Source organism: Bombina bombina, chromosome 4, assembly GCF_027579735.1.
Source record: "Bombina bombina isolate aBomBom1 chromosome 4, aBomBom1.pri, whole genome shotgun sequence".
NCBI lineage: Eukaryota > Metazoa > Chordata > Amphibia > Anura > Bombinatoridae > Bombina > Bombina bombina.
In genome coordinates, this window is record NC_069502.1 from 3,481,607 (window position 1) to 3,553,695 (window position 72,089).

Sequence of the window (72,089 nt, forward strand, 5' to 3'; positions counted from 1 at the left end):
GAACAGAGATAAGGGAGCCAGGGTTTTATTTAACCCTTTTGCTCCTACATGTTATGAGCAAACTTAAATTTTCTCATAACTTGTAGGAGCAAATGTCAGGTAACATTTGTGTGTAAAAATGTGTCATACAGCTTCCTAATCACACACACACACACACACACACATATATATATATCATACTTTTTTACTTTTATATGTGTATATATATATATATATATATATATATATATATATATACTGGGTACAAGAGTCCTGTTACTGGGGCAGTATATATATATATATATATATATATATATATATATATATACACAATAAAATGGGCGGAGCCATCTGAGGGGCGGGGCTAGTGCTCCCCCATCTTCAAAAGTCACCAGCCGCCACTGCAGGAGACGCACGTTCTAATGAAGCGCAGAAACTCTGCTCAGCAATCTCAGACATAAATACAACAACAAGAGGGTTTGGTTAAGCACACAAAAAAAAAAAAAACTTTTTATATCTTAGCACACATATTGTGGGAGTGCTACCAAAGTGGCCAAAATAATTACAAAACAACAAAAAGTATTGGTGCACATCCAACCACTTAAGTCCACATATTTATAGCATATTTATATATACTTTTGTCTGCTAAATATTCTTAAAATAGTTAAAATAATTGTTGTTGTATTTCTTGAATAGGGAGCTGACCAAATCCCTTTGGTTAAAGCACACCAACCAGCCCAGCTGTGTTCCAGACAATGTGATTGTGGTATACATATAAAGCTAGGGAGTTTCATTCTGTGCAGACATCATTTGAGGCATAGTACTGCAGTGTGGGAATTCTGTATTTGAATATTAGAATCGAATGATTCAGCCCAGCAAAGCTAAACTGATTAGTGTTAGGACCAGTCTATTGTGGGACACCTTGTAAGTGGTGACTGGCTTAGCAGAATATGGCCATATTGTGTGACTAAGATCTCATCTTTATTTAAAATTTAAAAGCATATTTAACAGGCAAAAACTTTTTGCAGCATAAATATATGTTAATACTATTGTGAGATATTGATCCCAATTTTATTTTAAATATTTTAAGAATATTTAGGAGACAAAAGTATATATAAATATGCTAAATGTAGAGAAAATAACTCATTGTGTAAACCATTTACAAATCTAAACAAGTTATCAAGATCTGTCGGACCTGATCCGACAGTGTGGATCAGGTCCGACAGACCTCGCTAAATACGGCAAGCAATACGCTCGCCGTATTCAGCATTGCACCAGCAGCTCACAAGAGCTGCTGGTGCAACGCGGCACCCTGCAGACTCGCGGCCAATAGGCCACCAGCAGGGGGGTGTCAATCAACCCGATCGTACTCGATCGGGTTGAATTGCGGCGATGTCTGTCCACCTGCTCAGAGCAGGTGGACAGGTTATGGAGCAGCGGTCTTTGTGACCGCTGCATCATAACTGCTCTTTCTGGCGAGCCTGCAGGCAAAAATCAGGCAAAAAGTGAGCGTAGAGCAAAATTGAGCTCCATACCGCACTCCAATACCAGCACTGCTGAAAGCTGCGGTGAGCTGTTTTTACGTGCTCGTGCACGATTTCCCCATAGTCATCAATGTGGAGAGCCGGCTGAAAAAAAGTCTAACACCTGCAAAAAAGCAGCGTAAAGCTCAGTAACGCAGCCAAATTGATTCCTATGGGGAAACAAAATTTATGTTTACACCTAACACCCTAACATGAACCCCGAGTCTGAACACCCCTAATCTTACACTTATTAACCCCTAATCTGCTGCTATTGGTAGTTTAGTTTAGGCTAGGAGTTTTTTTTATTATGGGGGGGCTTTTTATTTTGATAGGACTATTAGATTAAGTGTAATTAGTTTAAATATCTGATCATTTCTTTTTGTATTTTGTGTAATTAGTGTTGTTGTTTTTTGTAATTTAGGTAATTGTATTTAATTTAGGTCATTTATTTAATTGCAGTGTAAGGTTAGGTGTTAGTGTAACTCAGGTTAGGTTTTATTTTACAGGTAAATTTGTATTTATTTTAGCTAGGTAGTTAGTAAATAGTTAATAACTATTTAGTAACTATTCTACCTAGTTAAAATAAATACAAACTTATCTATAAAATAAAAATAAACCCTAAGCTAGCTACAATGTAACTATTAGTTATATTGTAGCTAGCTTAGGATTTATTTTATAGGTAAGTATTTAGTTTTAAATAGGAATTATTTAGTTATTAATAGTAGGTTTTATTTAGATTTATTTTAATTATATTTAAGTTAGGGGGTGTTAGGGTTAGGGTTAGACAGGTTTAGGGGTTAATAAATTTAGTATAGGGCGGCGACATTGGGGGCAGCAGATTAAGGGTTAATAAATGTAGATAGGTGGTGGCGATGTTAGGGGCGGCAGATTAGGGGTTAATAATATTTAAATAGTGTTTTCAATGCGGGAGTGCAGCGGTTTAGGGGTTAATATGTTTATTATAGTGGTGGCGATGTCGGGAGCGGCAGATTAGGGGTTAATAATTTTATTTTAGTGTTTTCAATGCGGGAGGGCCTCGGTTTAGGGGTTAATAGGTAGTTTATGGGTGTTAGTGTACTTTTTAACACTTTAGTTATGAGTTTTATGCTACTGCTTTGTAGTGTAAAACTCATAACTATTGACTTTAGATTGCGTTACGAATCTTGCAGTATAGGCTGTACTGCTCACTTTTTGGCCTCCCAGAAAAAGCTTGTAATATCGGCGCTATGGAAATCCCATTGAAAAAAGACTTTACGCAAATTGCGTAGGTTAATTTGCGTTACGGCCAAAAAAGTGTGCGATACAGCTTTTTTGACAAGACTCGTAATAGCAGCGGTAGTGAAAAAGCAGCGTTATAACCCATAACACTGCTTTTTCACTCATAACGCAAAACTCGTAATCTAGCCGTAATTGATTGTGTGAAAGATGGTATCAGGTGCTCCTACAAGAGAAATAAATCTTTGGGTAACTATCTATCCCCTACAGTGTTACCTAAGAAACTAGCTACTACTAGTTCATGGCTAACCAGCAAGGGCATGTATAGGTGTGGTAGCAATAGATGCAAGGCCTGTGATTATATTGATGTCTCAGACACTTTTACATCTGCAGTCATGGGTCAATCGTTTTACATAAACTATTGTTTAAATTGCACATCAAATTTTGTGATTTATCTTATCACATGTACATTATGCAATGTTCAATATGTTGGACTCACGACCCGTGACATCAGATCTCGGATCAGAGAACATCTGTCTACCATTAACATAGGCAAGTCCACTTCACCCATAGTTCAACATTTTGCTACCTTACATGGAAAGAATGTCTCTAGCTTTAAATGGCTAGCTATTGATACGGTGACCCCCCACCCCCCCACCCCTAGATGGGGTGGCGACAGACAAAAACTTTTGGAAAAACGTGAGATGCTATGGATCTTCAAGCTATCTAACAAAGTCCAGCTGGGCCTCAATGCAGAATATGATCTTATCAATTACTGGGAATAAATATATGGGTCTATGTAGTAAACATTTATATCAATTTTTAGACCACTGGTGTAAGTTTATCACCTACACTTTATAGTATTGTTTATAGTATTGTCTAAGTTGATTTACTAATATAATTTCTTGTATAAATATTCCTTGTACCTGGGATTCAGGTATTGAACGTTATACATAAATATTTGTTTACTTTAACTATGTATTCATTCCCCGCCGATACATAATATGTAAAACATCTCTATTATCTTTATTTGTTACACATTAGTTCTATCACCAGGGGTCTATGTTATACAGACCGTCTAATGTATTTAGACACAATCTTTGTATGACCATCTTTAAGTAGGTGTCCTGGTTGATATATGAAATATCTGAGTCACTTATTGCATCTTAATTAGAACATGTATTTAATTTTGTAGCACATTTCTATTTAACATTACTTTTGTACATTGTTGCAATAAGATAGTTCCCTGCGGTAATAGCAGACATTAATATGTCCTATTGGAACATATAGTATATATCTTTTATATTTAAACTATTTTCATTTGAGACATACTGTATATACTGTATATAGAATATGCTATTGGTATCACTAGTTATGGTAACATTAACCATTTCCAACTTTATTGTTGAGATTGTTTGTATGTCTTACTTAACATTAATATTGAGTCCAATCTATAGGAATTTTGTATATACTGTGTTTTGTATAATATAGACTGTATCAGTTATTTAGTATAGTGTGTTTTCTTATGTACACTGCATATATTGTGCATAATTGTTTTGATTAGGCACAAGTAACCACAGATGCACGGTTATTGGCTAGACCAATTAATGGTTCTATCCAATAGGGGTTTAGCACACCCCTTTTTAAACAAGCACTGAATGCACCTTTTTATCAGTAGTGATTACGGCTCAAGCCAAAACGCATATACTGACTTTCATCCGTGTATCCTATTCTATATTCTCCATCCATGGTGCATGTATTTTAATGATGGAAATAAAGATTGAACTTTTAACCTAAAGCTGCTGCTACCCTCTTTCGTTTGTGGATTATTTATGCTTTAGCCTGTTTGGTAGCAGCCTTCCCTCACAAGTGGTGCTGTTCCCTTATTGGAGAGTTCCGTGATTGCTGTCTTCCTTTACCTGCTCACCTGTGATGTGAACGGAGGAACGAGCGAAGGAGTGACGTCAGGGGTACAACGTGACTGAAGCACCTCAGTAAGGATTCACGGAGGTGTTGGCGTTTGAGCTGGGAAGTAGCGGGCAACATGAAGTGGTAAAGCGGTAATGAGAGAGTGCAAGATTTCACTCCATATCTTCTACTAGCTGCCCTACGTCCCCACACAAAGTGGACTTCAGCCCTGACGCTTCAATCGCTGACTGGTTATCCAGGTTAGTGGTAACAACCCCCGGGGAAACAGGAGAAGCAGACACGGTACCAATCCAGCAAGGTCTGTAGCTTACTCTGAGTGACTATCTTTCCGGACATTTTCTACATCACAGGTAATATTGCTGTTTACGTATTTGGTTGCAGGATGGCAACATACGTGCATTTATAATAATACGTTTAAAGGATCTGGAATAAGCACTCGAGTCCAATATTGATATACACCTACATAGTAGGTTTTAAACTATTTATGGGAACAGCATTCATGCTTTATTATGAGCCACACACAGTAATTACTCAGTCCAGCACCTTTCTTGTTGTGGTTTTGTATATATATAAATATATACTGTATATATATGTATATATATATATATATATATATACACATATATATTTATATGGTTTTTTCCTATCTGCAATAATGAAGATTATATAATATAGTATTTATTTTTAAGTGATTAAGAAATGCTTATTTACTATAAAGTTAAAGCATTATATTGTTTTGCAGATAGGTTTATATTTTGCAGTTCATTTTATGCATTTGCAATAATGTTTTGTCCTATACTTGTTTTTTGTATTTACCAATATGAGAATCTGTATATGTTTTTGTTGACAACAAATTCATATATTTTGTCATGTGCATTCCTGTATATTTTGTGATATATATATATATATATAGAGTGATGTCGCGAACAGTTCGCCAGAGAACAGTTCCCGGCGATCTTAGCTTGTTCGCGTTTGCCGCGGCGGGCGAACATATGCGATGTTCGATCCGCCCCCTATTCGTCATCATTGAGGAAACTTTGACCCTGTATCTCACAGTCTGCAGACACATTTCAGCCAATCAACAGCAGACATTCCCTCCCAGACCCTCCCAGCTCCTGGGCAGCAGCCATTTTAGATTCATTACAATCCTGCATTCTTAGGCCTAGATTTAGAGTTTTGCGGCCAAAGGGGTGCGTTAGCTACGCGTGCTTTTTTCTGGCCGCACCTATTAAATACCTCTGGTATTGAGAGTTCACAGAATGGCTGCGTTAGGCTCCAAAAAAGGAGCGTAGAGCATATTTACCGCAACTTCAACTCTCGATACCAGCGGTGCTTACGGACGCGGCCAGCTTCAAAAACGTGCTTGTGCACGATTCCCCCATAGAAAACAATGGGGCTGTTTGAGCTGAAAAAAAACCTAACACCTGCAAAAAAGCCGCGTTCAGCTCCTAACGCAGCCCCATTGTTTGCTATGGGGAAACACTTCCTACGTCTGCACCTAACACTCTAACATGAACCCCGAGTCTAAACACCCCTAACCTTACACTTATTAACCCCTATTCTGCCGCCACCGCTATCGCTGACACCTGCATATTTTTTTTAACCCCTAATCTGCCGCTCCGTAAACCGACGCTACTTACATTATCCCTGTGTACCCCTAATCTGCTGCCCCTAACACCGCCGACCCCTATATTATATTAATTAACCCCTAATCTGCCCCCCACAATGTCGCCTCCACCTGCCTACACTTATTAACCCCTAATCTGTCGACCGGACCGCGCCGCTATTATAATAAAGTTATTAACCCCTAATCCGCCTCACTCCCGCCTCAATAACCCTATAATAAATAGTATTAACCCCTAATCTGCCCTCCCTAACATAGCCGACACCTAACTTCAAACATTAACCCCTAATCTGCCGACTGGAGCTCACCGCTATTCTAATAAATGTATTAACCCCTAAAGCTAATTCTAACCCTAACCCTAACACCCCCCTAAGTTAAATATAATTTTTAATTCCTATTTAAAGCTAAATAATTAGCTGTAAAATAAACCCTAATATAGCTACAATATAAATTATAATTATATTATAGCTCATTTAGGATTAATATTTATTTTACAGGCAACTTTGTAATTATATTAACCAGGTACAATAGCTATTAAATAGTTAAGAACTATTTAATAGTTACCTAGTTAAAATAATTACAAAATTACCTGTAAAATAAATCCTAACCTAAGTTACAATTAAACCTAACACTACACTATCAATAAATTAATTAAATACAATACCTCCAATTACCTACAATTAAACCTAACACTACACTATCAATAAATTAATTAAATACAATATCTACAAATAAATACAATTAAATAAACTAACTAAAGTACAAAAAATAAAAAAGAACTAAGTTACAAAAAATAAAAAAATATTTACAAACATTAGAAAAATCTTACAACAATTTTAAACTAATTACACCTACTTGAAGTTAGGTGTTGGCGATGTTAGGGAGGGCAGATTAGGGGTTAATAATATTTATTATAGGGTTATTGAGGCGGGAGTGAGGCGGATTAGGGGTTAATAACTTTATTATAGTAGCGGTGCGGTCCGCTCGGCAGAATAGGGGTTAATAAGTGTAGGCAGGTGGAGGCGACGTTGAGGGGGGCAAATTAGGGGTTAATAAATATAATATAGGGGTCGGCGGTGTTGGGGCAGCAGATTAGGGGTACATAGCTATAATGTAGCTGGCGGCGGCGTGCGGACGGCAGATTTGGCGTTAATAAGTGTAGGTAGCTGGCGGCGATGTTGTGGGGGGCAGATTAGGGGTTAATAAATATAATATAGGGGTCGGCGGTGTTAGGGGCAGCATAGGGATAACGTAGGTGGCGGCAGTGTACGGAGCGGAAGATTAGGGGTTAAAAAATTTAAATATATTGGCGGCGATGTGGGGGGACCTCGGTTTAGGGGTACATAGGTAGTTTATGGGTGTTAGTGTACTTTAGAGCACAGTAGTTAAGAGCTTTATAAACCGGCGTTAGCCCAGAAAGCTCTTAACTACTGACTTTTTTCTGCGGCTGGAGTTTTGTCGTTAGATTTCTAACGCTCACTTCAGCCACGACTCTAAATACCGGAGTTAGAAAGATCCCATTGAAAAGATAGGATACGCAATTGACGTAAGGGGATCTGCAGTATGGAAAAGTCGCAGCTGGAAAGTGAGCGTTAGACCCTTTCCTGATTGACTCCAAATACCGGCGGTAGCCCAAAACCAGCGTTAGGAGCCTCTAACGCTGGTTTTCACGGCTACCGCCCAACTCTAAATCTAGCCGTATGTGAGAGGAGGTTTAGTGCTGCTGCTAGTGATTTTATAGGGAAATTGATAGCTAGGCTAGTGTATTCAGTGTCCCCTACAGTCCTTAAGGACTCATCTAATCTCTGCTGTAAGGACAGCACCCCAAAAAGCCCTTTTTAGGGCTAGAACTTCAGCCCAAAAAGCCCTTTTTAGGGCTAGAACTTCAGTCTTTTTTTTTTTTTTTTTTTGTAATCTAATTGCATTTGCCTGCCTGTCAGCCTGTGTGTGAGGCTCACAGCATATACTGTGATTAATTGCTCTGTGCCACCACTCATATCTGGTGTAACATTAGTGTAAATTTAAAAAAAAAAAACTTTTACATCAGTTTGCTAGTGTAATCTAATTTCATTTTCCATCAGGCCTGTGTGTCAGGCCCACAGCATATACTGTGATTAATTGCTCTGTGCCACCACTGATATCTGGTGTAACATTAGTGTAAATTTAAAAAAAAAAAACTTTTACATCAGTTTGCTAGTGTAATCTAATTTCATTTTCCATCAGGCCTGTGTGTCAGGCCCACAGCATATACTGTGATTAATTGCTCTGTACCACCACTGATATCTGGTGTAACATATAGTGTAAATGGAAAAAAAAAAAAAAACTTTTACATCAGTTTGCTAGTGTAATCTAATTTCATTTTCCATCAGGCCTGTGTGTCAGGCCCACAGCATATACTGTGATTAATTGCTCTGTGCCACCACTGATATCTGGTGTAACTTTAGTGTAAATTTAAAAAAGAAAAAACTTTTACATCAGTTTGCTAGTGTAATCTAATTTCATTTTCAATTAGGCCTGTGTGTCAGGCCCACATCATATACTGTGATTAATTGCTCTGTGCCACCACTGATATCTGGTGTAACATTAGTGTAAATTTAAAAAAAAATAAACTTTTACATCAGTTCGCTAGTGTAATCTAATTTCATTTTCCATCAGGCCTGTGTGTCAGGCCCACAGCATATACTGTGCCTAATTGCTCTGTTTTCCACCACTCATATCTGGTGTAACATTGGTGTAATTTTTTTTTATAAAAAACGTTTACATCAGTCTTAGGCTTACCAGAAGTCCCACTTTTACTGGGATTGTCCCGGTTTGGAGGCGCTGTCCCAGTGCCCCACCCAGTTGTTCATTGTGTCCCAGTAGGGTTGCCACCTCCAGGTTTCAAATCATGTGTCCGGGTTTCAGACAACCTGAAACCCAGACACATTATTCAAAATGACTGGACTGTGGCTCTCCAGCATAGTTGGATGTTGGTACTGTTACATACAGCCCTGCTTAGCTTAACGTTCGTGTCCTTCAAAGTTTACATTTAGTCCTACAGGCTGAGTGAGCTGCATAGGGTTTTTTAATTTTGTACTACTACTTGGTTTATTTTTCTAAGAATTTAACACCCGACCCCTGGTGACATTGCCGGTAATACACCTTTAGGGGAATCATATGGGTATGACCAGGAAGTACAGACAGGCAGGATTTTTGGCCTGGATCTTGCTTTACTTCATGCAGGATAGCATTTTGGCTATAATCTTCCTGCATTGTGGTATAGAGTAGCCTCTTAAACAGCTTTAGCAGGTACGTGTTTCTTTTTTACTTTCATTCAATGTTGTATTTATGCCTTATCAGTATTTGGCTCTGTTCCTTAATTAGACACATAAAACAGATATTACACTGCAGATATTAAATTGTGAAATTGATAATTATGAAAGTGATAATTATGCTTGATGTTTGGCATTATTTAGAATCTGAGATTTAGATTAATGATTTATTTGCCATGACAACGTAATAGTGCCTTTTTCACTAGGGGGTGGTGTTATGGTCTATTTAAACTGTGTGATTCACTTGTTTGACTGAGGAAGGTGTAGAGTATCCACGAAACATTACACACATAAAAGCTACTACTTTAAAAGGACCGGTAATTGCCACGCCCCCTTGACCACGCTCCTGACCACACCCCCACTGGCACCGCACCAGGTGGTCCCAGTTTCACCTCTAAAAATTATGGTAAGCCTAATCAGTCTGCTAGTGTAATCTAATTGCAGTTGCCAGGCCAGCCTGCCACTACCAGCCTCAGTGCCACCACTCATATCTGGTGTAACATTAGTGTAAATTTTTTTTTAAAATTTTTTTACATCAGTCTGCTAGTGTTATTTAATTGTAGTTGCCAGGCCAGCCTGCCACTAGTGCCAGCCTGTGTGTCAGGCTCCCAGCATATACTGTGCCTACTTCCATCCTCAGTGCCACCACTCATATCTGTTGTAACATTAGTGTAACTTTTGTAAAAAAAACTTTTACATCAGTCTGCTAGTTTTATTTAATTTTAGTTATCGATCTCGTGGTTGTGCAAATGGACTGTTTGCGGTTGTTTGCGGTGCGTTAAACAGGGAGTTTGGTCTGTCACTGTGAAGCGGGCGTAACCCTTACACTATCTGATCTATACAACATCATACCTGATGTTTTAAAGCACGTTATTCCAAACAATTTAGGAATGTTAGGTGATTTATGCCCTTTATGGATTAAAAACAGACTCTGCATCAACTATGTAATTTTCTGTGGGAGTTTTGCCATGGATCCCCCTCCGGCATGCCACAGTCCAGGTGTTAGTCCCCTTGAAACAACTTTTCCATCACTATTGTGGCCAGAAAGAGTCCCTGTGGGTTTTAAAATTTGCCTGCCCATTGAAGTCAATGGCGGTTCGCCCGGTTCGCCGGTTCGCGAACATTTGCGGAAGTTCGAGTTCGCCGTTCGCGAACACAAAATTTTAGGTTTGCGACATCACAATATATATATATATGTATATATATATATATATACAGTATATATATATATATATATATATATATACAGTATATATATTTATATATATATATATATATATATATATATATATATAAAAGAACAGTATCACCTAGATTACAAGTTTTGTGTTTGTGTTTTAACACAGCAATGCAGCCATTACATTTCTTGTCGGTTTAACTGTACCACAAGCATTATAGCCTATAACGCAACGTCAGTCCCGCACTCAAAAAATTTAGGTTTTTGCTTGGAATTTCCATAGCATAGCCATTACAAGCTTTGCGGTGAGGCTAAAAAGCTTGCGTTACAACCTATACCGACACGATTCATTCTGCAATCTGAGACCAGTAGTTATGAGTTTTACGCAACAAAACTGTTACACAAAATATATCACTAAACTGTTATAAAGTACACTAACACCCAAAAACTACCTATTAGCCCCTAAACCGAGGCCCTCCCGTATCCCAAATACTATAATAAACTTATTAACCCCTAATCTGCCACTCCCGACATCGCCGCCACTAATAAAATGTATTAACCCCTATTCTGTCGCTCCCCGACATCGCCGCCACTAAATAAAGTTATTAACCCCTAACCCTCTGGCCTCCCACATTGCAAAAAACTAAATGAAACTATTAACCCCTAAACCTAACAACCCCTAACTTTAAATTAAAATTACAAGATCCCTATCTTAAAATAAATAAAAACTTACCTGTGAAATTTAAAAAAAAAGAGAAAGGGGTGGTGTAACCAAGCGCTAAGATGAACCCTAAGCTGTACCCAAAAGGGGTCCTAACCAAACCCCAAGTAAGTGAAATGACAGTAAAGGTGGTGAGTACAGCGCCAAAGGCTAAGGGATGAAGTGAAAGCCCTAAAAGTGCTCCCAGGTGTGGTGTATATCTGCTGATATCTCAAGCAGTGGAGGATAATGCTAGCCAAGTAGGTTGTAAAAACAGTATATTTAATACAAAGGTAAATATAAAATGCTTAATAAAAGTACAAATACAATGAAAAATGCAAATAAAAAACAATGGTGGATAATTACTACATAAAAATCTTCAATAAAAATTCATGGATCCATGATGTGCTAAGTTTAGAAAATAAACCTTGATATATGACAATAATAAAATGAATGGTATGATAGTAATGCAAAGTGATTCTCAACTGGTGCAAACGATGACAAAAAATATTAAAGTGATAAAAGTAAAAGATTAACAGTTAAGTATGCAAATGGCACTGCAGTGCAAAAAAGAAAAATGTGATGTACAAAAAAGTGGAAATATGGTAAAAAATGGTGAAAAAATTATGAAGAAATGAAGTGATGTGACACAATTGGTGTGAAGCAGACCAAAAAATGGAATGATGAAAAAAATCCAATAAAAATGTGGAAAAAAGTGAAAAAGAAAATGATGTTCAACAAATGTTAATGATGATCAGAAAAGTATATAGTTTGTAATCCAAATAAATAAAAGCAAAAATTAAAAACAAAATCAAAAAAGGAAACCTTGAATCCTGGTGATGAGATCCCCTAGGCGAATCCCTAGTAGTGGTCAGCTGTTGATTCAATGTCCTAAAAAATGTTCCTGTAAACAAAATATAAACATAGTGTAATACGTCCACGATGAAGTAATATCCTTGAAGTGGTGCTTACCAGTGGGTCAACGCGTTTCGGCCCTGTAACACAGGCCTTTATCAAGACTGGTAAGGTGATGTGCCTTTAAATACCCTTATTGTATTGGGCGTGTCTGTAGCTTTAATTCAAACCGGAAATGTTTTACCGGATATTTAATGTCAGTTTCCTTATTATCCTCATTATTATGGAAGACAGATATATATTTCAATAAAAAGCAAAAAGTGTATTTCGGGTATGATCGTTAGGCTGACCCATCAGCCAATCAGAGTGCTAGGATTACGTGACAGTGTTTGCATTAGTCATTTGCTTCATGTGGTTTAATAAACCAATAGGCGGCCAGTGTTTTTTTATGCTCACACAGTTGCTATGCCAATATCAGATTGTTTACCCCATGTGATTATGGCAACCAATAGGCATCTGTCTACGAAGAATTTCTCCCTCAGATAGCTTTAATGAGTTCCGTGTTAGGATGTTGGCAATAGCAAATGTGCGATATCGTAATGCTGCATGTTTAGATGAGAGTCTAATTGCCAAGTAAACTACCTGATACATAACAATATATAAGAAATGTGAAACAGTGTACTTATATAAATCAATACAAATGGATGACTATCCTTGAAATAATGACAGTTTGTTTATACAATTCCCTATAGATTTTATAGAGGATCTGAATACAGGTGAGATGTCCTGTATGTGGTAATGTATACATGTGTTCACAATAACCAACAGGGACTGGTGGAAGGGGTGAAATGAGTGCTATTAATGATCCGTGCTGATAAAGCAGCATATAGAAGAGTCTGTCTAATGTGCACTTTATTCAAAGACAGGACTCTATATCAGTGCTGTTGGCAAAGACGGGACTCTATATCAGCGCTGTTGGCAAAGACAGGACTCTATATCAGCACTGTTGGCAAAGACAGGACTCTATATCAGCGCTGTTGGCAAAGACAGGACTCTATATCAGCGCTGTTGGCAAAGACAGGACTCTATATCAGTGCTGTTGGCAAAGACAGGACTCTAAATCAGCGCTGTTGGCAAAGACAGGACTCTATATCAGTGCTGTTGGCAAAGACAGGACTCTATATCAGTGCTGTTGGCAAAGACAGGACTCTATATCAGTGCTGTTGGCAAAGACAGGACTCTATATCAGCGCTGTTGGCAAAGACAGGACTCTATATCAGCGCTGTTGGCCATTACTAAACAATTAATACAATACATTTTTTTTTTTTTTTAATGTGAAGAGATAAATGCTAGGATCAGCAATCTCTTGAAAGATTAGTAAAGTGGGAGGAGTCCATAAATCTTAATTTATCGGTCCGTGCTGAAAGCAGCATATGTAAGGCTCTGTCTAAAGTATACTTATTGTATGAGGAGTATAAAAAGAATAAATAAAAGGAGTATAAAAAAACAACTAAGTTGAAACTATAAATTAAACTAACATTACTATTATACTAAAATTAAAAAAACTACAAATTAAATTAATTAAATTACACATTAAAAAACCTAACCCTACTAAAAAAATTAAATCTACAATTACAAAAAATAAAAAATACTAAATTACAAAAAAATTAAACTACAAAAAATAACAAACACTAAGTTACGAAAAATAACAAATGAAATTATCCAAAATAAAAACAAGTACACCTAATCTAATAGCCCTATAAAAATAAAAAAAGCCCTCCCAAAATAAAAAAAAACGTAGCCTACAATAAACTACCAATAGCCCCTAAAAAGGGCCTTTTGTAGGGCATTACCCTAAAGAAATCAGCTCTTTTACCTGAAAAAAAAATACAAAGACCCCCCAACAGTGAAACCCACCACCCAACCACCCCCCAAAATAAAAAATCTAACTCTAAAAAAAACCTTAGCTACTCATTGCTCTGAAAATGGCATTTGTATGGCCATTGCCCTTAAAAGGGCATTTAGCTCTTTTAAGAATGCCCAAAACCCTAATCTAAAAAAAAACCCACCCAAAAAAAGTTTAAGAAAACTTAACACTAACCCCGGACAATCCACTTACAGTTTCTGAAGTCCGGACATCCATCCTCATTCAAGTGGCGAGAAGTCTTCATCCAGGCGGTGAGGTCTTCATCCATCCAGACGGCGCCTTCTATCTTCATCCTGGCTTCATCCTGAAGTCATCCAGCATGGATTATCCTCTTCATATGTTCGCCGCCGTACACTGAATCTTCAATGCAAGGGAGCCATTTCAAAATGACGTCCAATGCATTCCTATTGGCTGATTTTATTTTTGAAATTCAAATAAGCCAATAGGATGAGAGCTACTCAAATTTTATTGGCTGTTCAAATCAGTTAGGGGGTTGTTAAGTTTAGGGGTTAATAGTTTAATTTAGCTTTTTGCGATGTGGGGGCTGGCGGTTTAGGAGTTAAAAGGTTTATTTAGTGGCGGTGACGTGGGATGCCAGAGATTTAAGGGTTAATAACTTTATTTAGTGGCAGGGATTTCGGGTAACAGCGGAGTAGGGATTAATAACTTTATTATAGCGGCGGCGATGTCGGGGAGTGGCAGGATAGGGTTTAATAACTTTATTATAGTGGCAGCGATATCGTGAGCGGCATATTAAGGGTTAATAGATTTATTTTGGTGGCAGCGATGTCAAGAGCGGCAGATTAGGGGTTAATAATATTATGTAGGTGTCTGCGATGTCGGGGGCAGCAGATTAGGGGTGTTTAGACTTGGGATTTATGTTAGGGTGTTAGGTTTAAACTTAACTTTTTTTTCCCCATAGACATCAATCGGGTTGCGTTACGGAGCTTTTCATTCTGCGATTGCAGGTGTTTTTTTCAACACTCTCTCCCTATTGATGTCTATGGGGAAAGCGTGCATGACCATGTCAAAGCAGCGCCTGTATTTTGTGTGGTATGGAGCTCATCGCACGCATGCACAAGGCGGTTTTTCCAAAACTCATAATGGCAGCACTAAGGAGGGTGAAATAACGCAACTTTTGTTGCAACTTGTAATATAGTGTATGTTTCTTATTTGTGCTTCATTCACATGTTTTTTATACGTACTGATGTGTATATGTGGCACTCTTTGTATTAAAAGGGTAATAAACTCATTGCACCCCAAAAGAATACAGTATGCAGAATTGAGTATTAAGCAATTTTTTTTGTTATTATTGACAAATTCATTACTGCATTGTCCATAGTTCTTGTGCTGCTATTTTAACCTCCTACCAGCAGGTGGCCATCGCTATGTTCTCATCCACAGTAACTAATTGTTACCATGGAAATGCCTCAGTGATTCAGTAATACTGAAGCAAGCACTGAAGGCAGTTAGGAAACATAGCACCAGAGTAAAGCAGAGCTAGTTATAGGTTTCAGGTAGGCAGAAAAGCATCCAAATATAACAGTTAATGGGAAATGTTATTAGAGTTATTTAAATATGAAATAATATTGTATGGAATGGAGTTTATTAAGACCTCTGCAGATCAGTTGCTATAACAGGGCCTTGTATAAAGTGTATTATAAACTGCAGTCACTGTATTAACGTCTGTATAGCTTATTTGCTCCATTAGCATGGATGGCGACAGGTTAACAAAATAAAGGCAGAGTCAGTTCAAAATATGTTTTATTTGTGAGGAAGTTATGCAGAATGTTATTATTATGCTGTATGCTTCAATAGTATATTATGCTGTATGCTCCAAAAGTATATTATGATGTATACTCCAATAATATATTGTGCTGTATACTCCAATAGTGTATTGTGCTGTATACTCCAATAGTATATTGTGCTGTATACTCCAATATTATATTGTGCTGCATACTCCAATAGTGTATTGTGCTGTATACTCCAATGGTGTATTGTGCTGTATACTCCAATGGTGTATTGTGCTGTATACTCCAATAGTGTATTATGCTGTATAGACTTGTTTAAATTCTGATATGTTTGCACCAATTGTTTATAGAAAAGAGAATGTATAATAATAATTTATATTATAATGTTATATATAGTAAGTGGTTCAGTAATACTGAAGCAAGCACTGGAGGCAGTTAGGAAATATAGCTCCAGAGTAAAGCAGAGTTATTTATCTGTTTCAGATGAAAATCACAAAATAAATGTGTTGCACCAGAACAAGCTCTGCCTCTTTATTCTAAAATTGCAACATATATTGGCGAGCCAGAGCCAGGAGGAGTAAATTAAAGCAAGAAAAGACTACTCTTTTTACCAGAGACGAATCTAGAAGTCATTAGAAGTCACTAGAAAATCCTTTGAGAATAACGTTAGAAAATGGAGCAATTGCAAGAGGAAGTGAGCACAACGCTACTGCAGCTAGAGAAAGCTCGTCTTGTTGAAGTTTGCCAATTTCTAAAGTGTCCGGAGGAAAGCGGGGGAGGTTTCCTCACCAAGTCCAGACAAACCCTTATCAGGAAGGTAGAGAGAGTTTTGGAGGAGATTGAAGACAAGAGGAAGATGAGGTTTGCCAGTACTTAAAAGTCCTCCTGACTAGTGATGTCGCGAACCTAAAATTTTGCGTTCGCAAACGGCGAACGCAAACTTCCGCAACTGTTCGCGAACGGGCGAAACGGGCGAACTGCCATAGACTTCAATAGGCAGGCGAATTTTAAAACCCACAGGGACTCTTTCTGGCCACAATAGTGATGGAAAAGTTGTTTCAAGGGTACTAACACCTGGACTGTGGCATGCCGGAGGGGGATCCATGGCAAAACTCCCATGGAAAATTACATAGTTGATGCAGAGTCTGGTTTTAATCCATAAAGGGCATAAATCACCTAACATTCCTAAATTGTTTGGAATAACGTGCTTTAAAACATCAGGTATCATGTTGTATCGATCAGGTAGTGTAAGGGTTACGCCCGCTTCACAGTGACAGACCAAACTCCCCGTTTAAAGGGACAGTCTACACCAGAATTTTTATTGTTTTAAAAGATAGATAATCCCTTTATTAGTGTGAAGGAAACTGACTGCTATTATTTAACATATTAAAAAAAGTCTTTTTTTTTTTTTAAATCTACACTACTGTTACACCAGATATGAGTTGCACTGGGGTGACACTGTGCCCTGGCAGGCAGGCGCTGAAACGCACACGTGTGAAGGAAACTGACTGCTATTATTTAACACAGTCAAAAAAGTGTTGTTTTTTTAAAATCTACACTACTGTTACACCAGATATGAGTTGCACTGGGGTGACACTGTGCCCTGGCAGGCAGGCACTGAAACGCACACGTGTGAAGGAAACTGACTGCTATTATTTAACACAGTCAAAAAAGTGTTGTTTTTTTTAAAATCTACACTACTGTTACACCAGATATGAGTTGCACTGGGGTGACACTGTGCCCTGGCAGGCAGGCACTGAAACGCACACGTGTGAAGGAAACTGACTGCTATTATTTAACACAGTCAAAAAAGTGTTGTTTTTTTTAAATCTACACTACTGTTAAACCAGATATGAGTGGTGGCACTGGGCAAGTGGGCACAGCATACGCTGTGAGCCTGACACACACGCTGGCAGGCAGGCAACTGCAATTAGATTACACAGGAAAAAAAAAAAAAAGCAGACTGATGTTCTAGCCCTAAAAAGGGCTTTTTGGGGTGCTGTCCTTACAGCAGAGATCAGATGAGTCCTTCAGGACTGTAGTGGACACTGAATACACTAGCCTAGCTATTGATTTCCCTATTAAATCAGGTCTGGGAGGGAGGGTCTGCTGCTGATTGGCTGGAATGTGTCTTCTGACTGTGAGGTGCAGGGTCAAAGTATTACTCAATGATGACGAATAGGGGGCGGATCGAACATCGCATATGTTCGCCCGCCGTGGCGAACGCAAACAAGCTATGTTCGCCGGGAACTATTCGCTGGCGAACTATTCGTGACATCACTACGGACGTTTATTACAGAAAGTAAACAGGGTGTGACAGATGCAGAATCAATGGAAATGGAGCTCACTCAGTTGAGAGATCTAAGAGATAAATACCTAGAACTACAACTATGTCAAGAGGGAGCTCGCAAAGCGTTAGAAGCGGAGATGATAAAACTAGAAAATAGAATCAGTGTGAGCACAGAAGTGTCAGAAAAGTGGGGGAAGTGACAGTACCGTTGCCAGCCACTGTGCCCGAAGTAACCCTCTGGCTGGATTTCATAATCTGTGGACAGATTGGAGAAGGGGGACAGAAAGACAAACTGTGCTACACAAGCCTGGCCCACCAGATTGAAGCAGGATTCCAGAAGGGACATTCTGAAGTGGAGATTATTGAGGCAGTGATATGGGCAGTCAGCCCTGGACTTCATCTCAGAGATATGTTGGAGATTAAGAGTGGACTTACTCTCAGCATGTTGAAGACTATCCTAAAGGGAAACTGTAAAGAAGATAGCTCCTCTGATCTGTTCCATAAGCTGATGAATATCTCTCAAGAAGCCAAAGAGTCAGCTCAGAACTTCTTATTCAGAGCAAATGAGTTGAATTAAAAGCTATGGTGGAAGTCAAGTGACAAAGAAACTGAAGACCAGTACAGTACAGATCTTATTCAACATAAGTTTCTTCGTTCTATTGAAACTGGACTCCTGAGTGATGCCATAACGTTTCAGGTAAAACCTTACCTTAATGATATCGCTGTCACAGATGAAGTACTAATTGAAAGAGTGAATGAAGCAGCTAGGTTAGAGATGGAAAGCCAACAGAAGTTAAATAAAACTGCTTATGGAAAAAGTCCATGACTAAATGAACTCCACACAGAAGTACACTCCTATGACAGCAAATCCTTGTCTAGAGTATCAACAGAGTTAAAGAAACATGTGCAGCAGAAAGGGGTGAAACTGCTCACAGGGGTGAGACTTGAAGAAGATGCCAGTAAATCTCAAAGAATCTAGTCCAGATACATATAAGCTGATCTTAAAGCAGATGTGTTTGAAATGAAGAAAATGTTCCTCACAGCCATGGAGACCAGCAGTTGACCACGAACAAGAGAGTTTCAAATGATCCACACACAAGCAAGACAGAGAGGTTGTAATGAATGCCAGGAGGTCAATGCTTATGTACTCACTGTTTCCTCTGTGGTCAAACAGGACACTTGTCACGGGGATGCAGAGTAAAGACACAGCCGCCGGAAAACTTGAACAGGCTGCTGAGACAGGACCCACAGTAGCTCCTTACCACATGTCCCACCAACATCAACACACACCCGTTAGAACTTTGAAACAGCGAGGACACCATCATCCTACTAATACTTTAAGACAGCAGGGCACGGTGACCAGTAATGAAGTTTTGAGAACCTCTCCTATAAACACAGTAAATTACCACCACAACATCAAGCCAAGCTGCTAAATCTGGTTGGAAGACGGTGCCTTGTCCATTGCCGTCTTGATGATGACACCATTGAAGCTTTGTGGGACACTGGGTCACAAGCCAGCATTGTGAATGACATCTGGAGAAAACAATATCTCCCACACACCCCAATCCGACCGATTTCAGAACTGCTTGGACCTGTAACTCTGACGGGACTAGCAGCTAACCAGACAGATATACCATTTCTTGGATGGATTGAGGTGAGATTTCTATTGGATTGTGAACCAGCATCAGCAGAGACACTGACTATTTTAGTCGCAAGTGACCCTAAAGTGGCTGAAGATCCAATTATTGGGTTCAATGTAATTGAAGAATTAGTCAGTCAAGAGAAGAGGGTAGCAGGAACATCAGTCAAGATTATACAGATGATGAACACCGCATTTTCAGTAACAGCAAAGACAGCTGAAACCATGCTGAAACTCATGTAGACATCAGCTGCAAGTTATTATAAAGGCATTGTGAGAACAGGGCGGAAGAAAATAGTCCCACCCGCAGACCAGATTACCTCTATCCATGCTCGTGCCCATGTGGGAGTCATTACCAAAGGCCAAGAGATGCTCTTTGTTCCATCCAAACTGTGTCTTTTACCAGAATGTTTGGCCATCAGTGAAGTGGTAGTAGCAGTTCGCAAGGGAAGTCCAATTTATGTACCCATCTCATGGGTCACCTCCAAACTGTAAAAACAGTGTATCCAGCAACAGTGCGACCAGTCAGTGACCAAGAGTTACAACGTGAACAAATAAGCCCCCACTCTAAAGAAGTTGGTTAACAGCAGTGGTAGAACTAACCAGAAGTGGGATCCTCCGGTAAATGTGGACCATTTAAGTGAGACTCAGCAACAAGCAGTATAAGAAGACAGAAGCTCCACATGGCCTAGTATTGTATGTATAGGTGAAGAATAATATGTAATATAACACACTCACATTTGGTGAAGAACCCCTAATGGTGCAGATAAGGCAGGCTGGACTCAAACAGTCACCCAGCAGATTGACCTCCGGTGTTTGTACAGCAGTCTGTAAAAGGTATAAAGAACCAGACAAAAGCACCAATATGGCCTAGTATTGCATGATAAGTGAGAGATGGTATCAAATAAGGTTTCACTCACATTTGGTGAAGCACCTCCATTGGTGCATTGGGAGCAAGCTGGAATCAAACAGTCACCCAGCAGACTGACCTCTAGTAATCAGGATACTCCAAAGGAACAGGATACGAATAGTACAGAGAATAGTAGTGTATTAAATTAATAAATGAAATAGGATAATATTTAAAAAAAGTATGGCAGCAAGTTGTAAGTATATAAACTTACTTTATTAAAATAAATAAAAACAAGCAACGCGTTTCTCAACCAGTGGCTGTTTTATCAGGCTTAAGATTTATCATTGCACTAGCAGTTCTTGTGAACTGCTGGTGCAACGCCGCCCCCTGCAGATTCGCGGCCAATCGGCCACCAGCAGGGATTGTCAATCAACCGGATCATATTGGATCGGGTTGATTTTCGGCAATGTCTGTCCAACGCCTCAGAGCAGGCGGACAGGTTATGGAGCAGTGGTCTTTAGACCGCTGCTTTATGACTTGTGTTTCTGGTGAGCCTGAAGGCTCACCAGAAACACGGGGCATCAAGCACCGTTCAGAGCTTGATAAATAGACCCCACAGCCTCAATGTAACCTGGATAGTGACTCAGAGGAAGATTACCAACTAGTATATAGATTCAAGCCTTATAGATAAGAATTCTAGAAATATAGACTCAATCCTAAACCCGAAAGCTAGAGTTTTCCAACCCCAAGTCACCCAACAGACAAATATTTACCACTAGATGATGTAGAAGTATTGATACCGTTTGATGAAGATTTACAAGATGATCAACACAGTGAATGTGAAGATCATGTTTCTCAGCTAGCATTTGAAGAAAAACAGTCTTCTGATGAAGAACAAGAAAACCCTGTACAATAACCTAGATCACATCCACAGAGAGAGAGAGAGGCGCCAACCAAGAATGTTGACTTATGAAACCTTAGGGCAACCTTCTGTGATACAAAGAGAAGTACTGGTGAAGGAGATTCACACAACACATTGTAGTTCAAGCTTCTAGAGACCATGGAATACAATGGACTTACAGATCGCTTATTAAAGTTATATCTAGAGAATGGAAAGTTAAAATAATATGGTATAGACATTAGAATATACTCACCAGTAGCATTGTTGTGAAAGCTTAATAATTCTTTTGCGAAATTCTTTAAGATGTATTATGTCAAATGTTTAGATGAGATAATATGGTTGTATCAGACCAAGAGTAACTGTAGGTCGTAAAATTGAGTCTGATTACAGTAAAGTGTAATGAAAAGAAACTGGTTTAAGTGAACAATTGTTCTTCAATTCTCTACTGGGAACTGAACATTGCAATAGCAAAAGTATTATGGTCCAGGCTTATAGTGCACCATGAGCTTTATCCATGACCCTTGATAGACAGTAACAAGTGTAACTACTATGTTTAGGATTTATTCCTGTGAAAATAAATATATATATATATATATATGTATATATTGGTCTTTTGTTAAAGAACACAACTTCTAAACAGCCCGTTCTTATAATACACAGATCTAATGTGTTAGTCTTCAAAAAGAGGAAATGTCTGTTGACATTTAATTTTGTGGGGTAGAGTGTGGCACTCTGTGTATTAAAAGGATATTAACTCATTGCACCCCAAAAGAATACAGTATGCAGAATTGAGTATTAAGCGATTTTTTTTAAAACCTTTTGTTTGTTTATTATTGACAAATTCATTACTGCATTGTCCATAGTTCTTGTGCTGCTCATCGCACGCATGCACAAGGCGGTTTTTCCAAAACTCGTAATGGCAGCACTAAGGAGGGTGAAATAACGCAACTTTTGTTGCAACTTGTAATATAGTGTATGTTTCTTATTTGTGCTTCATTCACATGTTTTTTATACGTACTGATGTGTATATGTGGCACTCTGTGTATTAAAAGGGTAATAAACTCATTGCACCCCAAAAGAATACAGTATGCAGAATTGAGTATTAAGCAATTTTTTTGTTATTATTGACAAATTCATTACTGCATTGTCCATAGTTCTTGTGCTGCTATTTTAACCTCTTACCAGCAGGTGGCCATCGCTATGTTCTCAGCCACAATAACTAATTGTTACCATGGAAACGCCTCAGTGGTTCAGTAATACTGAAGCAAGCACTGAAGGCAGTTAGGAAACATAGCACCAGAGTAAAGCAGAGTTATGTATAGGTTTCAGGTAGGCAGAATAGCATCCAAATATAACAGTTAATGGGAAATGTTATTAGAGTTATTTAAATATGAAACAATATTGTATAGAATGGAGTTTATTAAGACCTCTGCAGATCAGTTGCTATAACAGGCCTTGTATAATGTGTATAGTAAACTGCAGTAACTGTATTAACGTCTGTATAGCTTATTTGCTCCATTAGCATGGATGGTGACAGTTTAACAAAATAAAGTCAGTTCAAAAGATGTTTTATTTGTGAGGAAGTTATGCAGAATGTTATTATTATTATTATTATGCTGTAGGCTTCAATAGTTTATTGTGCTGTATACTCCAATAGTTTATTGTGCTGTATACTCCAATGGTATAGTGTGCTGTATACTCCAATAGTGTATTGTGCTGTATACTCCAATGGTGTATTGTGCTGTATACTCCAATGGTCTATTGTGCTGTATACTCCAATAGTGTATTGTGCTGTATACTCCAATGGTGTATTGTGCTGTAAACTCCAATGGTGTATTGTGCTGTGTACTCGAATGGTAAATTGTGCTGTAAACTCCAATGGTGTATTGTGCTGTGTACTCGAATGGTAAATTGTGCTGTAAACTCCAATGGTATACTGTTCTGTATACTCCAATGGTGTATTGTGCTGTAAACTCCAATAGTGCATTGTGCTGTATATTCCAATGGTATATTGTGCTGTATACTCCAATGGTGTATTGTGCTGTATACTCCAATAGTGTATTATGCTGTATAGACTTGTTTAAATTCTGATATTTTTGCACCAATTGTTTATAGAAAAGAGAATGTATAATAATAATTTATATTATAATGTTATATATAGTCAGTGGTTCAGTAATACTGAAGCAAGCACTGGAGGCAGTTAGGAAACATAGCTCCAGAGTAAAGCAGAGTTATTTATCTGTTTCAGATGAAAATCACAAAATAAATGTGTTGCACCAGAACAAGCTCCGCCTCTTTATTCTAAAATTGCAACACACACACACACATATATATATATATATATATATATATATATGTGTCTTTCTACCTATAATCCCTCATTTAATATCTGTTTATATGTATGTACAGTAGAGCTACTTACTATTTTAATGGGATGTATGAGGTTGATGGGATGAACACAGTTTCTGAATATTAAGTGGAATATTAGATAAAGACACTCGCATTTCATCATCAAGCATTTTTAAGCTTCCACTTCCTATCCATATATCAAGAGCAGGAGCAGCAATGCACTACTGGGAGCTAGCTGCAAAAAAACCCCACTGACTTGTGACTTCAGTTCGGGGTTTAAGCTGCTACCCTCAGAGCTCTGCAAGTCTAACTGACTACTGCCCGCGCTGCAAACAAACTGCTGTCCCACTCACTGACTACACGGGCAATCACGAGCCGATTGAGGAGACCACACGTGCAGTCAGGAGCCAATGTGCCACCAACGGGAATAGTTTCAGTTCCCGCTAAGCTGCGCTAATAGGTTAAGATTATCTGTGACCCACTAGGTATCAATCACGTGTCAACCATGTGATATGCATAGCAGGCAGGCGGAAAGTCAGAAACCAAAAAGAAACTTGAAAAGAATTTTAAATTAGAAAAAAATTGTGCTGAAGCAGGGACACACCTACACACTGCCACCGACACACTAATGTGTCACGACTCACATTTGGAAAGCACTGGTGTACAGGAAGTATGGTGTTATATACAATTCTTATTAGGTTGTATATGTCTACTGCATGTATATCAGTTTATATATTGTTTCTTTATATGTAAACCTTTGTGCCTTGGTAACATTGTAGATATTTTATGCCTGTGTAGGTATATACATTGCACTCTGCATGTTTAAATTCCTAAACACAGTTTTACATTACTTTTACAGTTTACAATGTAGCAAGGAGATCCTTTAGGGGAAATTTATATCACTGTAGCTGTTGACTTTTTTACCATGTATATTTTTATTGGCTACAAACTAAGGGCTAGATAACATGTGGCGCGATCACGAAAACACCGCTAGCATTAAGCTTTTTGCGCTAGTAGGGTTGCGCTGGTATTACAAGTTTAAAAAAAAAAAACATATTTGGTGCTAGCATTAACCGGAATAGCGCAAAAAACCTAACTTAAGTTTTCATGCATATTCCTCCATAGAGATCAATGGAGAAAAAAAAATGAAAAAAAAAACTTAACACCCTACTCGCCCTAACCCAAATCACCAAAAACCCCTACTGTAATAAACCCTTAACCACCAGATAGCCCAATGCAAAGTTTCCACTACATTATTAACCCCTAAACCACCCCTCACATCGCAAACTATCTAAATAAACTGTTAACCCCTAAACCGCCATCCCCCACATCTCAAAATATCTAAATAAACTAAAGCCCCTAAACTGCCATTCCCCCACATCTCAAACTATCTAAATAAACTATTAACTCATAAACCGCCAACCCCCACATCGCAAACTATCTAAACTATTAACCCCTAAACCGCCATCCCCCAGTAATAAACATCTAAACTCCCTAACCTAACACCCCCTAACAACCCAAATTAAAATACTACTAAATTTACAAAAGAAATCCTAACGACCTTAAAACAAAAATACCTGTAAAATTAAATAAAAAACTAATCATACCTTAAAAAATAAAAAGCTAACATTACAGAAAATAAAAAACTTTAACATTACAAAAAATAAAACAAATAATTATGCAAAAAAATAAAAGAATGAATCCTATTGTAATACTGCTAAAAAAAACAACCCCCACAAAAAAAACCTATTCTAAAACTAAACTACCAATAGCCCTGAAAATGAGTCTTTGTATGGCATCAGCTCTTTTTTAAAAAAAAAAAACTAAACACTCTAACATTACACCCCCCACCCCACCAAAAAAAAACTAGCTAAAAAAACAACCTAATATACAAAGTGCATTAATAAAAGAAAAAAGAAGATACCTCACAACAGCACTCTTTGTCCAATATACTATTTACTTGATAGAAATAGTTTACTGCATCTATAAACTACCTACTGTGCACAGTATACACAAAACTAATTGTGGAATAGTAAGATTAAACAGGTTCGTTAATACAAATTCCTGTCTAATACACACCTTAACAGAAGAAAGGGGAAGGGGAGGACAAAAATGAACAAACACACATAAATATTAGCGGTATAATAGCAGCAAGTTCATTATAAACAGCAGTGGTGGTGGATACTTATCGTAAGCTGTTAGCTTTAATCCGTAAGTAACTGCTGTCCGTGAAGTTCTTGAAGCTACTAGCAGTGTATGCCAGGTAAATCCACGTATTTGTAATCCTTAAGTGATACTGTTACACAGGCCTTTAACAGGGTAGCAAATACAAATGAAGAGCGATGGTGATCCTGGAAGGGGCTCCAACAAACACCCACAGCCGAAGACCGGGCAATCCCAGTACACACAAGCCGTGGCGCAAACTGATGTCACAGTCCTTAACAACGTCTCCTTCTACACCCGCTCACTTCCTGCTTGGCCGGAAACCGTTGAGTAAATGACTCCTGCTGCAACCGCCCTGCTGCAACCGCAATGTGCGTCTTCCCTTGTGATGCTCAGTATCAACCTGAGCTAATGCCAACGTACGTTTCACCAGTGGTTAGGCTTCATCTGGGCTAGTGTATGTAATATACACTGAAAAGGACATTTGGATGTCCTTAAAAGGGCACTCAGCTATTTTGCTGGCCAAAAAAATAAAAAGCCTAATCTATAATAAAAAGAAACACCCAAAAATGATAAAAACCTAACACTATTGTTGGTGGATTCATGCAGAATATACTTCAGATGGTGTGTCTGTCCTGGAATCCTGTTTCTTTCCCATCAGTAGTGATGTCCCGAACTGTTCGCTCGCGAACGGTTCACAGCGAACATAGCTTGTTCGCGTTCGCGTTTGTGGGCGAACACATGGCGATGTTCGATCCGCCCCTATGTGTCATCATTGTGGAAACTTTGACCCTTTATGTCACAGCCGCCTGACACATTAGAGCCAATCAACATCAGACACTCCCTCACAGACACTCCCAGCTACTCGGAATCCGCCATTTTAGACTCATAACGACCTTGCTTTTTTAATGATAGGACGTGTTATGTTTTTGCTCCTGACATTCATAGGAAAAACATAGCTAGGCTAGTGTATTTACAGTCCAGAAGGACTCCACTCATCTCTGCTGCAAGCACAGCACCCCAAAAAGCCCTTTTTAGGGCTATATTTCGTGCCGTTTTTTTTTTTTATTTCTTTTTTTTTTATTAGCATTTGCCTGGCTTCAGCTGTGTGTTTAAGGCTCACAGCATATGCTGTGACTACTGCCACCACTGATATCTCCCTAACAACATTAGTTTAAATTTAACTAACCCAAAAATATAATTATTTTTCTAGTGTAATTTTTTTTCATTTTCTATCAGGCCAGTGTCACACAGCATATACTCTGGTTCATTGCTCTGTGCCAGCCAGCAGCCAGCAGTGTTAATATCCGTTTATAACATTATTTTTAATTTAAAAAAAAAACACAAAAAAATATTTTTCTAGTGTAATCTAATTACATTTACTATCATGCCTGTGTCTGTCAGGCTCACTCAGCATTAATATACCTCTTTTTTTTCAGTCTTTTGGTTAATTGGTCTGTGCCAGGCAGCCACCCAGCACTCATATCTTCTTCACCTTAATTTAAATATAAAAAAAAAAAGTTTAAATTTGTTTGATAGTGTAATCTAATATAATTTTCTATCCGGCCTGTGTGTTTTGCTGACATACAGAGCCTACTGTGTTTACTTGCTGCCCTCCCTAGTCTATGAGCCACGACTCATATGTGTTTAACCTTTTTTTAATTTCCCCCCCAAAAAAATAATTTCAATCATTTTTCTACTGTAATCTAATAGTATTTTCAGGCGTGTGTGTATCTGACTTACAGAGCCTACTGTTTTTAATAGCTGCCCTTCCAAGGCTATCAGCCACGACTCATATGTATGTGCTTAACCTTTTTCTTTAAATTCCCAAAATAAATCATTATGCTAGTGTAATCTAATTTTATTTTCTATCAGGCCTGTGTCTAACTGTCTATATGACTTACACAGCATACTGTTGTTAATTGCTGCCCTACGTAGCAGCCAGCCAGTGCAACCACTCATAGAGTCATATGTGCATTGCACTTCTTAACATCATTTTAATATTAAAATCTAAAATTTTAAAATATTTTGCTAGTGTAATCTAACTTAATTTTCTATCAGGCCTGTGTTTTTGTCACTTACACAGCATACTGTGATAAATTGCTGCCCTACCTACCATCCACGACTCATATCTGCCAGCCTGTGTGCCAGGCCACACTAGCCAATTAGTGGCACCAATCATAATTCTTGTAACAGTATATAAAAAAATAAAAATCATAATTTTTTGGACTGAAAATATTCTGTCTCCTAGTGCCATTGAATTGCATTTTCCTCCTGCCTGCCACTGCCAGCCTTTTGTGCCAGGCCGTCTAGCCAACTATTTACACCAATCATAATTGTTGTCACAGACAGTATAGTTACTAATTAAAATTAAAAAAAAATTGATTGTTGATCTTAATCCTCAGTTTGCTCGTGCCCTAGAATTGCACTTTTCTACTGCCTTCCAAGCCTGTGTGCCAGGCCTACTTGAAAAATATTTACACCAATCATATTTGTTGTCACAGTATTCTTAATAATTAAAAATTAAAATTTTTGGTAATAGTTGTTCTGAATCCTCAGTTTGCTCGTGCCATTGAATTGCACTTTCCTCCTGCCTTGCAGCCTGCTGTGTGCCAGGCCCACCTAGCCAATTATTCCCAGCAATCATATTTCTTTTAACAGTATTGCAAAAATTGTCAATCATCACTGTTTTGACTGTCAGTATTCAGTCTCCTAGTGTCCTTGAATTGCATTTACCTCCTGCCTGCCAGCCTTTTGTGCCAGGCCGTCTTGCCAACTATTCACACCAATAATAATTGTTGTCACAGTATAGTTACTAATTAAAATTAAAACATTTTTGATTGTTGATCTTAATCCTCAGTTTGCTCTTGCCATTGAATTGCACTTTTCTCCTGCTTGCCAGCCTGTGTGCCAGGCCCAACTATCCAATTAGTGCCAGCAATCATATTTCTTTTAACAGTATTGCAAAATTTGTCAATCATCACTGTTATGACTGTCAATCTGCAGTCTACTAGTGCCCTTGAATTGCATTTTCCTCCTGCCTGCCTGCCTGTGTGCCAGTCCCAACTAGCCAATTAGTGCCACCAATCATATTTATTGTAACAGTATTGGAATTTTTGTTAATCATAACTGTTTTGACTGTGATTCTTCAGTCTCCTAGTGCCATTGAATTGCAGTTTCCTTTCTCCCAGCGTGTGTGCCAGACAGGCCCATTTGCCAACTAGTGCCAACAATCATATTTGTTGTCACAGTACTTTTAATATTTAAAAAAATTAACAATTTGTGATTTTTAAAACATCTGTCTTTTTTGTTGTTGTCAGTCTCACAGCGTATACTGTGCCCACTTTCACAGTGCCACCACTCATATAATTGGTGTAATAGTATTGTTAGTGTCCATTTTAAAAAAAATGACAGGCAGAGGCAGGCCACCCCGCAGGTTCCGTGGTCGTGGTCGTGGTGCTGTGATTCCTTTAGACCCTACAAATATGCACATTGTTCAGACGCCGGGTGCCAGGGGGGACGCGAAAAGTTCTGAGGAGGACCTAGTTGAATGGCTAACACAGGAAACCCAATCTTCTTCAGCTTCTGCTGCTAGTCCTCCTAACCTTGATGCACCATCTACGTCCAGCTGTGCTTTGGGCAGGTCTCAAGTGACCAGTGCCACTCCCCCGCCTGTCGCCACCACCAACACTAGCACCACAGCCGCTTCACTTGATCTGTCACAGGAGTTATTGACACATCATTTGGAAGAAATGAGTGATGCGCAACCATCATTGACAGAGGATGTAGATAATAGTGATCAGTCTCAGTCAGGCAGCATTACCGACATGGAGGTAAGGTGTGATGATGATGATGATGTTGTACCCGCTGCTGCTTCCTTTCTTGATGTGTCAGATACAAGTGAAGTGGTTGATGATAATGTGTCGGTAGATGTCACGTGGGTGCCTGCTAGAAGAGAAGAAGAAGAGGGGGAAAGTTCAGATGGGGAGACAGAGAGGAGGAGGAGGAGGAGACGATTTGGAAGCATGGGGAGGTCGTCTCAAGGAGCTAGTGGCACAGTCAGACAGCATGCATCGGCACCCGGGGTGAGCCAGACAGCAGGCCGATGCCCATCAACGCATGTTGTTGCCACCACCAGAATGCCGTCATCGCAGAGCTCAGCAGTGTGGCATTTTTTTTGTGTGTCTGCCTCTGACAACAGCAATGCCATTTGCAACCTGTGCCAAAAGAAACTGAGTCGTGGGAAATCCAACAGCCACCTAGGTACAACTGCTTTGCGAAAGCACATGGTCTCCCATCACAAAGGCCGATGGGAAGAACACATGAGTAGAAGCAGCACACAAAGTGAAAGCCGCCCTCCTCCTCCTGGTCCAGCATCTTCAGCCACGTCAACCAGTGCTGTCCTCCTTGCCCCCTCTCAACCATCCTCCACTGAGTCTCTCTTACGTAGCAGTTCCTGGTCATCTGCCCACAGTCAGGTGTCTGTCAAGGACATGTTTGAGCGTAAGAAGCCAATTTCTCAAAATCACCCCCTTGCCCGGCGTCTGACAGCTGGCTTTTCTGAACTCTTAGCCCACCAGCTTTTACCATACAAGCTGGTGGAGTCTGATGCTTTCAAAAAATTTGTATCTATTGGGACACCGCAGTGGAAGGTACCTGGCAGAAATTTCTTTTCACAAAAGGCAATCGCAAACCTGTACTCTGTTGTGAGAAAGGAAGTTATGGCATGTCTGGCACACAGCGTTGGGGCAAGGGTCCATATGACCACGGATAGCTGGTCTGCAAAGCATGGTCAGGGCAGGTATATCACCTACACTGCGCATTGGGTAAACCTGCTGACTTCTGACAAGCATGGAATGCGTGGCTCTGCAGAAGAGTTGGTGACACCGCCACGACTTGCAGGCAGGCCTGCTGCTACCTCCTCTACTCCTCCTACTCCATCCTCTTCCATAACCTCTTCCTCGGCTGAGTCCTCTTCAACTTCTGTGTCTTGCTCCACATCTATGGCACCCCCCCAGCTCCCCAGGTACTATGCTACATCCCGGGTACGGCAGTGTCACGCCGTCTTGGGGTTGACTTGCCTGAAAGCGGAGAGTCACACCGCACCAGCACTCCTGACCGTCCTGAACGCACAGGTGGATCAGTGGCTGACTCTGCACCAACTGGAGATTGGCAAGGTTGTTTCTGACAATGGAAGTAATTTGGTGGCGGCATTGAAATTGGGTAAGTTGACACATGTGCCATGCATGGCATATGTGTGTAATCTAATTGTACAACGATTTGTCCATAAGTACCCAGGCTTACAGGACGTCCTGAAGCAGGCCAGGAAGGTGTGTGGCCATTTCAGGTGTTCCTACACGGCCATGGCGCACTTTTCCGATATCCAGCGTCGAAACAACCTGCCAGTGAGGCGCTTGATTTGCGACAGCCCGACACGGTGGAATTCAACACTCCTAATGTTTGACCGCCTGCTCCAACAAGAAAAAGCTGTTAATGAGTATTTGTATGACCGGGGTGCTAGGACAGCCTCTGGGGAGCTGGGGATATTTTTGCCAAATTACTGGACGCTCATGCGCAATGCCTGTAGGCTCATGCGTCCTTTTGAGGAGGTGACAAACCTTGTCAGTCGCACCGAAGGCACCATCAGCGACATCATACCATTTGTTTTCTTCCTGGAGCGTGCCCTGCGAAGAGTGCTGGATCAGGCAGTAGATGAGCGTGAAGAGGAAGAGGAAGAGTTGTGGTGTCCATCACCCCCACAAACAGCCTTATCAGCATCGCTTGCTGGACCTGCGGCAACGCAGGAAGAGGATTGTGAGGAAGAGGAGTCAGAGGAGGAATGTGGCTTTGAGGAGGAGGAGGAGGAAGACCGAGCACAACAGGCATCCCAGGGTGCTCGTTGTTGTCACCTCTCTGGTACCCGTGGTGTTGTACGTGGCTGGGGGGAAGAAGATACCCTCAGTGAGATCAGTGAGGACGAGTAACGGGACATGATTAACTCGGCATCCAACCTTGTTCAAATGGGTTCTTTCATGCTGTCGTGACTGTTGAGGGACCCTCATATAAAAAAGCTGAAGGAGAATGACCTGTACTGGGTGTCCACGCTCCTCGACCCCGGTATAAGCATAAAGTGCCTGAAATGTTACCAAATTCCCGCAAGTCGGAAAGGATGGAGCATTTTCATAATAAATTAAAAACTATGCTTTTCACAGCATATAAGGGTGATGTCACAGCACCACGGGAATGTAACAGGGGAAGAGATGAAATTAATCCTCCTCCCACGACCACGGCTGCAAGGACAGGACGCTTTTCTGACGTCTTGTTGATGGAGGACATGCGTACCTTTTTAACTCCCATGCACCATCAGAGCCTTTCGGGATCCAGCCTTAGAGAAAGACTCAACCAACAGGTAGCAGACTACCTAGCTTTAACTGCGGATCTCGACACTCTCAGGAGCGATGGACCCCTTGACTACTGGGTGTGCAGGCTGGACTTGTGGCCTGAGCTATCCCAATTTGCAATGGAACTTCTGGCCTGCCCCGCTTCAAGTGTCCTGTCCGAAAGGACTTTCAGTGCAGCAAGAAGTTTTGGCACTGAGAAGAGAAGTCGCCTAGGTCAAAAAAGCCTTGACTATCTCACTTTTATAAAACTGAATGAGGGATGGATCCCGAAGGGACTGACATTGGTCGATACATTTGAATATGCTGTGACTACTGCCACCACTGATATCTCCCTAACAACATTAGTTTAAATTTAACTAACCCAAAAATATAATTATTTTTCTAGTGTAATTTTTTTTCATTTTCTATCAGGCCAGTGTCACACAGCATATACTCTGGTTCATTGCTCTGTGCCAGCCAGCAGCCACCAGTGTTAATATCCGTTTATAACATTATTTTAAATTAAAAAAATAAATAAAAATATTTTGCTAGTGTAATCTAATTACATTTACTATCATGCCTGTGTCTGTCAGGCTCACTCAGCATTAATATACCTCATTTTTTTTCAGTCTTTTGGTTAATTGGTCTGTGCCAGGCAGCCACCCAGCACTCATATCTATTTTTCTTTCACCTTAATTTTAATATATATAAAAAAAAAAGTTTAAATTTGTTTGCTAGTGTAATCAAATCTAATTTTCTATCCGGCCTGTGTGTTTTGCTGACATAGAGAGCCTACTGTGTTTACTTGCTGCCCTCCCTAGTCTATGAGCCACGACTCATATGTGTTTAACCTTTTTTTAATTCCCCCTCCCAAAAAATAATTTCAATCATTTTTCTAGTGTAATCTAATAGTATTTTCTATCAGGCGTGTGTGTATCCGACATACATAGCCTACTGTTTTTAATAGCTGCCCTTCCAAGGCTATCAGCCACGACTCATATGTATGTGCTTAACCTTTTTCTTAAAATTTCCAAAAAAAGTCTTTATTAGTCATTATGCTAGTGTAATCTAATTGTATTTTCTATCAGGCCTGTGTCTAACTGTCTATCTGACTTACACAGCATAATGTTGTTATAATTGCTGCCCTACGTAGCAGCCAGCCAGTGCGACCACTCATAGAGTCATATGTGCATTGCACTTCTTAACATAATTTTAATATTAAAATCTAAAATTTTTAAATATTTTGCTAGTGTAATGTAACTTAATTTTCTATCAGTCCTGTGTTTTTGTCACTTACACAGCATACTGTGTTAAATTACTGCCCTACCTACCATCCAAGACTCATATCTGCCAGCCTGTCTGCCAGGCCCAAGTAGCCAATTAGTGGCACCAATCACAATTCTTGTAACAGTAATAAAAAAAAAAAAAACATAATTTTTTGGACTGCAAATATTCAGTCTCCTAGGGCCATTGAATTTCATTTACCTCCTGCCTGCCACTGCCAGCCTTTTGTGCCAGGCCGTCTTGCCAACTATTTACACCAATCATAATTGTTGTCACAGTCAGACAGTATAGTTATTAATTTAAATAAAAAAAATTTTTAGTGTTGATCTTAACCCTCAGTTTGCTCGTGCCTTTGAATTGCACTTTTCTACAGCCTTCCAAGCCTGTGTGCCAGGCCTACTTAAAAAATATTTACACCAATCATATTTGTTGTGACATTATTCTAATAATTAAAAATTAAAATTTTTGCTAATAGTTGCTGTGATTTGAATCCTCAGTTTGCTGGTGCCATTGAATAGCACTTTCCTCCTGCCTTGCAGCCTGCTGTGAGCCAGGCCCCCACCTAGCCAATTGTTGTCAGCAATCATATTTCTGTTAACAGTATTTAAAAAATTGTCAATCATCACTGTTTAGACTGTCAGTAATCAGTCTCCTAGTGTCCTTGAATTGCATCTCCCTCCTGCCTGCCATCCTTTTGTGCCAGGCCGTCTTGCCAACTATTTACACCAATCCTAATTTTTTGTCACAGTATAGTTACTAATTAAAATTAAAAAAATCTTTATTGTTGATGATCTTAACCCTCAGTTTGCTCGTGCCTTTGAATTGCACTTTTCTACAGCCTTCCAAGCCTGTGTGCCAGGCCTACTTAAAAAATATTTACACCAATCATATTTGTTGTGACAGTATTCTAATAATTAAAAATTAAAATTTTTGGTAATAGTTGCTGTGATTTGAATCGTCAGTTTGCTGGTGCCATTGAATAGCACTTTCCTCCTGCCTTGCAGCCTGCTGTGAGCCAGGCCCCCACCTAGCCAATTGTTGTCAGCAATCATATTTCTGTTAACAGTATTTAAAAAATTGTCAATCATCACTGTTTAGACTGTCAGTAATCAGTCTCCTAGTTTCCTTGAATTGCATCTCCCTCCTGCCTGCCATCCTTTTGTGCCAGGCCGTCTTGCCAACTATTTACACCAATCAAAATTTTTTGTCACAGTATAGTTACTAATTACAATTAAAAAAATCTTTATCGTTGATGATCTTAACCCTCAGTTTGCTTTTGCCTTTGAATTGCACTTTTCTACAGCCTTCCAAGCCTGTGTGCCAGGCCTACTTAAAAAATATTTACACCAATCATATTTGTTGTGACAGTATTCTAATAATTAAAAATTAAAATTTTTGGTAATAGTTGCTGTGATTTGAATCGTCAGTTTGCTGGTGCCATTGAATAGCACTTTCCTCCTGCCTTGCAGCCTGCTGTGAGCCAGGCCCCCACCTAGCCAATTCTTGTCAGCAATCATATTTCTGTTAACAGTATTTCAAAAATTGTCAATCATCACTGTTTAGACTGTCAGTAATCAGTCTCCTAGTGTCCTTGAATTGCATCTCCCTCCTGCCTGCCATCCTTTTGTGCCAGACCGTCTTGCCAACTATTTACACCAATCCTAATTTTTTGTCACAGTATAGTTACTAATTAAAATTAAAAAAATCTTTATTGTTGATGATCTTAACCCTCAGTTTGCTCGTGCCTTTGAATTGCACTTTTCTACAGCCTTCCAAGCCTGTGTGCCAGGCCTACTTAAAAAATATTTACACCAATCATATTTGTTGTGACAGTATTCTAATAATTAAAAATTAAAATTTTTGGTAATAGTTGCTGTGATTTGAATCGTCAGTTTGCTGGTGCCATTGAATAGCACTTTCCTCCTGCCTTGCAGCCTGCTGTGAGCCAGGCCTACCTAGCCAATTGTTGTCAGCAATCATATTTCTGTTAACAGTATTTCAAAAATTGTCAATCATCACTGTTTAGACTGTCAGTAATCAGTCTCCTAGTTTCCTTGAATTGCATCTCCCTCCTGCCTGCCATCCTTTTGTGCCAGGCCGTCTTGCCAACTATTTACACCAATCCAAATTTTTTGTCACAGTATAGTTACTAATTACAATTAAAAAAATCTTTATCGTTGATGATCTTAACCCTCAGTTTGCTCGTGCCTTTGAATTGCACTTTTCTACAGCCTTCCAAGCCTGTGTGCCAGGCCTACTTAAAAAATATTTACACCAATCATATTTGTTGTGACAGTATTCTAATAATTAAAAATTAAAATTTTTGGTAATAGTTGCTGTGATTTGAATCGTCAGTTTGCTGGTGCCATTGAATAGCACTTTCCTCCTGCCTTGCAGCCTGCTGTGAGCCAGGCCCACCTAGCCAATTGTTGTCAGCAATCATATTTCTGTTAACAGTATTGCTAAAATTGTCAATCATCACTGTTTAGACTGTCAGTAATCAGTCTCCTAGTTTCCTTGAATTGCATCTCCCTCCTGCCTGCCATCCTTTTGTGCCAGGCCGTCTTGCCAACTATTTACACCAATCCAAATTTTTTGTCACAGTATAGTTACTAATTAAAATTAAAAAAATCTTTATTGTTGATGATCTTAATACTCAGTTTGCTCGTGCTTTTGAATTTCACTTTTCTACAGCCTTCCAAGCCTGTGTGCCAGGCCTACTTCAAAAATATTTACACCAATCATATTTGTTGTGACAGTATTCTAATAATTAAAATTTTTGGTAATAGTTGCTGTGACTTGAATCGTCAGTTTGCTGGTGCCATTGAATAGCACTTTCCTCCTGCCTTGCAGCCTGCTGTGAGCCAGGCCTACCTAGCCAATTGTTGTCAGCAATCATATTTCTGTTAACAGTATTTCAAAAATTGTCAATCATCACTGTTTAGACTGTCAGTAATCAGTCTCCTAGTTTCCTTGAATTGCATCTCCCTCCTGCCTGCCATCCTTTTGTGCCAGGCCATCTTGCCAACTATTTACACCAATCCAAATTTTTTGTCACAGTATAGTTACTAATTACAATTAAAAAAATCTTTATCGTTGATGATCTTAACCCTCAGTTTGCTCGTGCCTTTGAATTGCACTTTTCTACAGCCTTCCAAGCCTGTGTGCCAGGCCTACTTAAAAAATATTTACACCAATCATATTTGTTGTGACAGTATTCTAATAATTAAAAATTAAAATTTTTGGTAATAGTTTCTGTGATTTGAATCGTCAGTTTGCTGGTGCCATTGAATAGCACTTTCCTCCTGCCTTGCAGCCTGCTGTGAGCCAGGCCCACCTAGCCAATTGTTGTCAGCAATCATATTTCTGTTAACAGTATTGCTAAAATTGTCAATCATCACTGTTTAGACTGTCAGTAATCAGTCTCCTAGTGTCCTTGAATTGCATCTCCCTCCTGCCTGCCATCCTTTTGTGCCAGGCCGTCTTGCCAACTATTTACACCAATCCAAATATTTTGTCACAGTATAGTTACTAATTACAATTAAAAAAATCTTTATTGTTGATGATCTTAACCCTCAGTTTGCTCGTGCCTTTGAATTGCACTTTTCTACAGCCTTCCAAGCCTGTGTGCCAGGCCTACTTAAAAAATATTTACACCAATCATATTTGTTGTGACAGTATTCTAATAATTAAAAATTAAATTTTTTGGTAATAGTTGCTGTGATTTGAATCGTCAGTTTGCTGGTGCCATTGAATAGCACTTTCCTCCTGCCTTGCAGCCTGCTGTGAGCCAGGCCCACCTAGCCAATTGTTGTCAGCAATCATATTTCTGTTAACATTATTGCAAAAATTGTCAATCATCACTGTTTAGACTGTCAGTAATCAGTCTCCTAGTGTCCTTGAATTGCATCTCCCTCCTGCCTGCCATCCTTTTGTGCCAGGCCGTCTTGCCAACTATTTACACCAATCCTAATTTTTTGTCACAGTATAGTTACTAATTACAATTAAAAAAATCTTTATTGTTGATGATCTTAATCCTTAGTTTGCTTGTGCCCTAGAATAGCACTTTTCTACAGCCTTCCAAGCCTGTGTGCCAGGCCTACTTAAAAAATATTTACACCAATCATATTTGTTGTGACAGTATTCTAATAATTAAAAATTAAAATTTTTGGTAATAGTTGCTGTGATTTGAAACCTCAGTTTGCTGGTGCCATTGAATAGCACTTTCCTCCTGCCTTGCAGCCTGCTGTGAGCCAGGCCCACCTAGCCAATTGTTGTCAGCAATCATATTTCTTTTAACAGTATTGCAAAAATTGTCAATCATCACTGTTTTGACTGTCATTAATCAGTCTCCTAGTGTCCTTGAATTGCATCTCCCTCCTGCCTGCCATCCTTTTGTGCCAGGCCGTCTTGCCAACTATTTACACCAATCCTAATTGTTGTCACAGTATAGTTACTAATTAAAATAAAAAAAATCTTGATGGTTGATCTTAATCCTCATTTTGCTTGTGCCATTGAATTGCACTTTTCTACTGCCTGCCAGCCTGTGTGCCAGGCCCAACTATCCAATTAGTTCTAGAAATCATATTTCTTTTAACAGTATTGCAAAATTTGTCAATCAACACTGTTTTGACTGTCAATCTGCAGTCTACTAGTTCCCTTGAATTGCATTTTCCTCCTGCCTGCCTGCCTGTGTGCCAGTCCCAACTAGCCAATTAGTGCCACCACTCATATTTATTGTAACAGGATTGAAATTTTTGTTAATCATAACTGTTTTGACTGTGATTCTTCAGTCTCCTAGTGCCATTGAATTGCAGTTTCCTTTCTCCCAGCGTGTGTGCCAGACAGGCTCATTTGCCAAATAGTGCCAAACAATCATATTTGTTGCCACAGTACTAGTAATATTTCAAAAAATTAACAATTTGTGATTTTTAAAACATCTGTCTTTTTTGTTGTTGTCAGTCTCACAGCGTATACTGTGCCCACTTTCACAGTGCCACCACTCAATTGGTGTAATAGTATTGTTAGTGTCCATTTAAAAAAAAATGACAGGCAGAGGCAGGCCACCCCGCAGGTTCCGTGGTCGTGGTGGTGGTGCTGTGATTCCTTTAGACCCTACAAATATGCACATTGTTCAGACGCCGGGTGCCAGGGGGGATGCAAAAACTTCTGAGGAGGATGGCTAACACAGGAAACCCAATCTTCTTCAGCTTCCGCTGCTTATCCTCCTAACCTTGACACACCATCTAAGTCCAGCTGTGCTTTGGGCAGGTCTCAAGTGACCAGTGACACTCCGCCACCTGTCGCCACCACCAACACTAGCACCACAGCCGCTTCACTTGATCTGTCACAGGAGTTATTGACACATCATTTTGAAGAAATGAGTGATGCGCAACCATCATTGACAGAGGATGTAGATAATAGTGATCAGTCTCAGTCAGGCAGCATTACCGACATGGAGGTACGGTGTGATGATGATGGTGATGTTGTACCCGCTGCTGCTTCCTTTCTTGATGTTTCAGATACAAGTGAAGCGGTTGATGATGATGTGTCGGTGGATGTCACGTGGGTGCCTGCTAGAAGAGAAGAAGAAGAGGGGGAAAGTTCAGATGGGGAGACAGAGAGGAGGAGGAGGAGGAGACGATTTGGAAGTACGGGGAGGTCATCTCAAGGAGCTAGTGGCACAGTCAGACAGCATGCATCGTCACCAGGGGTCAGCCAGACAGCCCGCCGATGCCCATCAACGCATGCTGTTGCCACCACCAGAATGCCGTCATCGCAGAGCTCAGCAGTGTGGCATTTTTTTTGTGTGTCTGCCTCTGACAACAGCGATGCCATTTGCAACCTGTGCCAAAAGAAACTGAGTCGTGGGAAGTCCAACAGCCACCTAGGTACAACTGCTTTGCGAAGGCACATGGTCTCCCATCACAAAGGCCGATGGGAAGAACACATGAGTAGAAGCAGCACACAAAGTGAAAGCCGCCCTCCTCCTCCTGCTCCAGCATCTTCAGCCACGTCAACCAGTGCTGTCCTCCTTGCCCCCTCTCAACCATCCTCCACTCAGTCTCTCTTACGTAGCAGTTCCTGGTCATCTGCCCACAGTCAGGTGTCTGTCAAGGACATGTTTGAGCGTTAGAAGCCAATTTCTCAAAGTCACCCCCTTGCCCGACGTCTGACAGCTGGCTTGTCTGAACTCTTAGCTCGCCAGCTTTTACCATACAAGCTGGTGGAGTCTGATGCTTTCAAAAAATTTGTATCTATTGGGACACCGCAGTGGAAGGTACCTGGCAGAAATTTCTTTTCACAAAAGGCAATCCCAAACCTGTACTCTGTTGTGAGAAAGGAAGTTATGGCATGTCTGGCACACAGCGTTGGGGCAAGGGTCCATATGACCACGGATAGCTGGTCTGCAAAGCATGGTCAGGGCAGGTATATCACCTACACTGCACATTGGGTAAACCTGCTGACTTCTGACAAGCATGGAATGCGTGGCTCTGCAGAAGAGTTGGTGACACCGCCACGACTTGCAGGCAGGCCTGCTGCTACCTCCTCTACTCCTCCTACTCCATCCTCTTCCATAACCTCTTCCTCGGCTGAGTCCTCTTCAACTTCTGCGTCTTGCTCCACATCTATGGCACCCCCCCCAGCTCCCCAGGTACTATGCTACATCCCGGGTACGGCAGTGTCACGCCGTCTTGGGGTTGACTTGCCTGAAAGCGGAGAGTCACACCGCACCAGCACTCCTGACCGCCCTGAACGCACAGGTGGATCAGTGGCTGACTCCGCACCAACTGGAGATTGGCAAGGTTGTTTCTGACAATGGAAGTAATTTGGTGGCGGCATTGAAATTGGGCAAGTTGACACATGTGCCGTGCATGGCACATGTGTGTAATCTGATTGTACAACGATTTGTCCATAAGTACCCAGGCTTACAGGACGTCCTGAAGCAGGCCAGGAAGGTGTGTGGCCATTTCAGGTGTTCCTACACGGCCATGGCGCACTTGTCTGATATCCAGCGTCGAAACAACCTGCCAGTGAGGCGCTTGATTTGCGACAGCCCGACACGGTGGAATTCAACACTCCTAATGTTTGACCGCCTGCTCCAACAAGAAAAAGCTGTTAATGAGTATTTGTATGAACGGGGTGCTAGGACAGCCTCTGGGGAGCTGGGGATATTTTTGCCAAATTACTGGATGCTCATGCGCAATGCCTGTAGGCTCATGCGTCCTTTTGAGGAGGTGACAAACCTTGTCAGTCGCACCGAAGGCACCATCAGCGACATCATACCATTTGTTTTCTTCCTGGAGCGTGCCCTGCGAAGAGTGCTGGATCAGGCAGTAGATGAGCGTGAAGAGGAAGAGTTGTGGTGTCCATCACCCCCACAAACAGCCGAATCAGCATCGCTTGCTGGACCTGCGGCAACGCAGGAAGAGGATTGTGAGGAAGAGGAGTCAGAGGAGGAATGTGGCTTTGAGGAGGAGGAGGAAGACCGAGCACAACAGGCATCCCAGGGTGCTCGTTGTTGTCACCTCTCTGGTACCCGTGGTGTTGTACGTGGCTGGGGGGAAGAATATACCATCAGTGAGATCAGTGAGGAGGAGGAACGCGACATGATTAGCTCAGCATCCAACCTTGTTCAAATGGGTTCTTTCATGCTGTCGTGCCTGTTGAGGGACCCTCGTATAAAAAAGCTGAAGGAGAACGACCTGTACTGGGTGTCCACGCTCCTTGACCCCCGGTATAAGCATAAAGTGCCTGAAATGTTACCAAATTCCCGCAAGTCGGAAAGGATAGAGCATTTTCATAATAAATTAAAAACTATGCGTTACACAGCGTATAAGGGTGATGTCACAGCACCACGGGAATGTAACGGGGGAAGAGATGAAATTAATCCTCCTCCTCCCACGACCACGGCGGCAAGGACCGGGCGCTTTCCTGATGTCTTGTTGATGGAGGACATGCGTACCTTTTTAACTCCCATGCACCATCAGAGCCTTTCGGGATCCAGCCTTAGAGAAAGACTCAACCGACAGGTAGCAGACTACCTAGCTTTAACTGCGGATCTCGACACTCTCAGGAGCGATGGACCCCTTGACTACTGGGTGTGCAGGCTGGACTTGTGGCCTGAGCTATCCCAATTTGCAATGGAACTTCTGGCCTGCCCCGCTTCGAGTGTCCTGTCCGAAAGGACTTTTAGTGCAGCAGGAGGTTTTGTCACTGAGAAGAGAAGTCGCCTAGGTCAAAAAAGCCTTGACTATCTCACTTTTATAAAAATGAATGAGGGCTGGATCCCGAAGGGACTGACATTGGGCGATACATTTGAATAAAAAACTACTGATGATGATATGAGCTGCCTTGGGCTACAACTGGTACACAGGCTGGTCTTTTTTTTTTGGTTGTAAAGACGGAGGACTTGCTTGAATTATCTGCCAACAACTAGTGTTCAAGCCACAAGCTTTTAGGGCACTTTATAAATGTTTTACAAACATCGATTTTTCTGGCCGCTGCTACAGCAGTTGCTCCAACAATACCCCAATTTTTCAGTCATTTGTACATTCCTAATTTTTCTGGCCTCTGCTGCATCTCTGTGGGTACAAAACTCAAATAAAAAAAATAATGCACATAACACTAGTGATTAAACTGTTATGAATTGTACAACTTTACACACCACTCGTATCCGGTGTACCATTCAATTGAACACAAAATGCAACAAATTTGAAAGAGTAGGACCGACCAAGCATCTTTATCCGTCTCTTGGTTGCTCTAAATTATCTCCGTGTTCCATCTATGACATACCTGTACTCTATTGTGCAAAAAGGTGGCATATGTTGTGTTTCATGCTGTTGTGCCTGTTGCGGGTCGTGGCCCATGATATAAAAAGGCTGAAGGAGAACGACCTGTAGTAAGGGGTGCCCCATCCAGTTTTTAGAAAAATGTTCCTGGTTCCTCTCAATTATCTTTGGGTTTCTAAAATGGATGCCATACCTGTACTCGCTTGTGCAAAAGGATGGCATATGTGGTGGTGTTTCCTGCAGTTGTTTCTGTTGAGGGTGCTGGACCCTCTTATAAAAAAGCTGAAGGAGAACGACCTGGAGTGGGAGTCCAAGCATGGTTTTTGGTGCTATTTCACTTTTACAAACAATTATCTGTGGGTTTCACAAATCAATGCCGTACCAGTACTCTATTGTTCCAAAGTATGCCATATGTTCTCTTTCCTGCTGGTATTTTGTTTGAGGGTCCTGGACACTCTTATAAAAAGGCCTAAGGTGAAAGAGGTGTACTGGGTGTCCACTCTTTTTTATTTTCTATTTCTCATTTGACCAAAATTATCTCTGGTTTTGTAAAATCAATGCCGTACCTGTACTCTATTGTTCAAAAGGATGCCATACGTCCTCTTTCCTGCTGGTGTTTTTTTTGAGTGTCCAGGACCCTCTTATAAAAAGGCCTAAGGAGAAAGAGGTGTACTGGTTGGCCACTCATTTTTATTTTTCGATTTAACAATTGAACAAAATGATCTCTGGGTTTGTAAAATCAATGCTGTACCTGTACTCTATTGTTCAAAAGGATGCCATACGTCCTCTTTCCTGCTGGTGTTTTTTTTTAGGGTCCAGGACCCTCTTATAAAAAGGCCTAAGGAGAAAGAGGTGTACTGGCTGTCCATCGAATCATTTTTTTTATTCAAATTTACATTTTAAAAAAAAATTCTATGGGTTTCTAAAATCTATGCCTTTCCTGTACTCTATTGTTCAAAAGTATGCCATATGTCCCCTTTCCTGCTGGTGTTTTGTTTGAGGGTCCTGGACCCTCTTATAAAAAGGCCTAGGGAGAAAGAATTGTACTGGGTGTCCATCCAATCATTTTTTTTAATTAAAATTCACGGTTGCAACAAATTATCCCCGGGTTTCTAAAATCAATGCCTTTCCTATAATCTTTTTTTCACAAAGGATGCAATATGTCCTCTTTCCTACTGCTGGTTTTGTTGAGTGTCCTGGAGCCTCTGCTAAAAAGGCCTAAGGATAAAGAAGTGTACTGGGTGTCTATTCAATGTTTTTTTAGATTTCACGGTTGTAACAAATTTTTTCTGTCTTTCAAAAATCTATGCCTTTCCTGTAATCTATTTTTCAAAAGGATGCCATATGTCCTATTTCATGCTGTTCTTTCTGTTGAGGCTCCAGGACACTCTTATAAAAAGGACTAAGGATAAAGAAGTGTACTGGGTGTCCAATCAATGTTTTTTTTCTATTTCCCGGGTCATATAACTGATCTCTGTGTTTCTAAAATCAATGCCTTTCCTGTAATCTAATTTTCAAAAGTATGCCATATGTCCTCTTTCCTGCTGGTGTTTTTTTTTGAGGGTCCAGGACCCTCTTATAAAAAGGCCTAAGGAGAAAGTGGTTTACTGGGTGTCCATCGAATCATTTTTTTGATTCAAATTTACATTTGCAAAAAATTATCTATGGGTTTCTAAAATCAATGCCTTTCCTGTACTCTTACTCTATTGTTAAAAAGTATGCCATATGGCCCCTTTCCTGCTGGTGTTTTGTTTGAGGGTCCTGGACCCTCTTATAAAAAGGCCTAGGGAGAAAGAATTGTACTGGGTGTCCATCCAACCATTTTTTTTATTCAAATTCACGGTTGCAACAAATTATCCCCGGGTTTCTAAAATCAATGCCTTTCCTATAATCTTTTTTTCACAAAGGATGCCATATGTCCTCTTTCCTACTGCTGGTTTTGTTGAGTGTCCTGGAGCCTCTGCTAAAAAGGCCTAAGGATAAAGAAGTGTAATGGGTGTCTATTCAATGTTTTTTTAGATTTCCCGTTTGTAACAATTTTTTTCTGTCTTTCTAAAATCAATGCCTTTCCTGTAATCTATTTTTCAAAAGGATGCCATATGTCCTCTTTCATGCTGTTCTTTCTGTTGAGGCTCCGGGACACTCTTCTAAAAAGGCCTAAGGATAAAGAAGTGTACTGGGTGTATAATCTATGGTTTTTTAGATTTCACGGTTGCAACTAATGATCTCTGTGTTTCTAAAATCAATGCCTTTCCTGTAATCTAATTTTCTAAAGTATGCCATATGTTTTTTTAGATTCAACGTTTGCAAAAAATTATCCACGGGTTTCTAAAATCAATGCCTTTCCAGTAATCTATTATTCACAAGGATGCCATATGTACTTTTTGATGCTGTTGTTTCGGTTGAGGCTCCGGGAGCCTCTTATTAAAAAGGCCTAATGAAAAATAAGTGTACTGGGTGTCTAATCAATGTTTTTTTCGATTTACCGTTTGCAACTAATGATCTCTGTGTTTCTGAAATCAATGCCTTTCCTATAATCATTTTTTCCAAAGGATGCCATATGTCCTCTTTCCTGCTGCTGGTTTTGTCGAGGGTCCTGGAGCCTCTGCTGCGCATAATAAAGAAAAAAAATTAATTTAACTTGAATTAATAACTGAAGCATGACTTCAGGAGTCAGGTGTGGTCGTAGGTAGTGGTTGTTGTTAGCAGATTATTTTTATTGCAAATTGCAATTGCCACAGCGTGCATAAAATGTGCGTCACTAGTCCAAATTTTAAGTTGTTTTTTTTTCATTCAGGATTAGTTTGGGGTACGGCGCAATATTGGAAAGGCAAAAAACAGGTCTCGGTACCCGTTGATATAAGGGGTGACTACTAGTGCTTTTACCAGGCTCCTCTTGGATAGCCCCAGAAAGTGTGAGTATGAATCCCAAAAAGAAAATTAAATTAAGGTTGAAAAATTACTCCTAAGTAAATTGTAAGACCTGGAGCTCCTCAAACACACGTCCTACCGCAACAGGTATAGGCTCCGCCCACCCAAATCTTACCTTTTTAATGCCAATTGATATTGCCACAGCTGGAATAACAGTAACTAACATGTGCGTCACCACAGTCTCCGAATCTATTGTCGGATGTATACAAAAACAACAATAAAGAATTCCTTTTGGGGCGCAAAGAGATGGCTACCGGAACACTCCAGGAACTTCACAAAAGTGGCTGTCTTGTGTTTCTGGTGATGTTGTAGACATCTGGGTAGTGTACAGGGAGGGCAAAAATCCTCTCCATCTCTGTGCACCACAGGACAGGACGTCCTTGTCATCCATAAGCACATGAAATTGCTGGCATTTTCGTTGCTTCAAGAAGTTCAGTTTTTGTGGTGATAGTACAGAATTAAATAAACTTTGGTTTCCTACCATACTCAAGACAATCTTGTAGTTCAAGCTTCGGACTTGCTGTGGGAAGCAGTGGGCTGTCCATAGCAGGAAGATGATTTAGACAGAAGTAACGGGCTCTGCTTGCAGGTGACACATGTTTATCGTCAATCATCAAAGGGGTTGCGTGCAGAATATGGCTGATGGCCCCTTATTCACATGTTTGTCCAGAGCCACAACATTTGAAAACAGCCAGAAGAAAGGTCGTTTCTCACCAGCAGCACATTTGCAATATGGATTCACCAGAGCAAGGTCATTGCTAGTATTTCCCACAATAACAAAATTAAAATGACACAACTCCGCAATCTTCCCCTTCACATTATTATTGTCACACTCCATTGTACTCCTATGCCCACCTCCCTGCTCTTGTTTTTGTTGAGGGTCCTGGAGCCTCTGCTAAAAAGGCCTAAGGATAAATAAGTGTACTTGGTGTATAATCGAAGTTTTTTGTGATTTCACGGTTGCAACTAATGATCTCTGTGTTTCTAAAATCAATGCCTTTCCTGTAATCTAATTTTCTAAAGGATGCCATATGTCCTCTTTCCTGCTGCTGGTTTTGTGGAGGGTCCTGGAGCCTCTGCTAAAAAGGCCTAAGGATAAATAAGTGTACTTGGTGTATAATCAAAGTTTTTTGTGATTTCACGGTTGCAACTAATGATCTCTGTGTTTCTAAAATCAATGCCTTTCCTGTAATCTAATTTTCTAAAGGATGCCATATGTCCTCTTTCATGCTGCTGGTTTTGTGGAGGGTCCTGGAGCCTCTGCTAAAAAGGCCTAAGGATAAATAAGTGTACTTGGTGTATAATCGAAGTTTTTTGTGATTTCACGGTTGCAACTAATGATCTCTGTGATTCTAAAATCAATGCCTTTCCTGTAATCTAATTTTCTAAAGGATGCCATATGTCCTCTTTCATGCTGCTGGTTTTGTGGAGGGTCCTGGAGCCTCTGCTAAAAAGGCCTAAGGATAAATAAGTGTACTTGGTGTATAATCAAAGTTTTTTGTGATTTCACAGTTGCAACTAATGATCTCTGTGTTTCTAAAATCAATGCCTTTCCTGTAATCTAATTTTCTAAAGGATGCCATATGTCCTCTTTCATGCTGCTGGTTTTGTGGAGGGTCCTGGAGCCTCTGCTAAAAAGGCCTAAGGATAAATAAGTGTACTTGGTGTATAATCGAAGTTTTTTGTGATTTCACGGTTGCAACTAATGATCTCTGTGTTTCTAAAATCAATGCCTTTCCTATAATCATTTTTTTCAAAAGGATGCCACATGTCCTCTTTCCTGCTGCTGGTTTTGTCGAGGGTCCTGGAGCCTCTGCTGCGCATAATAAAGAAAAAAAAATTAATTTAACTTGACTTAATAACTGAAGCATGACTTCAGGAGTCAGGTGTGGTCGTAGGTAGTGGTTGTTGTTAGCAGATTATTTTTATTGCAAATTGCAATTGCCACAGCGTGCATAAAATGTGCGTCACTAGTCCAAATTTTAAATTTTATTTTTTCATTCAGGATTAGTTTGGGGTACGGCGCAATATTGTAAACGCAAAAAACAGGTCTCCGTACCCGTTGATATAAGGGGTGACTACTACTGCTTTTACCAGGCTCCTCTTGGATAGCCCCAGAAAGTGTGACTATGAATCACAAAAAGAAAATTAAATTAAGGTTGAAAACTAACTCCAAAGTAACTTGTAAGACCTGGAGCTCCTCAAACACACGTCCTACCTTAACAGCTATAGGCTCCCCAACCCACAAATCTTAACTTTTTCATGCCAATTGATATTGCCACAGCTGGAACAACAGTAAATAACATGTGCGTCACCACAGTCTCCGAAGCTGTTGTCGGATGTATACAAAAACACTGATAAAGTATTCCTTTAGGAGCGCAAAGAGATGGCTACCGGAACACCAGGAACTTCACAAGAGTGGCTGTATTGTTTTTCTGGTGATGTTTGAGACATCTGGGTAGTGTACAGGGAGGGCAAAAATCGTCTCCATCTCTGTGCACCAAAGGACATGACGTCCTTGTCATCCATAAGCACATGAAATTGCTGGCATTTTTGTTGCTTCAAGAAGTTCATTTTTTGTGGTGATAGATAGTACTGAATTAAATAAACTTTGGTTTCCTACCATACTCAAGACAATCTTGTATTTCAAAATTCGTACTTGCTGTGGGAAACAGTGGCCTGTCCATACCAGGAAGATGATTTAGACAGAAGTAACGAGCTCTGCTTGCAGGTGACACATGTTTATCGTCAATCATCAAAGGGGTTGCGTGCAGAATATGGCTGATGGCCCCTTATTCACATGTTTGTCCAGAGCCACAACATTTGAAAACAGCCAGAAGAAAGGTCGTTTCTCACCAGCCTAAGTTGAGCTTCATTTACCAAATGCTGATATTCAAAAAAATAGACAAACAGTGCCTTAAATAACACATTTGCGATATGGATTCACCAGAGCAAGGTCATTGCAAGTACTAAGTTCCCACGATAACAAAATTAAAATGCCACAACTATGCAATCTTCACCTTCAGATTATTATTGTCACACTCCATTGTACTCCTATGCCCAGCTCCCTGCTCTTGTTTTTGTTGAGTGTCCTGGAGCCTCTGCTGAAAAGGCCTATGGATAATAAAGTGTACTGGGTGTCTGTTTTTTTTTATTTCCCGGTTGCAAGTAATAATCTCAGTGTTTCTAAAATCAATGCCTTTCCTGTAATCTATAATTCAAAAAGATTGACATATGTCCTCTTTCATGCTGTTGTTTCAGTTGCGGCTCCGGGACCCTCGTATTAACAAGGCCTGAGGATAAATAAGTGTAACCGGTGTCTAATGAATGTTTTTTTCTATTACACGGGTCATATAAATGATCTGTGGGTTTCTAAAATCAATGCCTTTCCTGTAATCTTTTATTCAAAAGGATGACATATCTCCTCTTTCATGCTGTTGTTTCGGTTGAGGCTCCGGGACCCTCGTATTAAAAAGGCCTGAGCATAAATAAGTGTCACGGCTGTGTAATCAATGTTTTTTTCTAATTTCACGGTTGCAAATAATGATCTGTGGGTTTCTGAAATCAATGCCTTTCCTGTAATCTTTTATTCAAAAGGATGACATATCTCCTCTTTCATGCTGTTGTTTCGGTTGAGGCTCCGGGACCCTCGTATTAAAAAGGCCTGAGCATAAATAAGTGTCACGGCTGTGTAATCAATGTTTTTTTCTAATTTCACGGTTGCAAATAATGATCTGTGGGTTTCTGAAATCAATGCCTTTCCTGTAATCTTTTATTCAAAAGGATGACATATCTCCTCTTTCATGCTGTTGTTTCGGTTGAGGCTCCGGGACCCTCGTATTAAAAAGGCCTGAGCATAAATAAGTGTCACGGCTGTGTAATCAATGTTTTTGTCTAATTTCACGGTTGCAAATAATGATCTGTGGGTTTCTAAAATCAATGCCTTTCCTGTAATCTTTTATTCAAAAGGATGACATATCTCCTCTTTCATGCTGTTGTTTCGGTTGAGGCTCCGGGACCATCGTATTAAAAAGGCCGGAGCATAAATAAGTGTCACGGGTGTGTAATCAATTTTTTTTTCTAATTTCACGGTTGCAAATAATGATCTGTGGGTTTCTAAAATCAATGCCTTTCCTGTAATCTTTTATTCAAAAGGATGACATATCTCCTCTTTCATGCTGTTGTTTCAGTTGAGGCTCCGGGACCCTCGTATTAAAAAGGCCTGAGCATAAATAAGTGTCACGGCTGTGTAATCAATTTTTTTTTCTAAATTCACGGTTGCAAATAATGATCTGTGGGTTTCTAAAATCAATGCCTTTCCTGTAATCTTTTATTCAAAAGGATGACATATTTCCTCTTTCATGCTGTTGTTTCGGTTGAGGCTCCGGGACCCTCGTATTAAAAAGGCCTGAGCATAAATAAGTGTCACGGCTGTGTAATCAATGTTTTTTTCTAAATTCACGGTTGCAAATAATGATCTGTGGGTTTCTAAAATCAATGCCTTTCCTGTAATCTTTTATTCAAAAGTATGACATATCTCCTCTTTCATGCTGTTGTTTCGGTTGAGCCTCCGGGACCCTCGTATTAAAAAGGCCTGAGCATAAATAAGTTTCACGGCTGTCTAATCAATGTTTTTGTCTAACTTCACGGTTGCAAATAATGATCTGTGGGTTTCTAAAATCAATGCCTTTCCTGTAATCTTTTATTCAAAAGGATGACATATCTCCTCTTTCATGCTGTTGTTTCGGTTGAGGCTCCGGGACCCTCGTATTAAAAAGGCCTGAGCATAAATAAGTGTCACGGCTGTGTAATCAATGTTTTTTTCTAATTTCACGGTTGCAAATAATGATCTGTGGGTTTCTAAAATCAATGCCTTTCCTGTAATCTTTTATTCAAAAGGATGACATATCTCCTCTTTCATGCTGTTGTTTCGGTTGAGGCTCCGGGACCCTCGTATTAAAAAGGCTGGAGCATAAATAAGTGTCACGGCTGTGTAATCAATGTTTTTGTCTAATTTCACGGTTGCAAATAATGATCTGTGGGTTTCTAAAATCAATGCCTTTCCTGTAATCTTTTATTCAAAAGGATGACATATCTCCTCTTTCATGCTGTTGTTTCGGTTGAGGCTCCGGGACCATCGTATTAAAAAGGCCGGAGCATAAATAAGTGTCACGGGTGTGTAATCAATTTTTTTTTCTAATTTCACGGTTGCAAATAATGATCTGTGGTTTCTAAAATCAATGCCTTTCCTGTAATCTTTTATTCAAAAGGATGACATATCTCCTCTTTCATGCTGTTGTTTCAGTTGAGGCTCCGGGAACCTCGTATTAAAAAGGCCTGAACATAAATAAGTGTCACGGCTGTGTAATCCTTTTTTTTGTTCTAAATTAACGGTTGCAAATAATGATCTGTGGGTTTCTAAAATCAATGCCTTTCCTGTAATCTTTTATTCGAAAGGACGACATATCTCCTCTTTCATGCTGTTGTTTCGGTTGAGGCTCCGGGACCCTCGTATTAAAAAGGCCTGAGCATAAATAAGTGTCACGGCTGTGTAATCAATGTTTTTTTCTAAATTCACGGTTGCAAATAATGATCTGTGGGTTTCTAAAATCAATGCCTTTCCTGTAATCTTTTATTCAAAAGTATGACATATCTCCTCTTTCATGCTGTTGTTTCGGTTGAGCCTCTGGGACCCTCGTATTAAAAAGGCCTGAGCATAAATAAGTGTCACGGCTGTCTAATCAATGTTTTTGTCTAATTTCACGGTTGCAAATAATGATCTGTGGGTTTCAAAAATCAATGCCTTTCCTGTAATCTTTTATTCAAAAGGATGACATATCTCCTCTTTCATGCTGTTGTTTCGGTTGAGGCTCCGGGACCCTCGTATTAAAAAGGCCTGAGCATAAATAAGTGTCACGGCTGTGTAATCAATGTTTTTTTCTAATTTCACGGTTGCAAATAATGATCTGTGGTTTTCTAAAATCAATGCCTTTACTGTAATCTTTTATTCAAAAGGATGACAGTACTACCAAAATACAGCCAATGAAGGGCCTTAGGAAGACTGAGCCAAGGTTGGATTGTAGTATTTGGTTAGGCTAATCATGATGGCCATGTAGACCACCACCACCGAGAGTCCTGGAAGTAACAGGGATGATTAGATGAAAGAGCTAAGAATAGTAGAACTTGAAACAACAGAGTTAGCCATGGGTGTTAGTGCAAAACCCCTTGGCTTTTTTTTGGCTTTGGGTGCGGCTATTCATGCAGGCCATATAGAGCTGACAACATTCGGTGTTGTATCAGCTATTAAACTAATAAGAACAGTACTACCAAAATACAGCCAATGAAGGGCCTTAGGAAGACTGGGCCAAGGTTGGATTGTAGTATTTGGTTAGGCTAATCATGATGGCCATGTAGACCACCACCACCGAGAGTCCTGGAAGTAACAGGGATGATGAGATGAAAGAGCTAAGAATAGTAGAACTTGAAACAACAGAGTTAGCCATGGGTGTTAGTGCAAAACCGCTTGGATTTATTTTTGTATTGGGTGCAGCTAATCATGCAGGCCATATAGAGCTGACAACATTCGGTGTTGTATCAGCTATAAAAATAATAAGAACTGTACTATCAAAATACAGACAATGAAGGGCCTATGAAGACTGAGCAAAGGTTGGATTGTAGTATTTTGTTCGGCTAATCATGATGGCCATGTAGACCGCCCGTAACAGGGATGAAAGTGCTAAGAATAGTACTAATTGAAACAACAGAGTTAGCCATGGGTGTTAGTCTAAGACCACTCGGCTTTTTTTGGGTTTGGGTGCAGCTAATCATGAAGGACAGATAGACCATTTGGTGTTGTAACAGGTATGAAAATGCAAAGAACAGTACTACATAACACAACCTACTTACCATGGGTCCCAGAACATATGTTTGGTTGTTATATTTTGTAAGGGTAATCATGCAGGCCATATAGACCTCCACCGATAGGGTGAGTATGAGTAACAGCTATTAAAATGCGAAAGACATTACTAATTAACACAACATAGTTACCATGGGTCGCAGACCAAGAGCAGATGTCTTATTATTATATTTTGTATGGGTAATCATCCAGGCCGTATAGACCTCACCAAATAGGGGGAGTTACAGAGATTAAAGTGCTAAGAATGGTAGTACTTAAAACACAACCTCGTTAAAATAGGTAGCAGACCACATGTCTTAATATTATAATTTTTCAGGGTAATCTGGCAGGCCATATAGAACTCCCCCGATAGGGGGGGGGAACAGGGATTAAAGTGCTAAGAAAAGTACTAATTGACACAAGCTAGTTGGGTCCAAGAACGCATGTTTGATTATTAGAATTTATTAGGGTAATTATATATCTAACAAATCTATCTATTTCTCTTCTATCGATTCTATCTAACTATCAATCTATGTATATCTATATATCCTATCTATCACTATCAATCTATCTTCTGTCCGGGATGTTTTGAGACAGCCACTTTGGGAATGTTAGTTGATTTAGACCCATTATGGCTTAAAAGCAGACTCTGCATCAACTATGTAATTTTCCATGGGAGTTTTGCCAGGGATCCCCCTCCAGCATGCAACAGTCCAGGTGTTAGTACCCTTGAAACAACTTTTCCATCACTATTGTGGCCAGAAATAGTCCTTGTAGGTTTTAAAGTTCGCCTGCCTATTGAATTTAATGGCGGTTCGCGCGTTCGCGAACAATACCGGAAGTTCGAGTCCGCGGTTCGCGAACCGAAAATTTTAGGTTCGCAACATCACTACCCATCAGTATCTCACTGCATTTGCACTCTTTTTTTTCTGTTTAGCCGCAATCAGTGCGCTGTTCTTTTTCACAGGAAAATTGCTAATCTTCCTGGTGTGCATTGTTTTGTTCAGGCATTATCTAGAATAAAGCATGTAATCAAACCTTCCTTTTTTCCTTGGAATCTTAATTTGATTCTGAAAGTTTTGCAGTTTTCTCCTTTTGTACCTATTTATAAGGTAGATATAAGCTTATTTCCTGGAAAGCTTTATTTGTTTTGGTTATTTTATCTGCTAGAAGAATGTCTGAGTTGTCTGCACTTTCTTCTGATCCTCTTTATAAAGAGGATCAGTGTTGTCTGGGCTTTGAAATATTATCTTGAGGTTACTAAAGATTTCAGACAAACTCCTGAATTGTTTATTCATTTTACAGGTAAGTGCAAGGGACAGAAGGCATAGGCCTCTATTTATGAAAGGTCTTGAGGACCTGATCCGACACTGCGGATCAGGTCCGCAAGACCTCGCTGAATGCGGAGAGCAATACGCTCTCCGTATGCAGCATTGCACCAGCAGCTCACAAGAGCTGCTGGTGCAACGCCGCCCCCCTGCAGAATCGTGGCCAATCGGGGTGTCAATCAACCCGATCGTACTCGTTCGGGTTGATTTCTGGCGATTCCTGTCCGCAATACCTCGCTGAATGCGGAGAGCAAGACGCTCTCCGTATGCAGCATTGCACCAGCAGCTCACAAGAGCTGCTGGTGCAACGCCGCCCCCCTGCAGAATCGTGGCCAATCGGGGTGTCAATCAACCCGATCGTACTCGTTCGGGTTGATTTCTGGCGATTCCTGTCCGCCTCATCAGAGCAGGCGGACAGGGTTATGGAGCAGCAGTCTTTGTGACCCCTGCTTCATAACTGCTGTTTCTGGAAAGTCTGAAGACTCGCCAGAAACACGGGCCTTTCGGAGCTTGATAGATAGGCCCCATTGTCTGTTGCTCTGGCTTCTTGGATTAAGCAATTAATTCATATGGCTTATGTAGACGTGAGTCAAAATCCTCCTACGTATATCACAGTTTATTCTACTCACTCTGTAGCCATTTCCTGGGCATTCAAGAATGAGGTTCTCTGGAGCAAATTTGCACGGCAGCTGCTTGGTCATCCTTGCATATATTTACCAAATTCTACCATTTTGATGTTTTTGCTTATTCTGAAGCTGCTTTTGGTAGAAAAGTGCTTCAGGCAGTTTTTTTCTGTCTAGGACTTGTTTTCTGTTTTTAAATTGCATTTCTAAAATTATATTAAAATTATTTTTCTATTTTTGGGCGTTTTTTCTTATAGATAAAGGATGTTTAATCTCTCCCTTTTTTCATCCATTACTCATGGCCTCTACCACATCTTGGGTATTAGTTCCAAGGAGTAATGGACTGGGAACTCTTATCACCTATATGAAATAAAACATAATTTATATCTTACCTGATAAATTCCTTTCTTTCATGTTGATAAGAGTTCACAAAACCACACCCTGTTTTTTTTAAATATTATTTTATGTTCTATGTTAGGCACATCCTTTTTTCCAGTTTCCTCTATTTTTCAGTTTGGCTTTACATCAGACTGATTACTATAGAGGTGAGAGGGTTTATATAGAGCTCTGAGGTGTGGGAATCTTTGCCTCCTCCTAGTGGCAGGAAAGATAATTCCCAGGAGTAAGGGATTGTGGACTCTTATCACTTATGAAAGAAAGGAATTTATCAGGCAAGATATAAATAATGTTTTTACCCTCTAGGACAAAATTAATGTCTGGTAGATGTAAGTCAGGTATTGGTACTTCCTGTTGTCATAGTAACCAATTAACAGCCCAGGAGAATGCCAGCAACTTTATGGCCTGGTTTGCCAGAAAAAAATACAATCCGTGGAGTATGTACCATTTATGAGCTTTTACATAGAGCGACTATGACCCCAACTATTCCAAAACTGCTTCCTTTTCCTTTTTATAAGACAGGGATAACAGTGAATTAGTAAATCTCAGTCTAAGTGAAGGTTCTGGTCTTATTTATCATAGAGTAAAGCACATCAAATACAGTGCATACCAGTGGCAGTGCTCAGAGGTCATAACCTCACACAAAATGTAGCCTGGCCTCCACATTCTTTTCACAGCATATTTGTATCGACCTTCTTCTAGAATTCTGAAGTTATTTATTCTGGGCTTTGCTAAGCGCAATGCACAAGTTCATAGCTCTACTCAAGTAAATATTATAAAGGTGGGTATTGATTTACTATGTCTCAAAATGATCTATAATATACCTCACTATAACGTATTAATTGGTCTTTCTTTCAGCTCTTCACTTTATTACTTCCGGCATCTTTTAGCTTTTATGTTTGCTATTGAGGATATTAACAGCAGATCTGATATCTTACCAAATATAACTCTTGGGTATCATATCTATGATTCCTGCACATTGGAAAATAAAGCTGTGTATAGTGCTCTGGATATATTATCAGGGAAGGATGAACTGATTCCAAATTACAACTCCAACAAGGACAGTCCAGTTGTTGCTTTCATAGGGCACTTTATTTCCTCATTGACATTTGCCCTGTCATGGTTTACTGGGATCTACCGATATCCTCAGGTACTGGAGCTCTTAATATTTCATTCAATCAAAATTTGTTCTATATTTCATGTTTGTAAAGCGCATCACTATTGGTTGGTAAGGTAAGGCTCACATGGACAATAACATATGATTTTTATTTATTCAGATGCCTTGATCTAAAGGGACATTCTAAATAAAAAAAATGTGCTTAAAAATTGTATGGGCATGTTGCATTTTTATTTATTGGCCTTAAGCTTAATTTGGGCTAGATTTCAAGTGGTGTGCTAAAATGCAAATGGTATGGAGAACTAATGGAGAAGACTGGAATGTTTAACCCAGCGCTATGTGTGAACACATAAGAGAGGGTTCCCTAGCTGACCCTGAAATTTAATGAATGTGAATCAGTATAAGGAACGCCTAAAATAAGGCTAAGGTGCAATGTTATATGTCTAAAAAAAACAATAATTTAATACAGTAAATACATTAGATAAACCAATAAAACATGGATCCATGTATATGCAATAAAAACCATATATAGCTGTGAAATTCAAAATTGAAAGGATCGAAGTTAGAATACCAAATGTGTGGCTTCAATATATAGAAAAGTCCTCCAAATGGAAGATGTGCTGAAAATTAGTGAAAATATGTAGTCCTTCTTTGAATATGTGATATTGAGTGTATCCTTATAGTGTACAGAAAAAAATATAAAATCCAGATGAAAGTCCAGAAAAAGGGGAAAATTAGTGCAAAAAATAATAATATAGTGCAATATAGTTGGGGAAAATTGAAGATGCTCCTTGTAGGAGGCTTACCATATATGGCAACGCATTTCTGCCTCAGTCTAGGCCTTTATCAAGACTAAAACATAGTAAATCAAGTTAGCCTATTGGGTGAGATTTTAAATTTTGGCGCCAAAAGGTAATGAAATACACCAACCTATTGGTGTAACTAGTGTTGTTCAGGTAATTTAACTTGGTCCACTGTTACCGGAAGTGACGTCATCAGATTTAGCGTCATTTCTGGTTCCAGTCTTATTATTTAGTATGTTGTTGGTTAGTGCACAGAATATAGCAGCATACGTGCACGCTGCATATCCCGGAAGTGAGATCATAGATGTAGTTCCACTTTCTGTTTCTGTTTTTGCCAATGAGATGTATGTGATAACGACTTATTACGTGTATTATATCAATCATATTCAACAGGTATTTCTCCCAGACCTGATTGATATATTAACCTGATCTTGTGATGTTAACCTCTGTATATTCCATACATGGAAAATGTACAGTATATAAAGAAGATATATAAATAATACAATATACTTAAACATTTAGGCCTCTATGTATGAAGCCGTCTACTTACCTGCATTCGCCGGCCCAATACGCTCGCCTAAGCTCACCTACCATCACCGCCGCGGACCTGAATACGTTCGCCAAAGTTATCAAAAAAGCTGTCAAAAAGCCACGCACCAAGTACGGAGCGATGAGCAGCGGACTGTTGTTAACTAACAGTCATCGATCTCGCTGCTCATCGGCTTCTTCGCAGCTTTTTTGATAGCTTGTCACTAAGCACCCACACTAAACTATACTGTTTTACCCCCTAAACCGCCGCTCCCGGAGCCCCCTGCACCTAAATAAAGTTATTACCCCCTAAACCGCCGCTCCTGGACCCCGCCGCAACTATAATAAATGTATTAACCCCTAAACCGCCGCTCCCGGACCCCACCGCCACTTACATCATACCTATTAGCCCCTATCCTGCCCCCAACTACACCGCCGCCACCTATATTCAAGTTATTAACCCCTATCCTGCGGATCCCGGACCCCACCACAAATAAATTATTTTTTAACCCCTAAACCGCCGCTTCCGGAGCCCACCGCCACCTATATTAAAGTTATTAACCCCTATCCTGCCCCCCACTACACCGCCGCAATATACATTAAACTCATTAACCCCTAAACCGCCGCTCCCGGACCCTGCCGCCACCTATATTAAACTTATTAACCCCTAAACCTAAGTCTAACACTAACACTAACACCCCCCTAACTTAAATATTATTTTAATAAATCTAAATAAAACTTACTATTATTAATTAACGCCTAGATTTAGAGTTCTGCGTTAGCCGTCAAAACCAGCGTTAGAGGCTCCTAACGCTGGTTTTGGACGCCTGCTGGTATTTAGAGTCAGTCAGGAAAGGGTCTAACGCTCACTTTGCAGCCGCGACTTTTCCATACCGCAGATCCCCTTACGTCAATTGCGTATCCTATCTTTTCAATGGGATCTTTCTATAGCCGGTATTTAGAGTCTTGGCTGAAGTGAGCGTTAGAAATCTAACGACAAAACTCCAGCCGCAGCAAAAAGCCAGGAGTTAAGAGCTTTCTGGGCTAACGCCGGTTCATAAAGCTCTTAACTACTGTGCTCTAAAGTACACTAACACCCATAAACTACCTATGTACCCCTAAACCGAGGCCCCCCCACATCGCCGCCACTCTAATAAAAAATTTTAACCCCTAATCTGCCGACCGCACACCGCCGCAACCTACGTTATCCCTATGTACCCCTAATCTGCTGCCCCTAACACCGCCAACCCCTATATTATATTTATTAACCCCTAATCTGCCGCCCCCAACGTCGCCGCCACCTACCTACAATTATTAACCCCTAATCTGCCGACCGGACCTCACCGCTACTATAATAAAGTTATTAACCCCTAATCCGCCTCACTCCCGCCTCAATAACCCTATAATAAATAGTATTAACCCCTAATCAGTTAATAACTATTTAATAGCTACCTAGTTAAAATAATTACAAAATTACCTGTAAAATAAATCCTAACCTAAGTTACAATTAAACCTAACACTACACTATCAATAAATTAATTAAATAAAATACCTACAATTATCTACAATTAAACCTAACACTACACTATCAATAAATTAATTACATACAAATATCTACAAATAAATACAATTAAATAAACTAACTAAAGTACAAAAAATAAAAAAAGAACTAAGTTACAAAAAATAAAAAAATAATTTACAAACATTATAAAAATATTACAACAATTTTAAGCTAATTACACCTACTCTAAGCCCCCTAATAAAATAACAAAGCCCCCCAAAATAAAAAAATGCCCTACCCTATTCTAAAATACAAATAGAAAAGCTCTTTTACCTTACCAGCCCTTAAAAGGGCCTTTTGCGGGGCATGCCCCAAAGAATTCTGCTCTTTTGCCTGTAAAAAAAAACATACAATACCCCCCCAACATTACAACCCACCACCCACATACCCCTAATCTAACCCAAACCCCCCTTAAATAAACCTAACACTAAGCCCCTGAAGATCTCCCTACCTTATCTTCACCACGCCGGGTATCACCGATTCGTCCAGAGGAGGCTCCGAAGTCTTCGTCCAAGCCCAAGCGGGGGCTGAAGAGGTCCATCATCGGGCTGAAGAGATCCATCATCCGGCTGAAGAGATCCATCATCCGGCTGAAGAGGTCCATCATCGGGCTGAAGAGATCCATCATCCAGCTGAAGAGGTCCATCATCGGGCTGAAGAGGTCCATCATCGGGCTGAAGAGATCCATCATCCGGCTGAAGTCTTCTATCAAGCGGCATCTTCAATCTTCTTTCTTCCGGATCCATCTTCATCCCGCCGACGCGGAACATCCATCCTGGCCGACAACTTCCCGACGAATGACGGTTCCTTTAAATGACGTCATCCAAGATGGCGTCCCTCGAATTCCGATTGGCTGATAGGATTCTATCAGCCAATCGGAATTAAGGTAGGAAATTCTGATTGGCTGATGGAATCAGCCAATCAGATTCAAGTTCAATCCGATTGGCTGATCCAATCAGCCAATCAGATTGAGCTCGCATTCTATTGGCTGATCGGAACAGAATTGGCTGATCGGATCAGAATTTTCCTACCTTAATTCCGATTGGCTGATAGAATCCTATCAGCCAATCGGAATTCGAGGGACGCCATCTTGGATGACATAATTTAAAGGAACCGTCATTCGTCGGGAAGTCGTCAGCCAGAATGGATGTTCCGCGTCGGCGGGATGAAGATGGATCCGGAAGAAAGAAGATTGAAGATGCCGCTTGATAGAAGACTTCAGCCGGATGATGGATTTCTTCAGCCCGATGATGGACCTCTTCAGCCGGATGATGGATCTCTTCAGCCGGATGATGGATCTCTTCAGCCCGATGATGGACCTCTTCAGCCCCCGCTTGGGCTTGGATGAAGATGTCGGAGCCTCCTCTGGACGGATCGGTGATACCCGGCGTGGTGAAGATAAGGTAGGGATATCTTCAGGGGCTTAGTGTTAGGTTTATTTAAGGGGGGTTTGGGTTAGATTAGGGGTATGTGGGTGGTGGGTTGTAATGTTGGGGGGGTATTGTATGTTTTTTTTTACAGGCAAAAGAGCAGAATTCTTTGGGGCATGCCCCGCAAAAGGCCCTTTTAAGGGCTGGTAAGGTAAAAGAGCTTTTCTATTTGTATTTTAGAATAGGGTAGGGCATTTTTTTATTTTGGGGGGGCTTTGTTATTTTTTTAGGGGGCTTAGAGTAGGTGTAATTAGCTTAAAATTGTTGTAATATTTTTCTAATGTTTGTAAATTATTTTTTTATTTTTTGTAACAGTTCTTTTTTTATTTTTTGTACTTTAGTTAATTTATTTAATTGTATTTAATTGTAGGTATTTGTATGTAATTAATTTATTGATAGTGTAGTGTTAGGTTTAATTGTAGATAATTGTAGGTATTTTATTTAATTAATTTATTGATAGTGTAGTGTTAGGTTTAATTGTAACTTAGGTTAGGATTTATTTTACAGGTAAATTTGTAATTATTTTAACTAGGTAGCTATTAAATAGTTATTAACTATTTAATAGCTATTGTACCTAGTTAAAATAAATACAAAGTTGCCTGTAAAATAAATATAAATCCTAAAATAGCTACAATATAATTATAATTTATATTGTAGCTATATTAGGGTTTATTTTACAGGTAAGTATTTAGCTTTAAATAGGAATAATTTATTTAATAAGAGTTAATTTATTTTGTTAGATAAAAATTATATTTAACTTAGGGGGGTGTTAGTGTTAGGGTTAGACTTAGCTTTAGGGGTTAATAAATTTAATAGAGTAGCGGTGAGGTCCGGTCGGCAGATTAGGGGTTAATACTTGAAGTTAGGTGTCGGTGATGTTAGGGAGGGCAGATTAGGGTTTAATACTATTTATTATAGGGTTATTGAGGTGGGAGTGAGGCGGATTAGGGGTTAATAACTTTATTATAGTAGCGGTGAGGTCCGGTCGGCAGATTAGGGGTTAATAAGTGTAGGTAGGTGGCGGCGACGTTGGGGGCGGCAGATTAGGGGTTAATAAATATAATAAAGGGGTCGGCGGTGTTAGGGGCAGCAGATTAGGGGTACATAGGGATAATGTAGGTGGCGGCGGTGTACGGAGCATCAGATTAGGGGTTAAAAAAAATATGCAGGGGTCAGCAATAGCGGGGGCAGCAGATTAGGGGTTAATAAGTGTAAGGTTAGGGGTGTTTAGACTCGGGGTTCATGTTAGGGTGTTAGGTGCAGACTTAGGAAGTGTTTCCCCATAGGAAACAATGGGGCTGCGTTAGCAGCTGAACGCTGCTTTTTTGCAGGTGTTAGGTTTTTTTCAGCTCAAACTGCCCCATTGTTTCCTATGGGGGAATCGTGCACGAGCACGTTTTTTAAGCTGGCCGCGTCCGTAAGCACCGCTGGTATTGAGAGTTGCAGTGGCGGTAAATTATGCTCTACGCTCCCTTTTTGGAGCCTAACGCAGCCCTTTTGTGAACTCTAAATACCAGCGGTATTTAAAAGGTGCGGGGGAAAAAATGCATGCGTAGCTAACGCACCCCTTTGGCCGCAGAACTCTAAGTCTATCGGTAAATTATTCCTATTTAAAAATAAATACTTACCTGTAAAATAAACCCTAAGATAGCTACAATATAACTAATAGTTACATTGTAGCTATTTTAGGATTTATATTTATTTTACAGGCAACTTTGTATTTATTTTAACTAGGTACAATAGCTATTAAATAGTTAATAACTATTTAATAGCTACCTAGTTAAAATAATTACAAAATTACCTGTAAAATAAATCCTAACCTAAGTTACAATTAAACCTAACACTACACTATCATTAAATTAATTAAATACATTACCTACAATTACCTAAAATTAAATTAAATAAAATAAAATAAACTATAGTACAAAAGAAAAAAAAACACTAAATTACAGAAAATAAAAAAGAATTACAAGAAGTTCAAACTAATTACACCTAATCTAAGCCCCCTAATAAAATAATAAAGCACCCCAAAATAAAAAAATGCCCTACCCTATTCTAAATTACCAAGTAACCAGCTCTTTTACCAGCCCTTAAAAGGGCTTTTCTCTTGTAAGGTGTATACAGTCCACAGATTCATCCATTACTTGTGGGATATTCTCCTTCCCAACAGGAAGCTGCAAGAGGATCACCCACAGCAGAGCTGTCTAAATAGCTCCTCCCCTAACTGCCACCTCCAGTCATTCTCTTGCAGCTCTCGACAAGGGAAGTAGCTAGAGAGATGTGGTGAATTAGTGTAGTTTATCTTCAATCAAAAGTTTGTTATTTTTAAATGGTGCCGGCGTTGTACTGTTTATTTACCTCAGGCAGAAATTAGAAGAAGAATTTGCCTGAGGTTTTTGATGATCTTAGCAGGTTGTAACTAAGGTCCACTGCTGTTCTCACACATAACTGAAGAGTATGGGGAAACTTCAGCTGGAGAACGGCCTGCAGAATTAACTGCCCTGAAGTATGTTCAGTATATTTTTTTCTAGAGGATTATAAGAACTAGAAAATGCTGACAGTGCCTGATATAGTTAAGGTAAGCCTGATTGCAGTGATTTAATAACGACTGGCATCATGCTTGCAGTAAAGGGTAATTTTCATATTACTTTCTATTATGGCTTAGTATGTAAAACGTTATATATATAAGGAACGTTTTTTACTGAGGTGATAAATCTTTATTTGGGGCCTAGTTTTCCACATGGCTGTTATTTTACTCCTAGGAATCATTTTTTAAGGCCCTCTGACTTTGAGTGCATGGTGGGAGGGGCCTATTTTCACGCTCTAATTGCACAGTTGTTTATTACATCCTGAGACATCCAGCTTCCCTGAAGGAGTCCCCTGACATATTGGACCTCTGTAAAGGGTTTTTGTGCCTAAAAAAGTAGTTTTATGGGAAGGTAGGAGCCACAGTAGAGCTGTGGCAGTTTGCTTGTGACTGTTATAACGGTTTTTACCATTTTTTTGCTTCGTTTTTGAACCTGAGGGGTTAATCATCCATTTGCAAGTGGGTGCAATGCTATTTTAGTCTATAATATACACTGTAAAAATTTCATAGAGTTAACTGCTTTTTTCACTGTTTTGCAGTTTTTGTGTTTGTTTTTTTCCCTTAAAGGCACAGTACCGTTTTTTTATATTCTGCTTTTTCACATTAATTAAAGTGTTTTCAAAGCTTGCTGGTCTCATTACTAGTCTGTTAAACATGTCTGACATAGAGGAAACTCCTTGTTCATTATGTTTAGAAGCCATTGTGGAACCCCCTCTTAGAATGTGTACCAAATGCACTGATCGTACTATAAGTTATAAAGACCATATTCTGGCTTTAAAAGATTTATCACCAGAGGAAATTGACAAGGGGGAAGTTATGCCGACTAACTCTCCCCACGTGTCAGAGCCTTTAACTCCCGCTCAAGAGGCGCCAAGTACATCTAGCGCGCCCATTGCGTATACTTTACAAGACATGGCGGCAGTTATGAATCATACTCTTACAGAAGTATTTTCCAAACTGCCAGGGTTACAAGGAAAGCGAGACAGCTCTGGGGCTAGAAAAAATACAGAGCTCTCTGACGCTTTAGTTGCTATGTCCGATATACCCTCACAATGTGCAGAAGCCGAAGAAGGAGAGCTTCTATCTGTGGGTGATTTTTCTGACTTAGGGAAGACACTTCAACCTGATTCTGATATGTCTACATTTAAATTTAAGCTTGAACACCTCCGCATGTTGCTCAGGGAGATTTTAGCAACTCTGGATGACTGTGACGCCATTGTAGTCCCAGAGAAATTGTGTAAATTGGATAAATACTACGCAGTGCCTGTTTACACTGACATTTTTCCAATACCTAAGAGGTTTTCAGAAATTATTACTAAGGAATGGGATAGACCAGGTGTACCGTTCTCTCCCCCTCCTGTTTTTAAAAAGATGTTTCCCATAGATGCCGCTACACGGGACTTGTGGCAAATGGTCCCTAAGGTGGAGGGAGCAGTCTCTATTCTAGCGAAGCGTACCACTATCCCTGTCGAGGACAGTTGTGCTTTTCTAGACCCAATGGACAAAACAATAGAGGGTTACCTTAAGAAAATTTTTATTCAACAAGGTTTTATTCTCCAGCCCCTTGCAATCAGATGCATCAGTCAATAGGATTTTTCCTACCTTAATTCCGATTGGCTGATAGAATCCTATTAGCCAATCGGAATTGAAGGGATGCCATCTTGGATGAAGTCATTTAAAGGAACCTTCATTCTTCAGTTGGACTTCGTTTAAAGAGGATGCTCTACGTCGGCTGGATTGAAGATGGACCCGCTCCGCTCCGGATGGATGAAGATAGAAGATGCCGTCTGGATGAAGAATTCTGGCCGTCTGGATGTCCTCTTCTGCCCGGATCGGATGAAGACTTTGGCTCCTCTGGAGGTCCACTTGTGCCCGGCTGGGTGAAGACATCTCAAGATAGGGTGATCTTCAAGGGGTTAGTGTTAGGTTTTATTAAGGGGGGATTGGGTGGGTTTTAGAGTAGGGTTGGGTGTGTGGGTGGTGGGTTTTAATGTTGGGGGGGTATTGTATTTTTGTTTACAGGTAAAAGAGCTGATTACTTTGGGGCAATGCCCCGCAAAAGGCCCTTTTAAGGGCTATTTGTAATTTAATATAGGGTAGGGATTTTTATTATTTTGGGGGCTCTTTTATTTTATTAGGGGGATTAGATTAGGTGTAATTAGTTTAAAAAAATTGTAATTATTTTTTTATTTTCTGTAATTTAGTGTTTGTTGTTTTTCATTCTTTAGTTTATTTATTTTAATTGTAATTAATTGTAGTTAGTTTAGGGAATTAATTTAATGATAGTGTAGTGTTAGGTGTAATTGTAACTTAGGTTAGGATTTATTTTACAGGTAAATTTGTATTTATTTTAGCTAGGTAGTTATTAAATAGTTAATAACTATTTAATAACTATTCTACCAAGTTCAAATAAATACAAACTTGCCTGTAAAATAAAAATAAATCCTAAAATAGCTACAATGTAACTGTTAGTTATATTGTAGCTATCTTAGGGTTTATTTTATAGGTAAGTATTTAGTTTTAAATAGGAATCATTTATTTAATTGTAGTAATTCTATTAAGAATATTTAAAATTATATTTAAATTAGGGGGGTGTTAGGGTTAGGGTTAGACTTAGGTTTAGGGGTTAATAACTTTATTATAGTGGCGGCGATGTTGGCGGCGGCAGATTAGGGGTTAATAAGTGTAGGTAGGTTGCAGCGATGTTGGGGGCGGCAGATTAGGGGTTAATAATATAATGCAGGTGTCGGCAATGTCGGGGCTTAATAAGTATAAGATTAGGGGTGTTTAGACTCGGGGTTCATGTTAGGGTGTTAGGTGTAGACATAAAAAGTATTTCCTTATAGGAATCAATGGGGCTGCGTTAAGAGCTGAGTGCTGCTTTTTTGCAGGTGTTAGGTTTTTTACAGCCAGCTCAGCCCCATTGTTTCCTATGGGGAAATCGTGCAAGAGCACGTTTAGCCAGCTCATCGCTACCGCAAGCAGCGCTGGTATTACAGTGAGATGTGGAGCTAAATTTTGCTCTCCGCTCACTTTTTTGAGGCTAACGCTGGGTTGAAAAAAACCTGTAATACCAGCATTGTCTTAAGTGAGTGTCAGTATATTTATTAAAAATCTTCAGTAGTGCTCTCCAAATAATATAGTAGTCTATGGCAGGGTTATAACACAATATATTTAAATAATAAACCCTCAATCAATATGCATCTACTAGAAACCATAAAATTAATATAAATATCTGAATTCTTTTATTTAGTTAATATCTATGAGCATATTGGAATATATTTGTAATACTAGAACATGAAACAATATTATATGCGTTTAAAACCTTAAAAAGGTTTGAACATCTTTCAACATGTGTGGCCAAAAAGCGTAATCACGTAATATTTCATACGTGGGTTTGGCACCACGATGACCAGATGTGGGAGCATCATGGGCATGTTGAAGCATTAGACCTCTAAACTTGGTGGGTACTACCCATTGCTGGATGCCAGTTTTGGAGGTTCTAATTAACAAACCATCCTGTAACTTGAATTGTGTTCTGGATTTCATTAAGATTATAATTTGCCAATACAATCATCTTTTGAGATGGGGTTGCTTTCAGGATCTTCTATGTGTTTATAGAAGATACCTACAATGGGGTCTTCTTTTTGACTAGTAATCAGGTCCCCACTAGGAGAATCCTGACTCCATTGTACCAAGTGAGGCTCACTCTGTTGTTTTGCCTGGTTTCTGGTAATGGCTTCTACCTGAATTGCACCCATCAAGTGTTCAATATTAAGGAGTTCTCCAGTTATGGCTCCTTGTTTGGCTAATGAATCCGCAAGATCATTGCCTTCCTTATCTGGGCCTAGAACCCTGGAATGACCCTTGGTCTTTTTCCAGTGTATGGTCAAATCATTGGATACCACCAGATTATCAATCTCGCAGAACAACTTGCCATGCTTGACTGCTTTGTTATTGCTTTTCTGCATACCATTTCTTTTCCAAGTTGGCAGGTATTCAACAAAACTGTCACGCACATAATTTGAGTCAGTTATGATCACAAATTCATGAATGCTATGTTCAATAGCCATTTAATTGGTTTTTAGAACAGCAGTTAGTTCTGCAACTTGACTGGATCTTGGTCCAATGTTGAAACCTACAGATATATTTGAGAATCCATTTGCCCAAGTTATACCAATGCCAGCAACTAATCTGCGCTCATTATCAATACTGGCATGGTAAGAACAACCATCAACATATACCCAAGGTAATGTTTGACAATGGTCCTCATTGTACATTTTATATGGGAAAGCAATTGTTCCTCCAGGAAATCATCTTCTGATAATTCTTCCCCAGGATCTCTAGCAGTACAGTCGTGGAGCTCAGCGAGCCCCTGTGCGACTGGATTCTTTTTATTCTGCTTGTAGCGAATTTCTAAGGGCCAGCCTTGTAAGGAAAGAGTCCACACCGTTATGCGGCTATTTGACAAATTCCCGTCTCTTATTCTTTCACTTTGCAAATATAGCAAAGGCTGGTGGGCCGTTTCTACAATAATTTTCTCGCCCTGTATATAGCTACGGTAATTTTGTAGAGCCCATACAGTAGATAAGAGGGCTTTTTCGCAATCGCTAAATTTTATTTCTACTTGGGATAGAGCTTTGCTTGCATAAGCAATGGCTTTCCTTAAATTATCATGTTTCTGGTATAAAACAGCACTCATGCTTACATCCGTGTAACCTGTCTCTAAGAAAAAAGGTTTACCACCTTCAGGGTACGCTAAGCAAGGTGCTTGAGTGAGTTTTCTTTTCAGCTCTTTTATGGCTGTCTCTTGAGACTCACTCCAGTGCCATTTCACATCCTTCTTTAGAAGAAGTAGTAGTGGTTTAGCTAATTCTGCATAATTATCAATGAATTTGCGAGAATAATTTGTCATACCCAGGAAGGATCTCAATTCCTTTAAGTTAGTTGGGTTTTTAGAATTTACTATAGCTTCCACCTTTTTCTTCTGAGGATTTAATCCTTCAGAAGTAAATTCATGTCCCAAGAAGTTTACACGAGTGCGGCAACATTAAGCTTTCTGTAGGGATAATTTGACACCTGCCCTTTTAAGTTGGCTGAGGACGTGTTTAAGCTCTGCAATGTGTGGTTCAAAGTCTGTGCTTTTGATTAAAACATCATCAACATAAGATAAAGTCCCCCTCTCCAGTGCATCAGGCATAGCCTTATGCATGAATACAGCAAATTCATGTCCAGAATTTATGTATCCAAAAGTAAGTTTCTGAAATGCATACTGGATCTTTTGGAATGAGAATGCCAGCTTATACTGGTCCTCCTCATGTACCTTTATGGTCCAATATCCCTGCGCACAATCAATGGCAGTGAATGTTTTGGATCCCTGCATTTGCGCTAGGCACTGGTCAATGTATGGTACAGGCCAGCCAGACATGTACACTCGTTTGTTTAGCTGTTTTAAATCAGCACACAAACGCCATTGTCCATTGGGCTTAAGAACACCTAGAATAGGATTATTATAAGAGCTGTGCACCTGTCGTATGATACCCCTTTCTTCCAAGTTCCTTATGATTTCTGCTAGAGAATCATATGAGGCTAAAGGAAGTCTGTATTGTTTAACAAAGACAGGTGGTGCATCAGGATCTGTTTGTATTCTTGCAATATGCAAGTCTGTAGTACCACAGTCATAAGAATCCTTAGCAAAAATATCCTTGTACTCAATCAGGAGTTCTCGCAGCAGTTGGCGTTCATCATCGCTGGAACAGCCATTAGCTAAGGATATTTGCTCTTCGACTATTTGCTGAAATCCTGGAAAGATTTCAGGCTGTCCTATTTCATAGGCTTCTTCCAACCTAGAGGTGAGATCCCCTTGATTATAGTTTACATTGCCCCCATGACTCTGGGAATTGGGGTAATCTTGCTGTTTGATCGGCTGATCAAATACTAGAGAGGCTTTTTCAATTTTACAGATGCCTTCCTCTGAGCTGAAGGGATAAATAGACTGAATATTAAATAGACCCTCTGGCATAGATGTAAAGGATTGTTCTATTAATTGTTCTTCAGTTAAGTATCCTTCAGGTATTAGCCCAATTACATTATTCTGGAATCCAAAAGTGTAATAACTTGATTCCAGTGCATATCCTATGGTAGTTTCCTTGGATAATGTTATATCCTGTGGGGTCATGTTATGCACAATAATATGTATTGGAACAGTTCCAATATTCACCATAGGAGTGTAGGTCACTGTGACACCCAGATTTTGTATTCTATGGGAGAGGCAAATTAGTGTTTCAGAAGTTTTTAATTTCCGACCTCTCTTTACCTGTAAGGGTAAAAGAAATTTATCAGCCCCAGCAGGAATTATAACATCGTTAGACACCTGCATATTTTCAGCATATGGTAATTGCTGGTTTGATTTCAGGGCTGCATTTTCATCATGAAATACTTCAGGATCCCCCTTTAACCTGCTCCAGAGGCAAGAGTTAATCAAATCTATTTGTATGGCATATCTATGTAAGATATCATTGCCAATGTATATTTGATTATGGGGAGTGTTTAAAACTAAAAACAGGTGCTTCACTGATTTATTACCTATAGATACAGATAATAAGCATTTAGCTGTAATGTTATAGCTTTCAAACCTGTTATCCAGGTTGTGGACACAGTGGTCTTGGGGAGAAAGATATTTAATCACTTTAGGTTCAGCTATCTGTGCTAATAAGCCTTTGCTTATATAGCTAGATTCCTGTTTTAAGTTTAATTTAGCATACTTGGTTTTACCAAGGTTGTGTACTTGTATAGGGATAAATAGATCCTCTTTAACTCTCTCAATCCCTGTGAGGTATTGAGCGTGGCCTCCCCCCTTAGGGATTCTATGATCCCCCTTGTATAGAGATATGGTTAATACATCGCCATCTAGGGAAATATTCGCAATCTTTCCAGGCAAAATTTTAAAAGTATTACCATCAGAGCCACTTAAAGGAGTCTGATCATCTATCTGTAAAATAGTGATTTCAGGAACAGAGTTATTCCTGAAATGAATCTCCACAGCATCTGGTTTCTCTTCCACTACGTGACAGTTATGTCGGGGGCGAGATATACCAGATTTTTCATAATTTATAGGTATTTTAACTTGTGACCAAATTACATTATTTATGCAATCAATTATGGTGCTTAGTCGCTTCAGGAGACCACTACCAATAATTAAACGATCAGTAGGCAGATCCACTATAATGACAGGGTGTCTTATGACCCTGTTCCCCAGTTTTAACCAGGCCGTACCATAGAATTTTAGAGAGTCACCCCCAACTCCTATTAGAGAACCATCAAATTCTTTTATTTTAGGTTTGTGGGGTGTTAGCTCATTTAGCTGTGTGTAGTACCTGTGGGATAAAATAGTTGCCTGAGACCCAGTATTAATTAAACCCATGATAGGGTTGGAGACTGAATCTTGCAGCTCAGTTAATACATAATATCTCCCTGCATTTTCTACCCTTTCACACATAAAGTTGGCGTTATCATACATCTGTGGGCTTCGCCACATGTTACCTGAATTCGCCATGTTTTCCCGTTCAGAGGAAGCTTCATACCTACCGGTCTCCTCTATGACAGGGTCAGCTGGATTCTTGTGTACTGCATCTGTGGAAATAAGGTTAAGAGAACACTGCAAAGGGAAAGATTGGTTAATGCTTTCAGGCCGAGGTTGCTCGTCATCACAGCTAAATTGTCCGTTTCCGGTCTGTGGGGAGAGAACATGATTAGTATCATTGATATTTAGTATTACATTTTGTGTATCTCTCCCCTCCCTTTCAGGTGATATTTCAGTATTTATGACTGTGCCTGTGGTCCACTGCTGACCACTGGCTGTACCCCTAAAAAAGTATTGTTCGGTTGCTGAGCCGTAGAAGGTTGACTCATATTAGCGAATTGTTCGCTTAACCGATTTAACTGGGTAAAAAGCATATATACCTGATTGTACAAGTTACCTCTACCCCTGGGCCTATCTCTTGATGCCCCATAATAGTGATTCCTGGACCATTGGGTCCCCTCAGAATCAGGGCCGCTATTTCTATTCTGGCGTGGTTGCCCCTGGGGTTCAGCTTGTTCAGCGTTATGATTTTGGGGAGCAGTATATATTTGGGGTTTCTGGTTACGCTGAGAATATCTTCACCGTCTATTGTATCTACCTTTGCGTGGGTACCAATTATTTGGTGAGTATTCTCTTTGTGAGTAATTGTTCACCTGATTATGTCCCCCACTTTGGTTATAGTCTCTCTGCGCCTCAGCCCATGTAGGGGAAGGGGCAGAGTTAAACCTCTGTGGAGATGGCCTGTTTTGACTGGCCACCTCCGCGTAGGTTTTCTTTTTAGACTCCAAATTGAGGCGGCTAGGTGACACCCTAGTTTCTGCTACAATTTTGGGTTTTGATTCCTTTTTAACCCCCTGCTCACTGGACTGCTGAATAGAGTATAATTTTGTACTCTCTTTGATAAGCCATTCCAATGAGCAGTCCTCATAAAAATCTCTAGCTAAGTTAATTTTGATGGGTGTAGGCAGTGCTTTAAAAAATAAATTTACAAATTCTGAGCAATCAAATCTGGGATTATCTTCAGCCATACTGTACGCATTTTTCAATTCAGAAAGGAACTCAATGGGACTTTGATTCGCACTATATTTTAAACCATATACCGCTATTTTCGCGGCAGTTTTAGTGTGATGTTGACCAAATTCCTTTCTGCATTGTCGTTTCACTTCACACCAGGAATGAATATTCATATCCTTTAGTGAAGTAAAGAATTTGTGATGCTTACTGTCAAATACCCAGGGCAGAAATTCAATTTTTAGTTTCTCACTTGTAACATTCATTATAGCTAATGCATTTTCAAAAGCCTCTAAATGATCAATTACAGATTTTGTTCCCTTATTGGAGAACATAGGTACTGCACCCTGTATGAAAGTAACTATTTTATGGGAATCATAGACCTTATTAGACTTACTTTGGGATTCTCTATTAGAGTTTCCCTCATCCGCACCAGCTGAGTTACAGCAGTTTCTTGGATTTACATCATGAGGTGACTGCCTATTTGGGAAATCTATTTCTGACCCATTAGGGGTCATTTATCTATACTCTTCCATATATTTTTGTACCCCGTCCCTGACGAGTTCTCTAAGGGAGTTAGCATTATCTGCATTATTCTCACTGTTAATATAGGGGTTTTCCTTATGGCGATATGACCTTTTTAAATCACTTAATTCTG